The sequence below is a fragment of the Schistocerca piceifrons genome, chromosome 7 (assembly GCF_021461385.2).
Source record: "Schistocerca piceifrons isolate TAMUIC-IGC-003096 chromosome 7, iqSchPice1.1, whole genome shotgun sequence".
Classification (NCBI taxonomy): Eukaryota; Metazoa; Arthropoda; class Insecta; order Orthoptera; family Acrididae; genus Schistocerca; species Schistocerca piceifrons.
This window is the reverse complement of record NC_060144.1, coordinates 27,600,085-27,672,173: the sequence shown is the minus strand read 5'-3', so window position 1 is coordinate 27,672,173 and position 72,089 is coordinate 27,600,085. Positions and strand designations below refer to the sequence as shown.

The window sequence follows — 72,089 nt, the reverse complement described above, 5'->3', positions numbered from 1 at the left end:
CATGTTTGCTGGTATGTGAAAAATTTCCGAGACTTCTTTTCTATGGACATTGCATAATAAAAGTTATGATTAATGAGACACAGAAGGTTCATTCAAGTCACATCTGGAATGGTAAATGTTTCAACATCTATTCATCAGACTAATGCAAAAGGTCATTGGGCATAAAAATGGAAATAAAAATCATTCTATCCTATTAGCAAACACATAAACACTTCGTCCTATAAGTACATACAAAGACTGTCAAAAGAAATCCATTGTCCAGAGCCATGAGTACCCAACTTACTGCTGTCATAAGATACTCATAATGATTACACAATTACTCACCACATGTCCACAGGGATCCTCACCTACCGTCATGTTATTTCAGCTTGGAGGTAGTCGCATTGATTCTCTATTAAATATCAAGCTGCTTGAGTTTATAAGCTGTTTCCATATACGTCTTCTGGGGTTTCACATCCTGGTGCCCTCAACCGTACCTAATAGTATGTGGCGGCAAGTTACACTTTCCAAATATCTTATAAGATGGCAACTCTGAAAATCAAACACTATTAATCTCCCTTCATACACAAATCCTTCACCTACAACGCACCAAGTCGCTTCATCAACATCGCAGTACATTTGAAAAATCTCACTGAATCATGCTCACCTAAGGGGAATAAGAACACTACAACTGTAATTTATCATCAAGAATTACCTTACGACCATTGACTCGCCACACCAACACACCCGATACCTTTTTAGTCATCAAAAAAACAAAAGCCATCATACTGTAAAAGGAAACGCTTGATCTGAGCCTCATAATCATTCACATTCAGACGTTATCAAGCTGCATAACACTACTCTTTTCTGCTCAGAAGAAGAAATAACTACACATATATTGTGGGACTCTTTACAATTCATAGAAAATATACACTTTAATTTTAATCACACTAGAGTGAATCAAAACATTGGAAAATATGCACTGTAATTTTACGAAACAGAAGCGACTGGGTTTACCGCGGGCACACCAATACTGTGGCCCTCCCTCAACAAATCTTCCCTAATATCGTCTCCCTTTATCAAATGCACATCAATAGCACTGGTCCTCATTAAGTTGACGCCAACCGAGTCAGCCGCTAGTCATTGATCCCTTTGATTAGGGTCATGTGGTGGATTGTGACGCGGGTTTGCGGGACGAATTCAACACCCACTGGCAGACCACCCGTACTGTTTACGGCACCCCTGTTGTTGCTTGTTCGATAATTATTCTGTTGTCGATCATGACTACCGTTCCTAGGTCCGCTGTAATTGCGCCTAAATCTCTGCTCATTACCATATCTTCCAAACTCCCCGGGGTGTCTCTGATTTACTCTCGTCGAATGATGACCATTGGCATCGTTCGTTTGCTCTGTAACTCTGAGGCGACCCGTTACGTCTGGAGTGCCACCTGTCTCTACGGCTGCGGCTTCGCTCGCGCGGCCGCTGCTCGTAGGCGCTCTGACCGTAATTCTGCGTGATGCCATTCGCATCGCACTCAAGCTCTAAAAGGAGATTGCGAAACCCCTCTACGTCATCCTTACATCGTCCTGCAAGGATAACGTGCCGCAACTGCATTGGAAACTTTCCCAGGCAAATACGAATAATTTCTGCAGGTCCATAAGGATCGTCAAGATGTTCATTCGCCTGCAGCATGTGCTCGAACATCTGCACAGGACTGAAGAATTTCGACCGGTTTAACTCTGGTAGCTTAATGAGTCCGTGTTTTACACGACTCTGCGCTGCCACTGACCAACAGATCGACAGGAAGTGTAGACGAAACTCCCCGACTGTGTAACAATTGCGTGCAATTGACCTCATCCGCGCCGCTGGCTCACCTTCGAGGTAGCCGCACATATACTCTATTTTGTGCGCACTGGGCCACGCAGAAGGAAGGGAGAACTCGAACTGCTGTAACCAGGCGCGCGGGTGAATCCCCGTAGCCGAGTTACGGAAGACTTCAAACTTCCTCACCGTTAGAAAATGTTTAAAGTCAAATTCGTGAGTTTCCCTTGGCGAACGTTCCTGGGAGTATCCGCGCCGTTCCCACCTGGTACGAGATCCGTGATCGTGACGATGTTCAAATTCGCCATCGTTCCCGGAATCATCGTCGGAATAATGGCCCTTTCGTTCATTTCTTTCAACTTCATGGGCCTTTAACCCTTTTAGGTGAAGTTCTAAACGGGCCATGCGCTCACATATTCCCTCGGTAACCCCTCTTTGTTGTATTTCTATTTCACACTGTCCACGCGGACATTTCGTTACCGACCGTATTTCGTCTGCATACGCTGATGACGAGGTAATCGTTTCCCTATTATTGTCAGACTTACGCGCCACTGCGTCTGAGATCCTTGCTATTTCTTCTCGCATCTCTCGGTGGGCCATGTCTTGTTGTGTTTGCGTAAGCCCTTGCTCTCGCTCGAGAGCTATTATCGCCTGGCTGAGGGTTTCTACCTGCGCGCTAATGTGGACCGGGCACTTAGCCGCAGTGTCCTCTATTCGGGACACAAGAGCCGCGTGGTCACTCTGGCATTGTTCTGCTAACGCGCGGAGATCCCTGGCGGAATTTTGTCCTACTCGGGACTCAAGAGCCGCTTGTTCACTCTGGCATTGCTCTGCTAGCATACGTATATTCCCAGCGAACCTTTCTTCTTGCTCCATCACCTGCTTACTAATGACTTGCTGCCCCTCTTCTAAGGCGGAGATGCGTTGGTCAATGATCGCCAGTTTCTCCCCAACACCCTGCACTATTTCACTAGTCAATCTTTTATTTGCTTCCTCGATATGTCTTCTATTTTCATCCGCTTGTTTTTATTCACTTCCTCGATATGTCTCCTATTACTGTCTAGTAATTGTTGTAGCATAGTCTGTAATGAATTTGCACCTATCGAATGATTCGAAATCACTACAGCGGGCTCAGGATGGACAACACTTGTACTTGCGTTTTCCGCTTTTCGTTCCTGGTCGGACTCGACGTTTTGACCTCGTCCTTGTTCAGGGTTATTGTCTGGCAAGTTTTTCCGATCGCGGCTCCCTGAACAGCTACGCGTCTCCATCGTAAGGATAGTTACTCCGTGCTCCAAAATACAACAAGAATAATGCCAAAGTCTCCTAATGGACTCACAGTCCCCACAAAGCACCCAAGATTTACTATATGACACCGATACACGCCACAGGACAAGAATCAACCCACACTTGTAACACAATTGAATACTAAATCACAATGTTTATACAGTAATACATATAAAAGATAAAACATGTAAGAAAATGCACACCTATATCATAAAATCACGTAAATTCTGTATCACAGAAAGACAATATACCAATTAGCACATCCAACCGAAAATAACTAATCCTCACTGCGCATCAGAAGATCTCTGGTTTACCGAAATCCGTGAGCAGGGTAGGCCATGTGTAACTGACCACGTAGTCGGCTCCCCACGGACGAAAGACACATAAAGCAAGAAAAATTTACGAGAAGGCAAAGCTCTAAATATTTAGAAAGGTGAAAGCTTATGCAGGCACAGCTGAAGGCAAACAGGCATTCATACAGAAGCGAGTGCTCACTTCTTATCGACACCTTTGTGTGGCGCTCTTCCGGCGGATCCAAGTCTGCTACAGAAATTTGCTAAAAGAAAAATCTGCCAAAGTATTGCATTCCTTGCTGCGACAAGGCAAAGCAATCTTCCAGATTTGAAAAGCGAGACCAAAAGCTAACAGGTCTCCTCTCGCCAAGTAATAACGTACCACGCGGTCAGTCTAACTCACCCTTCTTCGACTGGAGCACAGCTGTGGACGCTTCCCGTACCGGCGGCAGACTGCCTCCCGCTTCTCCAGCCTCTTCCACGCTCCGCGTGGCCCGGAAAACCCAAAGATGCCATTTCCGCCACCAACCTAACGCAGGTGGATTTCTCACAAGTAGCGAAAACCTCTTTGCCGACTTGACCACCACGAGAGTTGGCTATTCTGTACCACTGCTGAATCTGTACGACAATCGCAGACTTTCTGCAGCAGACTACGCCACCGTCTAGCAACGTGAAACACAACCACATTCATTCAATCACGCCACTATGAGAGTAAAGAGAAAAGAGAAACAAGGAAAAGAAAGAGAAATGGTAATGAAAATGGGCTACCGGACTAATGAAAGGTGGCTACAGGACCCTTTCACACCCCCAAATCGCTCTCCCGAACCGTCCGCTGCCAGCCGCTTCAACGGACGCAGGAAGGCGCGCCGATCTCCTGTCTCACGGCGTCGCAGCTCGCACCGGCCAGACTGATGTCGTGGGTTGACTCCTGTTGCTCTCGTGTCGACTGCGAAGTCACTACCCCTCGCTATACGCCGCGGCCCACTGGACTCACGTGGCTCAAGGCGGACAAGTCATTTTGTGTCTCAGTGCGCTACCGACCAACCGATCGATCCAACCGCCAGTGACCATTGCCTGAGCAAACTCCAGCAGACTGGCGGCTTAACGTGCAGACTCAGATGCAGGAACTAAGCCCCGACCGGGCGATTAGTCGCTGAGTTCTCTTACTGACGGAGTGGAAAGACTCTCATTTTGCCGGCTTTAAAGTTTGATCCAAACGACAGACATACTAGCACTCCGAACGACAGACGGACACTAACTGCCTAACAAATGCGGACGAGAGACAGACTAGCAAGCTGGGGACGAGAGACTGACCCAGACTGACCGACTGGCGGGTTCATAGCGCCCCTTAAATGCACGTGAACAGGCAACCTTTCCCATTTCCCACCAGAGGGAGAGACCAAAGCTGCGATTGCCACAGCGGCGCCACCGCCAGAAACGGAGGGCGACTGCTTCACACTACGCGCTGCGGCGCGTCCTTCAAAACAGCAATTTTTACCACGGCTCAGAAATCATCATATGAGAAACCTAACTTCGGGAGCCGTTGCTATTTATAATATACAGTCTGCGCTATCGGACGCCACAACACTATTCCTTACGTACTAACAGTACAATAATGTCTAAAATAATTTCGTTACGTGTATGTTTTTGGTAAGAAATTAATGTCAATGAAAATCAATTTCGTAATGCAGTATCGGTTGCTATCCGGTCGACCGCACTTTCGAATACGTGCGCCGCCGGTTACGCCACCCCGGTACCAGGCCGCTGGCACGAGCCATTACGCCGCTGCTAATGCGATGCAAGCACCCCCTCTCCGGAGCTCCAACGGTGGTCGTGTTGTAAGTCCGAACATTCATACAGTGATCCCATTTTTGCGTGTTTGCCAGCTGAATAACATTTACAGACTTTCTTAGTGGTCAGGGATCGTCATTTACTGAATAGTCATAATACTGAAGATGGTCTGAACTGCAAATCATTTGCATCGATATATATTTCAACATTCAAATCTACCGTCAGCAACCGATGCTGCATCTACAGCAGCAAAATTATGTATTACTTTTACTACTTGATATTAGATGTAGAATAAATTAATATCTGAATTCTCTGTTCATGAACCGCGTGTATTACTCGCTCCTCTATCCATTAAAGAACTACACAGCGTGAAAAGGAAATTATAACACGTAACATTGTAATAATAGTACGACACGAGTTGGATTGTAATAACCCAACTATACAGGGTGAGTTCACTAACTATTGCCACATAGAATACCTCCGAAAGTATCATAATAGCTTAAAAGTTTGTGGGACAAATGTTGCATCGGACAACGGGGGCCATAATATGACGTAGATTTTTTTTTGCTAGATGGGGTCGCGTCAGAGATATGAAGCTCAACTTTTTTTTTTTAATGGGATGCTATAGTTTGGTACTTATTTTCTGATAGTAGCTATAGACGCGAATGTGTAACAGTAAGGTCTTTGAAGGTCAGCGAAGGTCAAACAGGTGGCATCAACGTCCATTTACAGAAGGTGTTCGAAGTGATGACCACTGGTATCAATGCAGTGCTCCAATCTTCTCATCATGGATTGAGTGGTATTCCTTATGACTTCGGCAATTATCAAAGCACATGCTCTGACAATTCTCTCTTGTATATTGTACAAATAATAAGTATTCGCCAAAATACGGCGTATCCATCTAACGTGCCATTGTCTTGTAAACACCATTCGACGGTTTCGCTATACAACGCTAATAGGAGCGGTAAGACTAGTATCGTCGAATCAAGCGAATGTGAACGATGTATTCCTTCGAAGCACAAGTCGATATGCTTCTCATTTATGGAGAATGTCAACGAAATTGAGTCAGAGCTAGAGACTTATACGCTGAAAGATCTCCTCAACGTACTCATCCTACACGTCTCACCTTTAAATATGTACATGATAAATTGAGAACAACTGGATCATTAACACATCGGAAACATATTCGGCAAAGGAAAGCTACTAATGAGGAAACGGAAATTGGTACTCTTGCCAACTGTGGTTCGAAATCCGTGTGTTAGTTCGCGTCAAATCGCAAGGGAATCTGGCATGAGCCAGGATAGTGTTGTTCGTGTTCTGCATCGCCATAAATATCATCCTTACCATATCAGTCTCCACCAAGAATTAACTGGTACGGATTGTATACGTCGCTTTGAATTCTGCCAATGGGCTCAACTTCAGATTCAGAGGAATGACACATTTATTAATTTGATTTTATTTACTGACAAGGCTAGTCACGAACCATGGAAATGTTAATTTGCTTAACATGCATTATTGGGCAACTGAAAATCCATGTTGGCTGCGGCAAGTTGCACACTAAAAACCGTGGTCGGTGAATGTATGGTGTGGGATTCTAGAGGACAGAATTATAGACCCCTGTTTCATGGAAGGAAATCTTAATAGTATGAAGTACACCACATTCCTGCAAGAAACATTGGGTCTGTTATTGGAAGAAATACCTTTAGCAATAAGTAACAGAATGTGGTATCAACACGATGGCTGTTCGTCACATTTGTCGCTGATGGCTAGAAATGAGTTGCAGAGACAATTCCCAAATCGTTGGACTGGACGCGGAGGAGATGTGTTGTGGCTCGTTTGATAGATTTGACGCCTCTGGATTTTTTCTTGTGGGGATTCGTAAAAGACATCATTTATAAATACGTTCCAATTACACCTGAAGATATGCGAGAGGGAATTGTCAGAGCATGGGCTTCGGTAAGTGCCGATGTGATAAGGAATACCACTCAATCCATGATAAGAACATTGCAGCACTGCATTGATACCAGTGGTCATCACTTCGAACAACTTCTGTAAATGTTCATGCCACCTTTGTGACCTTCGTTGACCGTCAAAGACCTTACTGTTTCACACCACTGGATTCTTCTCGATAGCCGCTACCAGAAAATAAGTACCAGACTATAGCATCCCATTTAGAAAAACAAAGTTGACCTTCATATCTCTGAAGCGTCTTCCCCTAGCAACAAAAATCCTACGTCATGTTATGGCCCCCGTTGTCCCACGCAGCTTTTGTCCCACAAACTTTACAGCTCGTACCATGCTTTCGGACTTATTCTTGGTGGCAATAGTTAGTGAAGCATCCTGTATGTTGTTTCTGTACGGAGTTTAGCCCAAATTTACCTCCAATTCTTTAAAAATGTACGTATTACCAAAATTATGACTCACAAACTGTTATCTGACAAACTCGTATGCTAACCTTTGCTGAAGGGAACCTAATTTTAACTGAACTGTAAATGAACTAAGTATAAACTGTGTTTATACGAAATGAGCAACTGAAGTAAAACAATTATCTGGGCCTAATCAAAATTTCCATTTACCTCGTTTCTTGACAATATTGTTGCAGATTTCTCGAAAGCACACCAACAAACAGGCAGCTAGACTGCTTTATGTCTAAATAAATATTCAAATTGTTGCTTACCACATAGTGCAATATGGTAATGCATAACGATAAACAGTGGGGTGGGGAGAGTAATCAGCCGGCCGGAGTGGCCGTGCGGTTCTAGGCGCTACAGTCTGGAACCGAGCGACCGCTACGGTCGCAGGTTCGAATCCTGCCACGGGCATGGATGTGTGTGATGTCCTTAGGTTAGTTAGGTTTAATTAGTTCGAAGTTCTAGGTGGCTGATGACCTCAGAAGTTAAGTCGCATAGTGCTCAGAACCATTTGAACCATTTTTGAGAGTAACCATTCCCATGAAATGATATTCCGAGACAACGATTGTAGAATGAAGTATGAATTCAAAACTACAGAGTAAAACTTCTCGTGATCTTCACACGTAACATTGGTCTGATTTGGAAAGGCTACAATGTTAACAGAGAATTTCCGTAAAAACCCAATCTGCTTAATCAGTTAATATGTTCATGCATGATCCATGGAAGTGAGGTGTTTATCTCTCCGCTCTGAGCAATAATCATTTCTACAAATTAGGTGCGCAGTGCCGCAGTCTTGCTTAAAACTTCTTCTTTTCCAAAAATAGAATTATCAAAATTTATATTCCTTTCGCCTTTCGGTACAGACATCATGATCGTCCTTGCTGTCCTTTCACCTAACTGATACAATCACAAGTCGACACAGAACTAATAAATAAATACGTCCATCGATTGTCACACTTCAACTAAGAATATATCAGACTGCGAAGAGATAATTTAACACTCACATAACTTGCTCTCCCTGACATGCATATCGATAACTTACAAAAATCAAAATGAAATGTCCAGCTTACAGGATGTATTAAAGTTCACTTGCTTTTGGCAATCTTATCACTTCCTGTTTGCTATAGACTCCGGTTTGCGCTCACGTCGTCCTCTCATTGATCTGTAGTTCCTAATGGAAAATTCAAGTAGCACAGCGCTAGCACTTTCGCTGGTGAGTCTGGAGTCTGATGCGACAACCGACTTGACACCCACAGGCACGGTCGTGTACATCACCCGAAAGAAGGCTTCGTCTCAGGTGCTTGTCTACCAGCTCACTTAACAGAAGTTGTTTACCCTGCCGCCGTCGAGGAACTTGCTGCCGTCATTGATAAGTTTCCTCCATCTCCTGCGGTCTTCGGCGAGGTAGCAGTTAGTCTTAAACGCGTTAATGTTACGCTTGACGCAGTCTTAAATCCAAACTGCAAGTATTCCTGGTGGTGTCTTGGTAAGCGCTGTTTGACTAGCAAGAGGACCTTTCGGTCACGGAAATTCAGTTCGGCGTGAGGCTTCGCAGGCTACTAGTGTACCTCAAGGGTGATGAGGTGCTAAGCGCACTATCCAGTTATAAAAACTTTCAAATAAAGTTAATGATCTAAAATATTATCAATTAAATAATAAAGAATTTCATTCCAAATAGGAAGTAACTATCCGCAGCTCGTGGTCTTGCGATAGTGTTCTCGCTTCCCGCGTTCGATTCCCGGTGGGGTCAGGGATTTTTCTCTGCCTCGAGATGACTCGTTGTATCGTCTTCATCATCGTCATTCATCCCCATTACGGTCGGAGGAAGGCAACGGCAAACCACCTCCGCTAGGACCTTGCCTAGTACGGCGGTGCGGGTCTCCCGCATCGTCCCCTACGCTCCTCGGAGTATGGGACCTCACCATGATCATCATCATGAAGTAATTGTTACAGCTAATTAACATAAAATGTAAACTACAATTAATATTTTCTGTTTAAAAAACTGAATAATTGCAAATGCATTTTTAATGGAGGTAAGTTAATGCTTTAACCCTAGAAACACCAAGGTATTTTAGCTTACACGGAGCACCAACCAAGGGCAAATTTTGCCCGTGTTACAATAAGTAGTAAATCTTGTAATTTGTTGTAATATGTATTTATTTTATGTAATTCTGTTTCCATTCAGATATTAGTTTAACAGGAAATAGTGACAACATAATTGAAAGCTTAATTTTTTAACACTCATAGGGTGAATATAACAACCAAGAATGGTCAAATCTTGATCAATGAAAGCTTGTGTAAACAAGATAAGAAGGTTTGTGATTGAATACAAAGGTTGTCTAAAGTTTCTATGCACTCTTTGATCTATTAACTGAATAATACAGCTTTGTCATTGAGAGGAAGTTTCAAAAATAGAAATGAAAACACTTGCTAAAATACATGTTACTGTACATCGAAAACTCTCCGTAAACACTTTTCACTTGGAGAGAATAGTTTCACTTGGAGAGAATAGTTTCACTTACAGATGACATTTACCTCCTGCACACAAAATGATTGATTCTGAATGAGTCTTACACAGATGGCGCCCATAGCTTCCACATGTTAATTTGGTTTTTGTGATGTTGTCTCTTGCTCTCTGGTTACTTGCATTCTCCAAGCATAAGTAGCACCTTGCTTTCTTAGTTGGTTCTTCATTTGCAGCAATTCTGTTTACCTCTAGTTTCTTTCCTAGGATCTCTCCCGTCGCGGAAATAATAGGCAACTTGAGTCCCTTCTTCTTCTTCTTCTTCTTCTTCTTCTTCTTGCGTTACGGCCTCTGTAGGACCGCGGGTAGCCCCTTCGTCGACTGCATTTTCCTTTCAAATCCGTGGCTCGCTCTTCTACGTATGGTTACAAAAGTTCGTGGCCTAATTCATGGAGATACAGTTTTCCGGAGTTTGGTTTCCCTTCATTCCATTTAGGCGCATTCATCTTGAACAGTGTGTAGGAGTTAACTGCAGCTATATCAAGTAGGCTGTAGAACATTGACAGTGGCCATCTTCTCGTACCCCTTTTTGTAGAGTATGTCCTAACCGTTTGATCTACGGCATCCACTCCTCCCTTGGTGAATTTATAGTACAGGTTTATGTGTGTCTTCTTTTTTGGTGTATCAACTTCTACTCCTGCATTACGATGTTGTGTAGACAATATCAACAAATTTTTCTTTGGTTTTTCCTTTGTGATGTAAGAGACAATTGTTACTGGCGGTTTCTTAGAAGATGGGTCTGTGAATGCGAATTTGGAGGAATACAGCTCTCGGCCTGCAGTCGTCTTAAGTTTCTGCGGTACATGTTTTCTGTTTGAGCTGAGTGTCCCAACCAATGTAAGTTTGTAGTCCTGATAGAGAATGTCCGCCAACTCCACAGAAGTGTACACTTCCATTTTTATTATGTATCGTTCAGTTGCACTACAAAGCTTTCTGACTAATATTCCATATTTTCCGCATTTGTCTTTGAGGAAAACTTTGAAAGGACAACGACCTCTGAAAAGACACAACATTTCATCAATTGTATTGTCAAGTCCACTTCTGGAGTACCGTGGGAATATTCCATTCAATACTTGAAATACTTCGCGCAGTGGCGGAAATTTGTCACGTACATGTCTTTCTGACCTGGTGCCATTATCATCAAAGCGAAGAATTTTCAAAAGCTGATATGCTCTTGTCTTACCCATAGCTCCTCTATAAATCGCTCTTCCCAATAAATTTGACCATAAATCAGATAAAGAAATATTGGTGTCCTGGTACACTCCCATTATAATTAAAATTCCCATCAATGCATATATTTCAGAATCGCTAATGGGAGATACGTTTCCTCTTTCAGCTTCTTCATTTGTATGGTCAATTATTTTCTGCACTAATTCAGGAGTGAAAATTTTTTTAAATAATTCACATATGCTTGTTACTTTCGCAGCACTGGTTATTCCTTGACGTTCACGGACTATGTTACCAAAATCCTTAGGTTAGTTAGGTTTAAGTAGTTCTAAGTTCTAGGGGACTGATGACCTCAGATGTTAAGTCCCATAGTGCTCAGAGCCATTTGAACCATTATTAAGGTAAATACATTGTTTGTTCTCTATCAAAATGTTTCATTTGGTAACTATGCCTATCAATAGTTAGTGCCTTCAATTGTTAGAATCTTTTATTTAGCTGGCAGTATTGGCACTCGCTTTATTGCAGTAGTTCGAGTAACGAAGATTTTTGTGAGGTAAGTGATTCATGAAAGGTATAGGTTATTGTTAGTCGGGGTCATTCTTTTGCAAGGATTATTGAAAGTCAGATTGCGTTGCGCTAAAAATATTGTGTGTCAGTTTAGTGTTGATCAGAAAGAGAGAAATGTCTGAGTACGTTCATTTCTGCTCAGCTGTTTGAAAATCAAATAAAGTAAGAGGTTTTTCAGCACAGTAATTAATTAATTTTTCTAAGGGGATGTTTCACCATATGTGCATATATGCTTGCTCATCATCAATTGGCTTGTGGACAACACCGACCATTCCTATCCTGTATCGTTGCTGGTGACGAGAAGCAATGTGTGTGTGAGTTGACATCAAACAAAGCAGCAACACCCCGTACAAAGACCTCCACACATCCACACAAGATAATGTTATGCCTCTAGTGGAACGGTGACGGGGTGGGGGGGGGGGGGGGGTACTACGAATTTCTTCCCCGTGGTGTGGCGATCACTGCTGGTGACATTTATTGTCAACAGCTGAGACGTCTTGCAGACACAATCGATGAACAGCGACCAGGAAGACTGCGTGGAGTGATGCTGCTCCACGATAAAGTCCGCCCGCATTCTGCTAGACTGACAAAAAACTCTATACAGGAGCAGCCATTCAGCATTCACCGTATTCACCTGGTCTTGTGCCCCAGGTCTCCACCTTCTCCGCTTTCTGTCGAACAACCTTTAAGGAACTTTCTCTCCGGATGAAAATGCGCTCCGAAGATGCCTCGACGAGTTCTTTGCCTCAGAACCACGTGATTTCTGCAGTTGCGGAATCGGAAAGTTACCCCAGCGTTGGCAGACTATTGTAAATAGTGAAGGACAATATATTTGTGGTGACTAAGGTCTCTGTCAAGTGTATCTGTCGTGTCTGTTAAACTTATGGAAAAACGCTATGAACTTGTGCACCAACCCAACAGATAGCTGGGCTCGAAACCTGACTCAGGGTACGCACACTTGGCAAGATTCTGCCGTCTGCCCAGCACTACATGGGCAACGCTTTTGTAGTGATACTCTGCAGTGAAATTCTGCAGTAGCTTTGTGCAGAGTGACTATGTTCGCATCGCGCATATGCTGCAGTGCAGCACCATCAGCGCAACATTTCAGTTAAAGGTTGTAGAGCAGTGGGACAGGCGGAGTCACTCTGATAAGTTCTGTGGTGGTGTTGCCTTTACCATTCCGTTTTCGCATTTAAGCAGCCGCCCAACAGCGCTCTGTAGCTCCTCCGTAGTAGACACGCATGTGGTATCACATACTGATTACACGACACTGGCGACCCACAGCTGGTAACGGAATTGCAAGTTTCTGCCTGACGGCGACGACGTTGGCGCGGGATTTGGTGGACCCAATGGTGCACACCCGCTGAGCCTCACCTCAACACTGCGAGCGCCCTGAGCCGCCGCCACCATACAGGACGGCGGGCGGCAGCCGCCCACTCCACTTGCCGTCAGAGCCTCATCACTGCGACGCCATCGTCCTAGTTGCTATAGTACTCCCTACAGTCCGATTCTTGCTTCATAATTTGTAATGAGTAGTTTGAGTATTTGTGTGCTTGGAGAGGATCCGCCCTGTTGGCCGTGCGGTCTAACGCACGGCTTTCCGGAGCGGGAAGGAGCGCCTGGTCCCCGGCACGAATCCGCCCGGCGGATTTCTGGCGAGGTCCGGTAAACCGGCCAGTCTGTGGATGGTTTTTACGCGGTTTTCCATCTGCCTGGCGAATGCAGGCTGGTTCCCCTTATTCCGCCTCAGTTACACTATGTCGGCGATTGATGAGCAAACAAGTTCTCCACATACGCGTACACCACCATTACCATGCAAACATAGGGGTTACACTCGTCTGGTATGAGACGTTCCCTGGGGGGTCCACCGGGGGCCGAACCGCACAGTAACCCTGGGTTCGGGGTGGGGCGACGGTGGGGTGAAGTGGACTGCGGTAGTCGTCGTGGGGCTGTGAACCACTGCGGCTGTGGCGGGTACGGAGCCTCTATGTCGTTTCTAGGTCCCCGGTTAACATACAATACAATACAATGCTTGGAGAAAGTAAATCTTCTGTTTACCGTGTTAAGTTATTCACTAATCATTTCTGCTCCTCTCCATCTTTCCTACGACGACAGTTGCCGCACCGCCCTGCAGCCCACCTCTACTTACCATTGTGTACGAAGTCGTACACGACACGTGGCATATTGGCTGTTGTGGCGTAACAAGACAGCCACGCCACTCGGAAGTAGCCGAAAGGCACGCGTTAGACTCACGCAGGCTAGAGATAGGTCTGAAACAGGATACGTAATGAATGCTATAAAGGAAAGTACGTAGCTGCTGGAATATTTAACTTTAATCCATCGCTATTGACGATACAAGTGAGACTCTATAGATACATGCAATGTTACTAATGGCGCCTTGCTAGGTCGTAGCCATTGACTTATCTGAAGGCTATTCTAACTATCTGCTCTGCAAATGAGCGAGGCTTCGTCAGTGTGCATCGCTAGCGAAGTCGTCCGTACAACTGGGGCGAGTGCTAGTAAGTCTCTCGAGACCTGCCGTGTGGTGGCGCTCGGTCTGCGATCACTGACAGTGGCGACACGCGGGTCCGACATGTACTAATGGACCGCGGCCGATTTAAAGCTACCACCTAGCAAGTGTGGTGTCTGGCGGTGACACCACATTGGCAACAGAGAAATTTGACCTGTTGCTTTTGGAGTGATGGTGATCGGACGTAAGAGAAGGCTGCACGCATCGTTGTGGTTGTCGATTACAATCTGTGATGACTGTTCCATCAATCTCCTTAACTGGGACAGTCTTCTTCGGGATTGATCCAGTAGTCGTTTTGATACCCGAGTATACGCCACCAATTTACACGAGCATTGACACACTTGCGTATAGTCCTGCAAGGTTTTTACCGGTATGCATTAATAAAATTAGGGACAGTGCAACGAGCTGCAGCATTTGCTTTGCTTAGATTTCGGTGGATAGCATTGTAAGGGTTTGACGTTTCAGTTGACGGCTGCCTGACACATAGAATCGAGCAGAGGTTTCAAAAAGTCAGTATTCTCGAGGAACCATTCCTGGGATTTCACTGTCAATTTACTAAATACAGTGCCAGTGTGACGTAAGAAGTGACTTGATCTTCTACCAGTCTTCAGCAACGGGTGCTCCTACGTCGCTCATTTCCTGGTTCAGTAAAGATGGCGTAGTTCGTTAGTGGAGTGGAAGTAGAGGAACATTTTGACACACACAGTGGTTACGGTTACTACAAGCCACACCACAAGTTGGGAAACGGGGCCAAATTTTCAGTAGTTTACTGTCGAGTTGAGATTTTCACAAATGTTTTATTCGTATCTTACAGAAACTAGCAGTACGGCAATAAACAGCCTTTTAAACACGCCGCTAACGGCAATCAAGTAATTTACACCAATACAACAATTTAAAAATAAAAATTTAAAAAAACACTCAGAAGCTAGCAGTACGGCAATAAACTACCTTTTAAAACACGCCGCTAACGCCAATCAAAGTAATTTATAGCAATACAACAATTTTAAAAAATTTAAAGAACATTAGTAAACAGGCTACTAAAGTAAATACAGAAATTTGTTAATAAAGTACGGTGAGGTAGTGAAGCTACCAACACCGCCATTAAAAAAAATTAAACAGGTCTCAGCAAACACACGATTAATGGCAATAAAAGGAAGTTACAAACTTGGAGGAATTTAAAAAACTTTTAAGCAAGTGTCCTGGAATATCATTAGAACATAACAGATATGACGGACTGATGTAAGGCGGCCGCAAATCACCCACTCAGGGATGCTCAGGCTAGACAGAATACTGACCAATTTAAATACGCCCGTAAACACAACTGCCACTCTCAGGCTGGTCACTGCACCGACTTTTTGCCAGCGAAAACTTGTTATAAGATGGCTTAACTTGCTGACAGAATTAGAGCTAACCTCGTGCAAGGAAAAAATACACCACACAGTCCTGAATGAACGACCACATGATCAACCAACAAGAAGCATGAAATTACTCATAACCCACGACAGAATAGCGAAACAACTAAACTGCCAAAACCACACCTCCCATCGGACAGCAACGAGAGGAGGAGGAAAGATCACTGTCTTCAGTTACACCGGTGCCGGGGACAGGAAACCCGGTCGCCGGAGGCCACAAGGCAGAAGAGACGCTGCTTACGCAAACTTATTAATTAATGATTAAACCTTCCACGAACTTAACTTGCAATTATGCTCGAACGGGCAGTAAACGACCTCCGATGGCAAGGATCCACACATCCGACCGCGCACGCGTCGCCAGCGTACCCGACACGCCACGGTCACGCGACAACACGCTCTGTCACCGGAGTTCACGTCTTCTCTGCAACGTTGACGGGTAGTGACCGTTCCTTCATGTTAGGAGTCTCCTTTTAAACTCCAGTGTCGAAACGGAGGATTTAAAGAAGCTTGTTAACGTCCCACCAAGGCGAAATGAACAGCAACTACTCGTGGGGCGTTTCTGTATACAACCAACACACGGGGAGCTCTTCCGTCAACTCCACCCGCTCGTTACACACAACCGACATACATCACGTGGCGACTCGGTACAACCGACCACGCCTGCTTCGCGCTGGAGAGCCACACTGCCCTCCCGTGTCCACTACAGTCTCTGCGCGCCACGCCCCTGCTTCCACGCCACCACACGAGGTAACAACCGGTAAAAGATCTCACTTCCTCCATAGCAGTTTCCCGGAAGCAAAACCGCAGATATCGATAGCAGAGGGAAAAGACAACCAAGCAGCCAGTTGAAACTTCCTGGCAGATTAAAACTGTGTGCCGGACCGAGACTCGATCTCGAGACCAATGCCTTTCGCGGGCAAGTGCTCTACCAAATGAGCTACCCAAGCACGACTCACGCCCCGTCCTCACAGCCTTACTTCTGCCAGTACCTCTTCTTATACCTTCCAAACTTAGCAGAAGCTCTTCTGCGAACCTTGAAGAACTAGCACTCCTGAAAGAATGGATATTGCGGAGACATGGCTTAGCCACAGCCTGGGGGATGTTTCCAGAATGAGATTTTCACTCTGCAGCGGAGTACCGAGTTCGTGTTTCGGTCCAGCACACAGTTTTAATCTGCCAGGAAGTTTCATATCAGCGCACACTCCGCTGCAGAGTGAAAATCTCATTCTGGAAGCGGCCACTTAATGACAGACAACATATCAAACCAACATGTCAGGGGAAGAAAAGGAAAACGAATGTAATCTAAAGACAAGGTGTAGCACGAGTCGATACACGGCTCACATTTCCTACCACTGAAAAATGTTCTTGCATCTTTTGAACCGTCATCACGGATCGTGCCGCAGCGGAGTACCGAGTTCGTGTTTCGGTCCAGCACACAGTTTTAATCTGCCAGGAAGTTTCATATCAGCGCACACTCCGCTGCAGAGTGAAAATCTCATTCTGGAAGCGGCCACTTAATGACAGACAACATATCAAACCAACATGTCAGGGGAAGAAAAGGAAAACGAATGTAATCTAAAGACAAGGTGCAGCACGAGTCGATACACGGCTCACATTTCCTACCACTGAAAAATGTTCTTGCATCTTTTGAACCGTCATCACGGATCGTGCCGCAGCGGAGTACCGAGTTCGTGTTTCGGTCCAGCACACAGTTTTAATCTGCCAGGAAGTTTCATATCAGCGCACACTCCGCTGCAGAGTGAAAATTTCATTCTGGAAGCGGCCACTTAATGACAGACAACATATCAAACCAACATGTCAGGGGAAGAAAAGGAAGACGAATGTAATCTAAAGACAAGGTGTAGCACGAGTCGATACACGGCTCACATTTCCTACCACTGAAAAATGTTCTTGCATCTTTTGAACCGTCATCACGGATCGTGCCGCAGCGGAGTACCGAGTTCGTGTTTCGGTCCAGCACACAGTTTTAATCTGCCAGGAAGTTTCATATCAGCGCACACTCCGCTGCAGAGTGAAAATTTCATTCTGGAAGTGGCCACTTAATGACAGACAACATATCAAACCAACATGTCAGGGGAAGAAAAGGAAAACGAATGTAATCTAAAGACAAGGTGTAGCACGAGTCGATACACGGCTCACATTTCCTACCACTGAAAACTATTCTTGCATCTTTTGAACCGTCATCACGGATCGTGCCGCAGTGGAGTACCGAGTTCGTGTTTCGGTCCAGCACACAGTTTTAATCTGCCAGGAAGTTTCATATCAGCGCACACTCCGCTGCAGAGTGAAAATTTCATTCTGGAAGCGGCCACTTAATGACAGACAACATATCAAACCAACATGTCAGGGGAAGAAAAGGAAAACGAATGTAATCTAAAGACAAGGTGTAGCACGAGTCGATACACGGCTCACATTTCCTACCACTGAAAAATGTTCTTGCATCTTTTGAACCGTCATCACGGATCGTGCCGCAGCGGAGTACCGAGTTCGTGTTTCGGTCCAGCACACAGTTTTAATCTGCCAGGAAGTTTCATATCAGCGCACACTCCGCTGCAGAGTGAAAATTTCATTCTGGAAGCGGCCACTTAATGACAGACAACATATCAAACCAACATGTCAGGGGAAGAAAAGGAAAACGAATGTAATCTAAAGACAAGGTGTAGCACGAGTCGATACACGGCTCACATTTCCTACCACTGAAAAATGTTCTTGCATCTTTTGAACCGTCATCACGGATCGTGCCGCAGCGGAGTACCGAGTTCGTGTTTCGGTCCAGCACACAGTTTTAATCTGCCAGGAAGTTTCATATCAGCGCACACTCCGCTGCAGAGTGAAAATTTCATTCTGGAAGCGGCCACTTAATGACAGACAACATATCAAACCAACATGTCAGGGGAAGAAAAGGAAAACGAATGTAATCTAAAGACAAGGTGTAGCACGAGTCGATACACGGCTCACATTTCCTACCACTGAAAAATGTTCTTGCATCTTTTGAACCGTCATCACGGATCGTGCCGCAGCGGAGTACCGAGTTCGTGTTTCGGTCCAGCACACAGTTTTAATCTGCCAGGAAGTTTCATATCAGCGCACACTCCGCTGCAGAGTGAAAATTTCATTCTGGAAGCGGCCACTTAATGACAGACAACATATCAAACCAACATGTCAGGGGAAGAAAAGGAAAACGAATGTAATCTAAAGACAAGGTGTAGCACGAGTCGATACACGGCTCACATTTCCTACCACTGAAAAATGTTCTTGCATCTTTTGAACCGTCATCACGGATCGTGCCGCAGCGGAGTACCGAGTTCGTGTTTCGGTCCAGCACACAGTTTTAATCTGCCAGGAAGTTTCATATCAGCGCACACTCCGCTGCAGAGTGAAAATTTCATTCTGGAAGCGGCCACTTAATGACAGACAACATATCAAACCAACATGTCAGGGGAAGAAAAGGAAAACGAATGTAATCTAAAGACAAGGTGTAGCACGAGTCGATACACGGCTCACATTTCCTACCACTGAAAAATGTTCTTGCATCTTTTGAACCGTCATCACGGATCGTGCCGCAGCGGAGTACCGAGTTCGTGTTTCGGTCCAGCACACAGTTTTAATCTGCCAGGAAGTTTCATATCAGCGCACACTCCGCTGCAGAGTGAAAATTTCATTCTGGAAGCGGCCACTTAATGACAGACAACATATCAAACCAACATGTCAGGGGAAGAAAAGGAAAACGAATGTAATCTAAAGACAAGGTGTAGCACGAGTCGATACACGGCTCACATTTCCTACCACTGAAAAATATTCTTGCATCTTTTGAACCGTCATCACGGATCGTGCCGCAGTGGAGTACCGAGTTCGTGTTTCGGTCCAGCACACAGTTTTAATCTGCCAGGAAGTTTCATATCAGCGCACACTCCGCTGCAGAGTGAAAATTTCATTCTGGAAGCGGCCACTTAATGACAGACAACATATCAAACCAACATGTCAGGGGAAGAAAAGGAAAACGAATGTAATCTAAAGACAAGGTGTAGCACGAGTCGATACACGGCTCACATTTCCTACCACTGAAAAATGTTCTTGCATCTTTTGAACCGTCATCACGGATTGTGCCGCAGCGGAGTACCGAGTTCGTGTTTCGGTCCAGCACACAGTTTTAATCTGCCAGGAAGTTTCATATCAGCGCACACTCCGCTGCAGAGTGAAAATTTCATTCTGGAAGCGGCCACTTAATGACAGACAACATATCAAACCAACATGTCAGGGGAAGAAAAGGAAAACGAATGTAATCTAAAGACAAGGTGTAGCACGAGTCGATACACGGCTCACATTTCCTACCACTGAAAAATGTTCTTGCATCTTTTGAACCGTCATCACGGATCGTGCCGCAGCGGAGTACCGAGTTCGTGTTTCGGTCCAGCACACAGTTTTAATCTGCCAGGAAGTTTCATATCAGCGCACACTCCGCTGCAGAGTGAAAATTTCATTCTGGAAGCGGCCACTTAATGACAGACAACATATCAAACCAACATGTCAGGGGAAGAAAAGGAAAACGAATGTAATCTAAAGACAAGGTGTAGCACGAGTCGATACACGGCTCACATTTCCTACCACTGAAAAATGTTCTTGCATCTTTTGAACCGTCATCACGGATCGTGCCGCAGCGGAGTACCGAGTTCGTGTTTCGGTCCAGCACACAGTTTTAATCTGCCAGGAAGTTTCATATCAGCGCACACTCCGCTGCAGAGTGAAAATTTCATTCTGGAAGCGGCCACTTAATGACAGACAACATATCAAACCAACATGTCAGGGGAAGAAAAGGAAAACGAATGTAATCTAAAGACAAGGTGTAGCACGAGTCGATACACGGCTCACATTTCCTACCACTGAAAAATGTTCTTGCATCTTTTGAACCGTCATCACGGATCGTGCCGCAGCGGAGTACCGAGTTCGTGTTTCGGTCCAGCACACAGTTTTAATCTGCCAGGAAGTTTCATATCAGCGCACACTCCGCTGCAGAGTGAAAATTTCATTCTGGAAGCGGCCACTTAATGACAGACAACATATCAAACCAACATGTCAGGGGAAGAAAAGGAAAACGAATGTAATCTAAAGACAAGGTGTAGCACGAGTCGATACACGGCTCACATTTCCTACCACTGAAAAATGTTCTTGCATCTTTTGAACCGTCATCACGGATCGTGCCGCAGCGGAGTACCGAGTTCGTGTTTCGGTCCAGCACACAGTTTTAATCTGCCAGGAAGTTTCATATCAGCGCACACTCCGCTGCAGAGTGAAAATTTCATTCTGGAAGCGGCCACTTAATGACAGACAACATATCAAACCAACATGTCAGGGGAAGAAAAGGAAAACGAATGTAATCTAAAGACAAGGTGTAGCACGAGTCGATACACGGCTCACATTTCCTACCACTGAAAAATGTTCTTGCATCTTTTGAACCGTCATCACGGATCGTGCCGCAGCGGAGTACCGAGTTCGTGTTTCGGTCCAGCACACAGTTTTAATCTGCCAGGAAGTTTCATATCAGCGCACACTCCGCTGCAGAGTGAAAATTTCATTCTGGAAGCGGCCACTTAATGACAGACAACATATCAAACCAACATGTCAGGGGAAGAAAAGGAAAACGAATGTAATCTAAAGACAAGGTGTAGCACGAGTCGATACACGGCTCACATTTCCTACCACTGAAAAATGTTCTTGCATCTTTTGAACCGTCATCACGGATCGTGCCGCAGCGGAGTACCGAGTTCGTGTTTCGGTCCAGCACACAGTTTTAATCTGCCAGGAAGTTTCATATCAGCGCACACTCCGCTGCAGAGTGAAAATTTCATTCTGGAAGCGGCCACTTAATGACAGACAACATATCAAACCAACATGTCAGGGGAAGAAAAGGAAAACGAATGTAATCTAAAGACAAGGTGTAGCACGAGTCGATACACGGCTCACATTTCCTACCACTGAAAAATATTCTTGCATCTTTTGAACCGTCATCACGGATCGTGCCGCAGCGGAGTACCGAGTTCGTGTTTCGGTCCAGCACACAGTTTTAATCTGCCAGGAAGTTTCATATCAGCGCACACTCCGCTGCAGAGTGAAAATTTCATTCTGGAAGCGGCCACTTAATGACAGACAACATATCAAACCAACATGTCAGGGGAAGAAAAGGAAAACGAATGTAATCTAAAGACAAGGTGTAGCACGAGTCGATACACGGCTCACATTTCCTACCACTGAAAAATGTTCTTGCATCTTTTGAACCGTCATCACGGATCGTGCCGCAGCGGAGTACCGAGTTCGTGTCTCGGTCCAGCACACAGTTTTAATCTGCCAGGAAGTTTCATATCAGCGCACACTCCGCTGCAGAGTGAAAATCTCATTCTGGAAGCGGCCACTTAATGACAGACAACATATCAAACCAACATGTCAGGGGAAGAAAAGGAAAACGAATGTAATCTAAAGACAAGGTGTAGCACGAGTCGATACACGGCTCACATTTCCTACCACTGAAAAATGTTCTTGCATCTTTTGAACCGTCATCACGGATCGTGCCGCAGCGGAGTACCGAGTTCGTGTTTCGGTCCAGCACACAGTTTTAATCTGCCAGGAAGTTTCATATCAGCGCACACTCCGCTGCAGAGTGAAAATTTCATTCTGGAAGCGGCCACTTAATGACAGACAACATATCAAACCAACATGTCAGGGGAAGAAAAGGAAAACGAATGTAATCTAAAGACAAGGTGTAGCACGAGTCGATACACGGCTCACATTTCCTACCACTGAAAAATGTTCTTGCATCTTTTGAACCGTCATCACGGATCGTGCCGCAGCGGAGTACCGAGTTCGTGTTTCGGTCCAGCACACAGTTTTAATCTGCCAGGAAGTTTCATATCAGCGCACACTCCGCTGCAGAGTGAAAATTTCATTCTGGAAGCGGCCACTTAATGACAGACAACATATCAAACCAACATGTCAGGGGAAGAAAAGGAAAACGAATGTAATCTAAAGACAAGGTGTAGCACGAGTCGATACACGGCTCACATTTCCTACCACTGAAAAATGTTCTTGCATCTTTTGAACCGTCATCACGGATCGTGCCGCAGCGGAGTACCGAGTTCGTGTTTCGGTCCAGCACACAGTTTTAATCTGCCAGGAAGTTTCATATCAGCGCACACTCCGCTGCAGAGTGAAAATTTCATTCTGGAAGCGGCCACTTAATGACAGACAACATATCAAACCAACATGTCAGGGGAAGAAAAGGAAAACGAATGTAATCTAAAGACAAGGTGTAGCACGAGTCGATACACGGCTCACATTTCCTACCACTGAAAAATGTTCTTGCATCTTTTGAACCGTCATCACGGATCGTGCCGCAGCGGAGTACCGAGTTCGTGTTTCGGTCCAGCACACAGTTTTAATCTGCCAGGAAGTTTCATATCAGCGCACACTCCGCTGCAGAGTGAAAATTTCATTCTGGAAGCGGCCACTTAATGACAGACAACATATCAAACCAACATGTCAGGGGAAGAAAAGGAAAACGAATGTAATCTAAAGACAAGGTGTAGCACGAGTTGATACACGGCTCACATTTCCTACCACTGAAAAATGTTCTTGCTTCTTTTGAACCGTCATCACGGATCGTGCCGCAGCGGAGTACCGAGTTCGTGTTTCGGTCCAGCACACAGTTTTAATCTGCCAGGAAGTTTCATATCAGCGCACACTCCGCTGCAGAGTGAAAATTTCATTCTGGAAGCGGCCACTTAATGACAGACAACATATCAAACCAACATGTCAGGGGAAGAAAAGGAAGACGAATGTAATCTAAAGACAAGGTGTAGCACGAGTCGATACACGGCTCACATTTCCTACCACTGAAAAATGTTCTTGCATCTTTTGAACCGTCATCACGGATCGTGCCGCAGCGGAGTACCGAGTTCGTGTTTCGGTCCAGCACACAGTTTTAAACTGCCAGGAAGTTTCATATCAGCGCACACTCCGCTGCAGAGTGAAAATTTCATTCTGGAAGCGGCCACTTAATGACAGACAACATATCAAACCAACATGTCAGGGGAAGAAAAGGAAAACGAATGTAATCTAAAGACAAGGTGTAGCACGAGTCGATACACGGCTCACATTTCCTACCACTGAAAAATGTTCTTGCATCTTTTGAACCGTCATCACGGATCGTGCCGCAGCGGAGTACCGAGTTCGTGTTTCGGTCCAGCACACAGTTTTAATCTGCCAAGAAGTTTCATATCAGCGCACACTCCGCTGCAGAGTGAAAATTTCATTCTGGAAGCGGCCACTTAATGACAGACAACATATCAAACCAACATGTCAGGGGAAGAAAAGGAAAACGAATGTAATCTAAAGACAAGGTGTAGCACTAGTCGATACACGGCTCACATTTCCTACCACTGAAAAATGTTCTTGCATCTTTTGAACCGTCATCACGGATCGTGCCGCAGCGGAGTACCGAGTTCGTGTTTCGGTCCAGCACACAGTTTTAATCTGCCAGGAAGTTTCATATCAGCGCACACTCCGCTGCAGAGTGAAAATTTCATTCTGGAAGCGGCCACTTAATGACAGACAACATATCAAACCAACATGTCAGGGGAAGAAAAGGAAAACGAATGTAATCTAAAGACAAGGTGTAGCACGAGTCGATACACGGCTCACATTTCCTACCACTGAAAAATGTTCTTGCATCTTTTGAACCGTCATCACGGATCGTGCCGCAGCGGAGTACCGAGTTCGTGTTTCGGTCCAGCACACAGTTTTAATCTGCCAGGAAGTTTCATATCAGCGCACACTCCGCTGCAGAGTGAAAATTTCATTCTGGAAGCGGCCACTTAATGACAGACAACATATCAAACCAACATGTCAGGGGAAGAAAAGGAAAACGAATGTAATCTAAAGACAAGGTGTAGCACGAGTCGATACACGGCTCACATTTCCTACCACTGAAAAATGTTCTTGCATCTTTTGAACCGTCATCACGGATCGTGCCGCAGCGGAGTACCGAGTTCGTGTTTCGGTCCAGCACACAGTTTTAATCTGCCAGGAAGTTTCATATCAGCGCACACTCCGCTGCAGAGTGAAAATTTCATTCTGGAAGCGGCCACTTAATGACAGACAACATATCAAACCAACATGTCAGGGGAAGAAAAGGAAAACGAATGTAATCTAAAGACAAGGTGTAGCACGAGTCGATACACGGCTCACATTTCCTACCACTGAAAAATGTTCTTGCATCTTTTGAACCGTCATCACGGATCGTGCCGCAGCGGAGTACCGAGTTCGTGTTTCGGTCCAGCACACAGTTTTAATCTGCCAGGAAGTTTCATATCAGTGCACACTCCGCTGCAGAGTGAAAATTTCATTCTGGAAGCGGCCACTTAATGACAGACAACATATCAAACCAACATGTCAGGGGAAGAAAAGGAAAACGAATGTAATCTAAAGACAAGGTGTAGCACGAGTCGATACACGGCTCACATTTCCTACCACTGAAAAATGTTCTTGCATCTTTTGAACCGTCATCACGGATCGTGCCGCAGCGGAGTACCGAGTTCGTGTTTCGGTCCAGCACACAGTTTTAATCTGCCAGGAAGTTTCATATCAGCGCACACTCCGCTGCAGAGTGAAAATTTCATTCTGGAAGCGGCCACTTAATGACAGACAACATATCAAACCAACATGTCAGGGGAAGAAAAGGAAAACGAATGTAATCTAAAGACAAGGTGTAGCACGAGTCGATACACGGCTCACATTTCCTACCACTGAAAAATGTTCTTGCATCTTTTGAACCGTCATCACGGATCGTGCCGCAGCGGAGTACCGAGTTCGTGTTTCGGTCCAGCACACAGTTTTAATCTGCCAGGAAGTTTCATATCAGCGCACACTCCGCTGCAGAGTGAAAATTTCATTCTGGAAGCGGCCACTTAATGACAGACAACATATCAAACCAACATGTCAGGGGAAGAAAAGGAAAACGAATGTAATCTAAAGACAAGGTGTAGCACGAGTCGATACACGGCTCACATTTCCTACCACTGAAAAATATTCTTGCATCTTTTGAACCGTCATCACGGATCGTGCCGCAACTGAAGTGTTGACAGATCTCGAGAGCAGCAGAGTGTGTGTCGGTGTGGAGCGGCCCTGCCGCCCGAGACGTGCGGCCACAGCTCTGCTGGGCAGCAAGCGGCGCGGCACTAGTGCGAAGGGCGTGGCCCGCTTGCCGGGCCAATCTGCTAATGCAGTGGCAGCCGCAGCCGCAGCCGCAGCTGAGCAGCCAGCCGGATAGGCGGCGGGCCCCTGCCGCGTCGCCCACACTCCGGCAGCACGAGCCCCCGCCACTGGCTGTGATCTGCCCTGCTGGCCTCTAAAACTGTCACATCGCGCGGCGGCAAGCACAGACGCCCAACTAATCATACAATGAAGGCTTTCACGACCGGATGGTACTGTTGTTGATAGTTCTTACGGGTTATATGGCCGTGGTCCATGCATTTCTTCTACTCCTAACGTTTCGTCCAATACTACGTTGGAGATCTTCAGAGGTATGGCTGGTCCTGCTGAGTCCTGCCGACTGACGAGTCGGGCGTCGGTGAGCGGCCTAAATACCGAGGAAAGTGGGCGTGGTCTTGCTTGCACATAGTTCTTGTTGTTGTGGTCTTCAGTCCTGAGACTGGTTTGATGCAGCTCTCCATGCTACTCTATCCTGTGCAAGCTTCTTCATCTCCCAGTACCTACTGCAACCTACATCCTTCTGAATCTGCTTGGTGTATGCATCTCTTGGTCTCCCTCTACGATTTTTACCCTCCACGCTGCCCTCCAATACTAAATTGGTGATCCCTTGATGCCTCAGAACATGTCCTACCAACCGATCCCTTCTTCTAGTCAAGTTGTACCATAAACTCCTCTTCTCCCCAATCCTATTCAACACCCCCTCATTAGTTATGTGATCTACCCATCTAATCTTCAGCATTCTTCTGTAGCACCACATTTCGAAAGCTTCTATTCTCTTCTTGTCTAAACTATTTATCGTCCATGTTTCACTTCCATACTTGGCTACACTCCATACAAATACTTTCAGAAACGACTTCCTGACACTTAAATCTATACTTGATGTTAACAAATTTCTCTTCTTCAGAAACGCATTCCTTGCCATTGCCAGTCTACATTTTATACCCTCTCTACTTCGACCATCATCAGTTATTTTGCTCGCCAAATAGCAAAACTCCTTTACTACTTTAAGTGTCTCATTTCCTAATCTAATTCCCTAAGCATCACCCGACTTAATTCGACTACATTCCATTATCCTCGTAACTACTACAAACATCATATATACAAGGAGGAGCCAAAGAAAGTGCTACACCTGCCTAATATGGTGTAGGGCCCCCGCGAGCGCGCAGAAGTGCCGCAACACGACGTGGCATGGACTCGACTAATGCCCGAAGTAGTGCTGGAGGGAACTGACACCATGCATCCTGCAGGGCTCTCCATAAATCCGTAAGAGACTAGGTGGTGGAGATCTGTTGTGTACAGCACGATGCAAGGTATCCGAGATATGCTCAATAATGTTAATGTCTAGGGAGTTTGGTGGCCAGCGGAAGTGTTAAAACTCAGAAGAGTGTTCCTGGAGCCACTCTGTGCGATTCTGGACGTGTGGGGTATCCTGCCGTGTTGCCCAAGTCCGTCCGAATGCACAGTGTGCATGAATGGATGCAGGTGATCACACGATGCTCGCGTGCGTGTCACCTGTCGGAGTCGTATCTAGACGTATCAGGGGTCCCATGTCACACCAACTGCACACGCCTCACATCATTACAGAGCCTCCAGCAGCTTGAACACTCCACTGCTAACATGTAGGGTCCATGGATTCATGAGGTTGTCGCCGTACCCGTACAAGTCCATTCGCTCGATACAATTTGAGAGGAGACTCATGCGACCACCAGGCAACATGTTTCCAGTCATCAACAGTCCAATGTAAGCAACGTTGACGGGCCCAGGTGAGGCATAAAGCTTTGCGTTATGCAGTGATTAGGGGAACACGGCTCCGAAAGCCCATATCGATGATGTTTCGTCGAATGATTCGCACGCTGACACTTGCTGATGGCCCAGCATTGAAATCTGCAGCAATTTGCGGAACGGTTGCACGTCCATCACGTTGAACGGTTCTCTTCAGTCGTCGTTGGTCCCATTCTTGCAGAATCTTTTTCCGGCCGCAGCGATGTCCGAGATTTGATGTTTTACTAGATTCGTGATATTGACAGTACACTCGTGAAATGGTCGTACGAGAAAATACCCACTTCATCGCTACCTCGGAGATGCTGTGCCCCATCGCTTGTGCGCTGACTATAGCACCACTTTAACTCACTTAAATGTTGATAAACTGCCATTGTAGCAACATTAGCCGGTCTAACAACTGCGCCAGACACTTGTTGTCTTGTATAGGCGTTGCCGAATGCAGCGCTGTGTTGTGCCTGTTAACATCTCTCTGTATTTGACTACGCATGTCCATACCAGTTTCTTTGGCGCTTCAGTAAAAATTCGACCCCCCCCCCCCCCCCGGACCTGCCGGTGCTATTACTCACATTCTAGCAATAGAAAAATATCTTTTACAAAAAATTTTCCTGCGCAAACTTTGGCCAGTAAATGGACGTTAAAGACTGGCAATCTGGCAACCCTGCAATAACATCTACGGTAACTACCTTCGTTAGAGAATAGAAGCAACGCTGGACACTTGGCTCAGTGGATAGCATTTTGGGTTAGCATGCAGGAGGTCGAGGGTTCGATCCTGGATCGAGGTATCTTTGTTTTTATTTGCTAAATTAGTCTGCGTGGTACGCTATGTGCCGTCTTAACCGTCATACAAAGATTATAGTGGGTCTTCTACAAAACATTTGAATTTACGTACTACGAACACAGAAATGAAAGTACAATCGTTTTCATTGGTCAGCGTTTAAAGAAACCTTTTGCATGTCGTGGACGCGAATTGTTTCGCAGCACTACGTCTACAATATTCCAAACTTGTCTTGTATGTACCCTCCCCCAACTGTGCCATGGATTAGTACCAGTTAGTATTCTTGCCACGTTCTCGTCCATTACACTTAGTTAGGGTCTTATGTCACCAGTAGAGCTGATAATGTACTTTGCAAATAATTTCGATAGCACATTTGGGGGACGGTACACAGAAAACAGGCTTGGAATCTAGCAGCTGTAGTGGTGCGAAACAGCTCGCGTCCACCAAAAGGCGTCTTTAAAAAACGATGGGGGCCGAGCGGTTCTAGGCTCTTCAGTCCGGAACCACGCTGCTGCTGCGGTCGCAGGTTCGAATCCTGCCTCGGGCATGGATGTATGTGCTGTCCTTAGGTTAGTTAGGTTTAAGTAGTTCTAAGTTCTAGGGGATTGATGACCTGAGATGTTAAGTCCCATAGTGCTTAGAGCCATTTGAACCATTTTTTGAAAAAAACGATGTACTTCAACTTTTGTGATCGTAGTACATAACTGCAAATGTTTTGTAGAAGACCCAATGTAAGCGCTCTACGACGATTAAGACGCCACACACCGTACGACGCAGACTGCCTTTACCAAATAAAAAGAAATGAGCCCGACCTCCCGCATTCTAACCCAAAACGCCACCCACTGCACCGAGCGTGCAGCGCTGCTTGTATTTGTGGACAGAGGTAGTCACCGTACACGTGCTGGCAGCGTTGCAATCCTTAACGGCAATTTACTGCCCGAAATATGCGCAGCGCGAAATTTTTGTCAGAGATATTTTTGAATTGCCAGTATGTGGGGAATCGCTCTGTGAAGTGCGAGTGAGCGAATTTTTCTTGACCACCAAAAATGAATGTTCGTCCAGATGCAAATTACAAAATGTTTCAAGCAAATGTTCTTTAGCCGTCAGGGGTACATCAATCAGTACGATTTCCTTCGTTGTAGTTTTGTTTTTTACAAAGATATCAACAGTGGTAAGACTTTTTAAATGGCACCCTGTATTTTTTATTCGGTAATTCATCTCCTCTCCTAAAGACCTATTCAAAAATGTATCACAGTGTACCACTCACTGAAACACAACGTTATTAATTACATAACACAACACTGACGTTGACGCTCCCAGCGCTTAGTGCAGGTACTCGGGGTAATGGAACACATCCACGTGCTGACGTTGACAGAGAGACAAATGTAAACATAAGCAGAATGCACACGCGTCGTTCCGTCAACCATCGTCAGTTGAAGACTTGTGTGTGTAGGAAGTACACCGACGAAGAGAAGGTAGAAATGCTACTCATCTACGGGGAATGTAACAGAACAGTAATTGCTAACTGTTTTCTTACGTAAGGGGAAAATTAAGTACAGTAGTTTAGTCCTTTTAAATACTGTTGTGCAGAGTAGGCACGAAATAAAGGCTGTCCTTCCTACAGACTGTATCGACAACGTTTCTTTTATAGTTGTTAGCCGGCCGCGGTGGTCTCGCGGTTCTAGGCGCTTCAGTCTGGAACCGCGCGACCGCTGCGGTCGCAGGTTCGAATCCCGCCTCGGGCATGGATGTGTGTGATGTCCTTAGGTTAGTTAGGTTTAAGTAGTTCTAAGTTCTAGCGGACTGATGACCACAGCTGTTAAGTCCCATAGTGCTCAGAGCCATTTGAACCATTTTTATAGTTGTTGTTGTTGTTGAAGGTAGACGAAATGCTACGCAGGCAGCGGAACTAAACAGAGAGCGATATCCTGACAAGAACCCACCTTCCCAATGGATGTTTTCTCGTCTTGGTGCGACGGGAAGTTTCAACCCACGACGAAACAATCGTCGTACCATTCGCACAGACGAAGCAGTCGAAGTTACTGCTCTGCTTCCGTTACTATGAATCCACATGTGAGCACACGACAGCTTGAACACGAGGTTGGCATTCCTAAAACCAGTGTACGCCGTATTCTTATACGTCACCGGTTCTACCCTTACCACGTACACCTACATCAAGAATTGCATGGGGATGTTCCCAGAATCGTGTACAGTTCTATCGGTGGGCACAGCAACAAATTCTCGCCAACCCGAACTTCTTCTCCAATGCTCTATTTACCGATGAATTCTCCTTCTCAAACAAACGACAGGTAAATACCAGGAACATGCATTATTGGTCCTGCGACAATCCACGATGGCTTAGACAGGTGGAACATCAGTGTCAATGGAGAGTTAACGTCTGGTGTGGTAGTCTAGGTAGTCTAAACAGCACAGCGTATGCCAACTTCCTCAGACGAATTCTTCCTCCCCTTCTGGATGAAGTGCCGCTAAGAAACAGAATGCTTATGTGGTATCAACACGGTGGATGTCCAGCACATAATGCCTTGCACTCACGTCGTGTTCTGAACCGAAGGTATCCTGCCACATGGATTGGTCGAGGAGGAACAGTTACTTGACCTGCTAGACCTTCTGATTTAAATCCTCAGAACTTCTTGCAGGAATGTATCGTGCTTGCTTGTAATTATCTTCAGCAGGCAACACTGGAAGTAGTAAATGATTCTTTCATTCAACGGGTGCACCAGTGTATCGGTGTCCAGGGTCACCACTTCGAGCACCTTTGAATGTTCTGCTCCTGGGCAATGGTACAGGAGAGTCAAAGTCAATTATGTGTTGTGTTTTTACTTGTTTTTCATTTGTTTTCTGACAATTCCAGCAAGTGGACGCATTTGGTCCTGGGCTCAAAGTAATTAATAACGTTGTGTTTCAGTGAATGGTACACTGCGATACATTTTTGTATAGGTCTATAGGTCTTTAGGAGAGGAAATGAATTACCAAATACAAAATACAGGGTACCATGTAAAAAAGTCCTACCAGTGTTCATATCTTTGTAAAAAAACAAAGCTACAAGAAGTCAATCATACTGATTGCTGTCCCCCTGACGGGTAAAGAATATTTGCTTGAAACATTGTGTAATTTGCATCTGGACAAACAGTTAGTGCTGAAATGGGAAGTGCTATTGACGGGCAGTTTTCACAGAATGGGTTGGTACGCCGGGCCTAATATTTTTAGCCGACACACAGATTATAATAATGCTTAGAAGCTGTATTTTTTGTGCAAACATACACTCTTTTAAATGGAACAATGTCTATTCACATTAACAGACTATATATATATTGGCCACGACATCTTGGTAGATGATTGTTGCAGTGTCTGTGTGTTTATGGGTTGCATTTTTTCATATGACTTGTCAAGCCAATGGCAGCACGGCATCTCTTGCCGCAATTGTCACAAGTGTATCCGGCTGCTGAGGCAGGAGCAGTGGTAGCACTGCGAAGCTTTTTCTGCCTTAATCTGTCTGACAAGCCTTCATCATGCTTCGACATTCCAGATCATATATCATCACGCCACTCTGGTCTCATGCTAGCCCGTGCCTCCCATCTGTTTGTGTCGATTCCAAAGCTCTCCACATCTCGTTTACAGGAGTCCTTGAACCTCAATACAGGACGTCCTACAGGTTTTTTGGCTGTAGAGATCTCTCCAAGCATCACCTCACGTGGTAATCTGTCAGGATCGATACGGTGGACGTGTCCCAGCCAGCGGAGTCGTCGCTGCTTCAAGATAGCTGAAATACTGTTGCAGTTAGTTTTAGATAGCACTGCTTCGTTGGTCACTCGGTCCTTCCACGTTACTCCGAGGATGGATCTCAGGCACCGCATGTGGAAAGCATTAAGGCGACGTTCTTGTTTGCCATACGTAGTCCATGTTTCCGATGCATACAAAAGGATGCTGAGGACGCAAGTTTGATATACAAGAATTTTGGTGGTCAAAGTATCGTAAATTAGAATGTCAGAAGTGCTTGTTGCAGGACTGGTGTGCGAGTCGTTTACCACATATCTTATTATGAAACACTTGTACAGTACGTGTGGTAGCACACACTAAAGAACACCGCAAGTGCATACACTAGCTATGTGGATTCTGACCAATAACGAGAGAACTAACCATCACAGGTTGTGTTAAAAAAAATGCTTCAAATGGCTCTGACCACTATGGGACTTAACATCTGTGGTCATCAGTCCCCTAGAACTTAGAACTACTTAAACCTACCTAACCGAAGGACATCACACACATCCATGCCCGAGGCAGGATTCGAACCTGCGACCGTAGCAGTCGCGCGGTTCCGGACTGAGCGCCTAGAACCGCATGACCACCGCGGCCGGCGGTTGTGTTCAAAATGACCACCGGCAGACAGTACACTCTTCCAGTCTCGTATGGGACGACTGCTGTACACGAGCAAGTATTTCAGCGGAGATGTCCGAGGTAGCTGGAGTAATACGTCGTTTCATAGCATCTGGTGTAGCTGGTATGGCCTTGTAGACAGCTACTTTCAACTTTCCCCACAGAAAAAAAGTCTACAGTCACCAAATACGGAGAACGAGCTGCCAACTTACAAGTCCTCTGCGTTCAGTCCAACGATTTGCGAGCAATTCGTGAAAACGTGCTGTAGTATTTCGTGCAGTAGGGGCTGGACAGCCATCATGTTGGTACAAGAGGTGTCTCCTAGCTTTCAGAGGAACATTTTCTAGCATCCGTGGTAGACAGTGATATTAGTGCGCGTTCAGTGTTCCGTCTATGAACAAAGGGCCCATGGGCTGATGGTTCACTATCCCACACTACACATTTACAGTCCTGTGATGGGTAGTTCTCTCGTTATTGGTCAGAATCCACATAGCTAGTGTATGCACTTGCGGTGTTCTTTAGTGTGTGCTACCACAGGTAATGTACAAGTGTTTCATAATACGATATCTTGTAAACGACTCGCACACCAGTCCTGCAACAAGCACTTCTGACATTCTAATTTACGCTACTTCTAGTCTGTTAATGTGAATAGACATTGTTCCATTTAAAAGTGTATGTTTGCACAAAAAATACAACTTCTAAGCATTATTACAATCTGTGTGTCGGCTAAAAATATTAGGGCGGCGTACCAACCCATTCTCTGAAAACTGCACGTCAATAGCACTTCCCATTTCAGCACTAACTGTTTGCCCAGGTGAAAATTACACAATGTTTCAAGCAAATGTTCTTTAGCCGTCAGGGGTACATCAATCAGTATGATTGACTTCGTTTTTTACAAAGATATGAACATTGGTATGACTTTTTTTAAATATTACCCTGTATTTTGTATTCCGTAATTCATTTCCTCTCCTAAAGACCTATTCTAAAATGTATCGCAGTGTACCATTCACTGAAACACAACGTTATTAATTACATAACACAACATTGACTTTGAGCGCGGGATCAAACTCGTCCACTTGCTGGTGTTGTCAGAAAACAAATGAAAACCAAGTAAAAACATAACACAAAATTCACTTTGACTCTCCTGTACCACTGTCCAGGAGTAGAACATTCAAAGGTGCTCGAAGTGGTGACCCTGGACGCCGATACACTGGTGCACTCGTTGAATGAACGAATTATTCACTGCTTCCAGTGTTGCCTGCTGAAGAGAATTACAAGCAAGCACGATACATTCCTGCAGGTCCTCTGGAGTTGTTGGAATATCGCGATAGACAACGTCTTCAATGCATCGCCAAAGAAAACAGTCCAGAGGATTTAAATCAGGAGACCTAGCAGGCCGAGTAACTGTTCCTCATCGACCAATCTATATGGCAGGATACCTTCGGTTCACAACACGACGTGCACGCAAGGCATTATGTGCTGACGTTGCAACCGGCGAAACCAACGGGGTTGTCAACAGACAGCAGTGCATCTTTCGGCAGTTTACCTGGCCATGATCGGTCTTAATGCCCACGTCCAGTAGTTAATACGATTGTCATAATCGTTTGCATGCGGAGGGATGGAACCTATGTTGTTGGAGAATGCATAGGACACTTCCGTCATTCATGCCACATCCTCCTGCGATTGCGCGGGAGCTAACGTGCGGGTCACGTGCAACAGCAGCAAGAACATTGTTTTTCCCCTCTTCTGTTACGTTGTCTAGGTATTACACTACCAGTTTCAGGCAGCGGTATGTAACAGTTCGTTGTGTCACTGTGACTGTGGTGCCAACTGCTGCTCAGATTGCTGCTGCAGGTGCAGTACGGTGACGCTAGAACCATTTGCCGAACACGATGGTCTTCCATCTCGGTAGCGCCACGTGGTCGATTGTCTTCTAGTGACCGTATATTCCCGTGACCACCGCTGCCAGCAGTCACGTACAGTGGCTACATTCCTGCCAAGTCTTTCTGCAGTATCGCAGAAGGAACATGTAGTGACTTGGCAAGACAGCCAAGCCACTCGGAGGAAGCCGAAAGGCACGCGTTTAGCTCACGCAGACTGGCATGAGGTCTGGAACAGTTAAGGGAATTAATAGTAGCAAATAAAGTACGTAGTTGATGTAATACTTAACTTTAATCCATAATTGGAGAACATCGCTCTTGTTGATACATTAATAACAATCTCAATATAAACTGGTAATGGCGCCTTGCTAGGTCGTAGCAGATGACGTAGCTGAAGGCTATGCTAACTATCGTCTCGGCAAATGAGAGCGTATTTGTCAGTGTAGCATCGCTAGCAAAGTCGGCTGTACAACTGGGGCGAGTGCTAGGAAGTCTCTCTAGACCTGCCGTGTGGCGGCGCTCGGTCTGCAATCACTGATAGTGGCGACACGCGGGTCCGACGTATACTAACGGACCGCGGTCGATTTAAAGGCTACCACCTAGCAAGTGTGGTGTCTGGCGGTGACACCACAGAACATCCAGCTTCTGGCACCCCTATTACACGACCTCGTTCAAACTCACTGAGGTGGTGATAATGACGTCTTTGTTGCCTTAAAGGCATTCTTGACTAACATCAATTCACCGCGTCCATTCTCAAAGGTATCTGACGCTCACTACCGTTACAGCGTCTTATTAAAGCAAACGTGTTTTGCTTCCTCACAGTGGCACTACTAGCGCCACTCTAATGCAACTGGCGCGAAATTTGAACAGACATCATCTGCCAGATGTAGGAACACGCCTACCAACTTTCATTCATGTTGCGCAACTCATTCTTGGTGCTGCACCTATTTTCGATCAGTGTGTACTCCATAATGTAATGAAAAACCAGGTGAAGTAAAATGTGCAACTCGTAAACAAGATCTTTTCAGAATGGTAGCACTTGAAAAAATTTTTATAGACGGAAGTAAGTGATTACACAGATCATACTATGTAAAATTTCACTCAGGATGGCAACATGTGTAACAATTTAGTTTATGCCAAATATTTTCCGCCTTTTTCGAAGTCTAGTGTTATACCTGAATCTTTGTAAACTCGCTGTTTTTCATTATACAGCTATTAACGTAAATATGTAAATAATGAATTTATAAAATTGCGTTGTTGTCGCTTTATTTATACATCGGAGGCTGTATCTGCCGGTGTCATTGTCAACCGGCTGCAGTATGAGTTCAAGTTTTATGTTTGTAAATTAAATTTGTGGCAGTGCGGTCTAGGGCACTGCTTTCCGAGCGGGAAGGAGCGCCGGTCCCCGGCACGAATCCGTCCGGCGGATTTTTGTCGAGGTCCGTTGAGCCGGCCAGTCTGTGGATGGTTTTTAGGCGGTTTTCCATCTGCCTCGGCGAATGCGGGCTGGTTCCCCTTATTCCGCCTCAGCTACACTATGTCGGCGATTGCTGCGCAGACAAGTTCTCCACGTACGGGTACACCACCATCACTCTGCCACGCGAACACAGGGGTTACACTTGTCTAGTGTGAGACGTTCCCTGGGGGGTCCACCGGGGGCCGAACCGCACGGTAACCCTGGGTTCGGTGTGGGGCGGCGGAGGGGTGAAGTGGACTGCGGTAGTCGTCGTGGGGTTGTGGACCACTGCGGCTGCGGCGGGGACGGAGCCTTTCCATCGTTTCTAGGTCCCCGGTTATCATAACATAACATAAATTAAATATGTGATTGATTTGAAACCAAACGAAAAACGGTGACCGTACTAAAATGTGAATATAACTGGTGCTTCTGGAATGTATAAAAGTAAGATCATTTGCAAAAAGTTGTTGTGTTATTAATTAACGTCTACACTGGACCTCCTTACCCATCATTCGCAGCGAAGTATTTAAAATAAATTAAATTCTAACGTCTCGCAATGAAATTTGGACTCTTGGTGATAAGTATTGGCTTACTCCTCCAACTGAGTCACCTGCATATTACAATTATAATTTTTGCTAGTGTCAGTTAATGACTTTTATTATTCTTAACAGTCGGACAGTAATGTTGGAGCGGGTAGGTAAAATTTTTACTCCTCTAAATTCCGCAGTTTAAAATACAGCTAATGGAGCCACTTTTTCAAAAAAAAAAAATGTTCAAATGTGTGTGAAATCTTATGGGACTTAACTGCTAAGGTCATCAGTCCCTAAGCTTACACACTACTGAACCTAAATTATCCTAAGGACGAACACACACACCCATGCCCGAGGGAGGACTCGAACCTCCGCCGGGACCAGCCGCAGCCCCTTTTTCACGCGTGCCGTTAATTTCCTCTACCTGCTGCTAACTTCGTCTTCGGTGTAATGACCATATTTCATAAATAGCCCCAAACACTAAAAATAATGGTTCATTTATATTTTTATCGTGGCATTGGACACTTGCCATGCGGTACAGCCAAATAACGTTGTGAAATGACTTTAAAATATGCCAAAAACATAATTATGAAATAAGGTTGGAGACGAAAAAAAGATGCTGGGAGCGACAGTTTCAAAGCCGCTATGGAAAAGAAAATGTAGAATCTGTCAGATGACGATCAGTTTGGCTTTCGGAAACGTAAGGCCGCGAGAGAGGCAGCCGTGACGTCGCTGCTGATGGCGGAAGCAAGACTACAGAAGAATCAGCACCTTCATCGGATTTCGCGACCTGAGAAGTGTTCGGGACAGTAAAATGGTGCAAGATTTTTGAAACTCCGTAAAAAATTGGAGTGAGCTATAAGGAAAGAAAGCAGAAACAAAAATCAGAAGGGAATAACAAAACTGGAAGACTAAGAAGGAAGTGATCGGATTAAAAAGAGTGTACGCCAGGAATGTAGTCTTCCGTCCCTAATGCTCAATCTATACGTCAAAGAAGCGATGACGGAAATAAAAGAACAGTTCCAGACGATTAAAATTCAAGGTGAAGGGTTGTCAACGATAAGCTTCGCTGCCGAAATTGCTCTTCTCGGTGAGCGTGAAGAAAAATTGAGATTGTGTTGGGTGAAACGGCAGTCTAAGATGGAATGGATTGAGAATAAACATGAGAAATACGCATTTGATGAGGAGTAGCGGAAATGAGATAAGCGATAAACTTACTATCAAAATTGGCGACCACGAGTAGACGAAGTTAAGGAATTCTTCTATCTTGGAAGCAAAATAACACGCGACATACGAAGCAACGAGAATATAAAAAGCAGATAAGCACAGCCAAAGAAGGAATTTCTGGCAAAGATAAGTATCTCAGTTTGAGACGTCTGCATCAGTCTGAGGAAGAAATTTCTGAGAATGTACTTCTGAAGCACAGCATTCTATGGTAGTGAATCATGGACTGCAGGAAAAAAAAAAAGTGACAAGATGAAGGGACAGGATGATAATAAGCGTTAAGAAATCAGGGAATAATTATTCCTGCTAGCAGAGGGAGCCGTAGAGGGTGAGATTAAAAGACATACAACGAATCATTGGGGACGTGGGATGCAGGGCTACTCTGCGATAAAGAGGTTGTAGAAGATAATTCATGGCGGGCCGCAACGAATCAGTCAGAAGACTTTAAAAGAAAAAAAGGCTACACGTATGGTTGTTCGATGATAAAATTTACGAACAACGAATGAAATAATTTATTGAATGCTTTTGTAGCAACTGCTACTGTTGCGGTCATGAGCCGTAACTTTGGATCCATGCGGCCCTTCACTTCTGCCCTCTCCATTTCAGCACAACTGCAGCATGCCACATTATCGGCCATGTGCCTTATACTGCCATGGCTGGCTATCCTGCCCCCTTGTGCTTCTTTCCTTCCGCCATACATTCAACTACAGTTTTCAGGAACGACTCTGTCGTAATACGAGGGCTAGTCAGAAGATAAGGACCGATCGGTTGCGAAATGGAAACCACAGTGAAAATCAAAAATATTTTATTTGCGACATTTAGCTACAACTTCCAGCCACTTCTCTATAAAGTCGCCGCTCCGACTGAGACATTTGTCGTAACGTTGTACCAACTTTCCAAGATTCTCGTCGTAGAAGGCAGCCACCTTTGTTTTTTGCCAATTTTCTACGCTGATCTGCAGCTTGTTCTCCGTGCCAAGATGTTGTCTTCATAGCCAGCGGTTCATGTGAGCAGAGCTGAAAATCAGAGAGAGCAAAGTCCGTGCTGTATGGCGGGTGATCAAAAAATACAAAAGTTCAAAAAATGTCCGACAGATGGAGTTTTACTTGATCAGAATAGCAATAATTAGCATAAAAAAGTAAGACAAAGCAAAGATGATGTTCTTTACAGGAAATGCTCAATATGTCCACCATCATTCCTCAACAGTAGCTGTAGTCGAGGAATAATGTTGTGAACAGCACTGTAAAGCATGTTCGGAGTTATGATGAGGCATTGGCGTCGGATGTTGTCTTTCAGCATCTCTAGAGATGCCGGTCGATCACGATACACTTGCGACTTCAGGTAACCCCAAAGCCAATAATCGCACGGACTGAGGTCTGGGGACCTGGGAGGCCAAGCATGACGAAAGTGGCGGCTGAGCACACGATCATCACCAAACGACGCGCGCAAGAGATCGTCCACGCGTCTAGCAATATGGGGTGTTTTTTTTTTTGTTCTAATAAAACCCCATGTCATTCCAAGCATGTGTGTCAATTTTTACCTCTCTATCTACATTATTCCGTGGTTTATTAAGTTTTCAAATTTATACTGACTTTTTGATCACCCGGTATATTGAAATTTTTGGACGACACTTCTCCTATTCTATCCATTATCAGGAATATAGAAAATTTACCACATCTTCGACAAGAACATCTACTAAGAACTTTGCTTTGGTCGTTAATTTTGTTACTATATTTCGAATTTTTCGTAAAAAGTATGGTCCCTCACAACCTCACTTTCGCCGTTCAGGTGCCTAACTGCACATCTGACAGCTCTCCTAGCACAGACATTTTTTGCACCGCCATGTAAACGAAAATGACCACTCGTCAGTCACGAGACCCACAACAGGAATAAAACGCCTGGGGCACTGCAGTAGAATCCCTTGTCTCGAGTAAAGAGACGAAAATCGGTCTTGTAAAAGGGGCTTTATTAGCGTGAGGGGCGCGCAAGAAAAATCACGCGAACTACTGCTCTGCAGCTATTATTGGCGGATCCGGCTTGCTTTTCTGCACTGCTACGCTATCCAGTCAGTCTAAATGAGTGTCGCCAGTCTAGCTTTGACCTGCAAGTCGCGGTTAAACTTCTCACAAACCCAACGTCTTGCAGCAGTCCAGTCACGTTCAGAAAGATTCCGAGGTGGGACCACTGGAGTGGAGCGTGTATACTGCCAGCAATCAAACCTGCTCCTGGAAGATTCCGCCCATAATTTCCACAACAACGAAACGAAATACAAGTCAAATTCAATAGGGTAAGAGTGACATAGAACACCACACTCAAATTTCCAGAGAAATAATTTATTGCCTTCGATGAAAACCTCGCCAATTTCGCTTTGTTTTACATCTACATCTGTATGCTACACAGAATTCCATACTTAATTGCTTTGCAGAGGTTTATCTCTCTACTTCTGGGAAATTAAACACCTAAATCTGTCCATATGAGCTCTGACGTCTCTTACTTTATTACGATGGTCGTGTCTCTCAATGAACGTAGGAGCCAACAAAACATTTTCGCATTCGAAAGAGAAGGTTGGTGACTGAAATTTGGTGAAAAGATCTCGCCGCAACGAAGAAGACATTTGTTCTAATGATTGCCACCCCAACTCGCGTGTCATATCCCTGTTCAAGATAATACATAACGAGCTGCTCTTCTTTGAAGCCGCGCGAGGTAGCTGCGCGGTCTTAGGTGCCTTATCACGGTCCGCGCGGCTGCCCCCGTCGGAGGTTCGAGGTCTCCCTCGGGAATGGGTGTGTGTGTTTTCCATAGCGTAAGTTAGTTTAAGTCAGATTAAGTAGTCTGTAAGCTTAGGGACCGATGACCTAAGCAGTTTAGTCCCATAAGATCTTACCACAAATTTAGAATATATTTTTTTCTTCGTTGAACTTTGTAGATGTCCTCCATCAATCCTATCTGGTAAGGGTTTCATACTGCGCAGCAGTACTCAAGAGGACGACGGACAAGCGTAGTGTAAGCAGTCTCTTTAATAGATCTGTCACATATTCTAAGTTTTCTACCATAAAAACGCAGTTATTTCTATGTGATGGTGCTAATTTAAGTTGTTCGTAATTCTTGTCCCTAGATATTGACAACTTCTAAATTTTTGTGATTTACCGTAAAACCGATTAACGGATTTTCTTTAGTGCTCATATGAAGGATCTCGCATTTTTTATTGTTCAGGATCAATTGCCACTTTATTTTCCATGCAAATGTCTTATGTACATAATCTTCTAATTCGTATTGATCTTCTCTACTAGACGGTAAACGACAGCGTCATTCTCCTAAATCTTTTATATAAATCACGAACAGCAGAGCGCCTATAACATTGCCTTGGGGTACCCTAGACATCACTTCTGTTTTATTCGATGACTTCCCGTCAGATTTTACGAAATGTGAACTTTTTGTCAGTAGATCACGGATCCATTTGCAGAACTGAATCAACACTCCATAGGCACGAAATCTGATTAAAATCGCTCGTGAGGAATGGTGACTAACTTCGTGAAACACCTTGCAGTTGCTTCTTGTGACTTAGTAGGGTAGAGGGCGCGGACTCGCCTGCTCCCTGTTCAATTTAAGTTTACAGACCTACGAAGGAGGGAGGTATATCACCACAATCCGGTGGCACACATTCCATTATGTGTCTACCCTCCTCCACTTCTCCCCTTCAGCCCGTCACACCACCAGAATAGAATTTATCCCTTTACACTGTTCTGCTGTATTTAGATAAGGTACACGCACTTAATACTTCTTCTTAACACATATCATTTGTCAACGAACATTAATTTTTAATTACTTTCAAGTAGCTACTATTTTTCCATCCTCTGCAAGCCTTTGACTAGTAGTCTTAGAGAAAAAATTAATACAATCTTCGCTGTCGGAAATTTAATATAGTTAATTTTATACTAGGAAACATTTCCGCTAGGAACCGCGATTTTCGAGTTTTGAAAAGAAAGATAAAAAAGTGACTTTAAAGGCCTCCCCACCCCACGCTCACACCCCACCGGTCAGGATTTTTAGTACTTTTTTAATTGGTGTCTCCCACCCGCCCCCCTCCCCCGTACCCACTGTACAAAAATTTGCGACTACACAAATTTTCCCTTTATCCGATCTGTTTTGGTCTTTACTGACTAAGCTAACACGGACTGAGTTCTAAGAACGACGAAATTAATGAGACATAGCAGAGACGAGATTAGCGATAAAGTTAACGTTAAAATTGGCGACCAAGAAGTAGACGAAGTGAAGGAAACAAAATAAGGTAGAACGAACGAAACAAGCAGTACATAAAAAGTACACTAGCACATGCAAGGAGGGAATTCCTGACCAAAAAAATCTATTAATGTCAAACATTGCTCTTAATTTTAGAAGGAAATTTATGAGCATGTATGAATGGAGCACAGTCTTGTGTGGGAGCGAACTGTGGACCGTAGAAAACCGGAAAAGATGAGAATCAAAACGTTTAAGATGTGGTGCTATAGAAGTATGCTGAAAATTAGGGGGATTGATGGCACAAGAAATCACAAGGTTTTCCGCTCAATCGGCGAGGAGAGGAATATGTTGAAAACACTGTTAAATGAAGAGACAGGATTACAGGACAGGCGTTAAGACATCAGGCACTATCTTCCTTGGTATTTCAGTGAACTGTAGAGAGTGAAAAGTGTAGTGGAAGAAAGAGATTGGAATAGATCGAACAAATAACTGAGGCCTCTGGGTGGGAATGCCACTAGAAAGTGGTGGCGGCCCGAAGCAAACAAGTGAGATCAAAAACACTGGCTTTTGATGACGAAAGTCAGCGATTCATAGTGATGCACAATTTTTTCCCGAATATAGAAAGATCACAACAGTTTACACGTGTGTTTTCGCGCGCTAACGTGGAAACGTAATTAGTCGCTTCCAATTTTGTGGACGAGAGTTGCAGATTGGTGCGTGACCCACCAGGATATCTGTGAGTGCTAATGCGCCGGCCCCAGATCGAATCCGCCTGGCGGCTTAACGACGAGGGCCGCTATGCTGGCCAACCTGGATTTGGTTTTTAGGCGGTTTTCCACATCCCGCTTGGTGAATACCGGGCTGATCCCCACATTCCGCCTCAGTTACACGACTCGCAGACATTTGAATTCGTTCGCACTATTCCTTGGCTCACACTACATGCAGACAGCTTGGGTACACTCATTCTGTCCCAGGGGCCGACCCCGCGTTGAAGCTGGACAAAGGCCCACAGACAATGAGTTGCAGATTGGCGTGTCCGCCCATGTTTGATTGGTACATGCTTCGTGAAAGATTGTGCAGCAGTTAGCCTACTGGAACAAGTGTTGAACTGAAGAGACGCACATGGCAAGCTTTAATTAATATTAATGAATTGCGTTTTTTTTTCATGGAAGGCTTTCGGTATGACTTGTGACGTGTTTAGGTTTGAACTATGAACCAGTTTTGTCTCTGTAAAGTTTGAGATTTGGTGCTACGGACGAGTGTTGAAAATTAGGTGGACTGATGAGGAGGTTATGCGCAGAATCGGAGAGGAAAAGACTGTATGTAAAAACACTGACAAGGAGAAGGGACAGGAAGATAAGACATCTGCTAAGACATCAGGGAATGACTTCCATGGTACTAGAGGGAGCTGTAGAGGGCAAAAACTGTAAGAGGAAGACAGAGATTGGAATACATGCAGCAAATAATTGAGGACGTAGGCTGCAACTGCTGCTCTGAGATGAAGAAGTTGGCACAGGAGAGAAATTCGTGGCGGGCTGCATCAAACCAATCAGAAGACTGATAATTCAAAAAAAAAAAAAAGTTGCAAGGAAGCATTTGTAGGCGGTGTGCTGACCGTTGGCCTGATACGTTTCCCGTTCCTCTGGCCGGATCTCGAAATATCTCTGAAAGCACTTAGATTTCTGTAGGACATTTATAATCGATATTGGTGACTGATATTAACTCTGCCTCTTGGGTCAGATTGAGGCTGTTTTTTAAAGATGTAGCAGTGGCGAGAATTGATATCGGCCCTCTAATGTGCTTGCCTTGATAATTAGCGATGCAACACGTCTCTTTAAGTTCTCCTGCGCACAGCACTTCATTTAACGGCGCGCTGGTTCCGACTCCAGCTGCGAGACGTCATGACAGCATAGAGAGGAGATAGTCTGGACGTACGTTTCACAGATTTCAAGGCGTCACCACTTCTGTTCTTTCACTAACAGTTTCGTTTTCGGAGTGAAAGACAGTAGCGTATGGTTATTTTAATTAATGTCGCTACCAAAGGTAACAATATGAAAAAAAATATTTCTCGACGTTTCATTTTCTAACGCTGAGAGGGGCGGGACATGCAGGGTTATTCATAATTACGTCTTTATTGACAGAAGATGGCTACCCAGAAACTATAAAACATGGAGAAAACAGGCACACATCAGTGGATACAGCATCTTTTCCAGTTTTAACTTAATGTTACAGATGCTCACCGCTTGAGGCGCCACAAACGTCAATATGAGCGTGCGATTCGCCGATACAAACTGTCGGCGAAGAAGACAGCAGCCCGCTTTGCAAACCTGTTGATTGGGTTGCCTATCTGCAGGCGCGAACTAATACAGTGCGGCAGCATGGTGAGGGTGACACGACTGGATGTTCTGTTACGGGTGCGCCACAGCACGCAGAACGATCGAATCTTGGAGAGATGCTCTATCAAAACGTGTCGTTTTTCTGCGTGTCGCGTAGGTTTCGCACATCTGGCTTACGAAACTCTGAAGTACTTGTGAACAACCCTGTGCCTGCCCCACTGGTATTTTTACGTGGGCCTTACTTGTCCTGATCCTCCTCTATTTCGATTTATGAAGTGTTTTAAGAAAAGCATTTGGCTCGCAGTTATGATTACAAATATTTGACATTTCAGTAAAGTATTCCGGATGACAAGCTCATTACCATTACATGAAAATTCAAGTCTCTTGATGCAGCCTCATTCATCCTGCTACTTGTGGAACAGTGAGATACAGATTTTGCACAAAGCAGTTTGACAAATGATACACAACGCAGTTTTGGACGTCCAACAACTGTTTCTTTTGAGAATCACGTCTTTATTTATCTGTAAGTGGGATAAGAAAATCAGTGAATGTTATTTCTTTATAACGAAGATTTCATGTCACCGGGCCACAGCTGTTCGCAACTGGTTTGAAGAACATTTTGGAAAATTCGAGCGAATGATTTGACCACCCCGATCGCCCCACATGAATCCCATCGAACATTTGTGGGACATATCTACATCTACATCTACATCATTACTCTGCAATTCACATTTAAGTGCTTCGCAGCGGGTTCATCGAACCACATCATACTCTCTCTCTACCATTCCACTCCCGAACAGCGCGCGGAAAAAACGAACACCTAAATCTTTCTGTTCGAGCTCTGATTTCTCTTATTTTATTTTGATGATCATTCCTACCTATGCAGGTTGCGCTCAACAAAATATTTTCGCATTCGGAAGAGAAAGTTGGTGACTGAAATTTCGTAAATAGATCTCGCCGCGACGAAAAACGTCTTTGCTTTAATGACTTCCATCCCAACTTGCGTATCATATCTGCCACACTCTCTCCCCTATTACGTGATAATACAAAACGAGCTGCCCTTTTTTGCATCCGTGCGATGTCCTCCGTCAATCCCACGTGGTAAGGATCCCACACCGCGCAGCAATATTCTAACAGAGGACGAACGTGTGTAGTGTAAGCTGTCTCTTTAGTGGACTTGTTGCATCTTCTAAGTATCCTGCCAATGAAACGCAACCTTTGGCCCGCCTTCCCCACAATATTATCTATGTGGTCTTTCCAACTGAAGTTGTTCGTAATTTTAACACCCAGGTACTTAGTTGAATTGACAGCCTTGAGAATTGTACTATTTATCGAGTAATCGAATTCCAACGGATTTCTTTTGGAACTCATGTGGATCACCTCACACTTTTCGTTATTTAGCGTCAACTGCCGCCTGCCACACCATACAGCAATCTTTTCTAAATCGCTTTGCAACTGATACTGGTCTTTGGATGACCTTACTAGACGGTAAATTACAGCATCATCTGCGAACAACCTAAGAGAACTGCTCAGATTGTCACCCAGGTCATTTATATAGATCAGGAACAGCAGAGGTCCCAGGACGCTTCCCTGGGGAACACCTGCTATCACTTCAGTTTTACTCGATGATTTGCCGTCTATTAGTACGAACTGCGACCTTCGTGACAGGAAATCACGAATCCAGTCGCACAACTGAGACGATACCCCACAGGCCCGCAGCTTGATTAGAAGTCGCTTGTGAGGAACGGTGTCAAAAGCTTTCCGGAAATCTAGAAATAGGGAATCAACTTGAGATCCCCTGTCGATAGCGCCCATTACTTCGTGCGAATAAAGAGCTAGCTGCGTTGCACAAGAACGATATTTTCTGAAACCATGCTGATTACGTATCAATAGATCGTTCCCTTCGAGGTGATTCATAATGTTTGAATACAGTATATGCTCCAAAACCCTACTGCAAACCGACGTCAATGATATAGGTCTGTAGTTCGATGGATTACTCCTACTACCCTTCTTAAACACTGGTGCGACCTGCGCAATTTTCCAATCTGTAGGTACAGATCTGTCGGTGAGCGTGCGGTTGTATATGATTGCTAAGTAGGGAGCTATTGTATCAGCGTAATCTGAAAGAGCCGGCCGAATTGGCCGTGCGGTTAAAGGCGCTGCAGTCTGGAACCGCAAGATCGCTACGGTCGCAGGTTCGAATCCTGCCTCGGGCATGTATGTTTGTGATGTCCTTAGGTTAGTTAGGTTTAACTAGTTCTAAGTTCTAGGGGACTAATGACCTCAGCAGTTGAGTCCCATAGTGCTCAGAGCCATTTGAACCGTTTTGTAATCTGAAAGGAACCTAATCGGTATACAATCTGGACCTGAAGACTTGCCCGTATCAAGCGATTTGAGTTGCTTCGCATCCCTAAGGTATCTACTTCTAAGAAACTCATGCTAGCAGCTGTTCGTGTTTCAAATTCTGGAATATTCCATTCGTCTTCCCTGGTGAAGGAATTTCGGAAAACTGCGTTCAATAACTCCGCTTTAGCGGCACAGTCGTCAGCAACAGTACCATCGGCACCGCGCAGCGAAGGTATTGACTGCGTCTTGCCGCTTGTGTACTTTGCATACGACCAGAATTTCTTCGGATTTTCTACCAAATTTCGTGACAATGTTTCGTTGTGGAACCTATTAAAGGCATCTCGCATTGAAGTCCGTGCCAAATTTCGCGCGTCTGTAAATTTTAGCCAATCTTCGTGATTTCGCGTTCGTCTGAACTTCGCATGCTTTTTCCGTTGCCTCTGCAACAGCGTTTGGACCTGTTTAGTGTACCATGGGGGATCAGTTCCATCTCTTACCAATTTATGAGGTATGAATCTCTCAGTTGCTGTTGCTACTATATCTTTGAATTTGAGCCACATCTCGTCTACATTTGCATAGTCAGTTCGGAAGGAATGGAGATTGTCTCTTAGGAAGGCTTCTAGTGACACTTTATCCGCTTTTTTAAATAAAATTATTTTGCGTTTGTTTCTGGTGGATTTGGAAGAAACGGTATTGAGCCTAGCTACAACGACCTTGTGATTACTAATCTCTGTATCAGTCATGATGCCCTCTATTAGCTCTGGATTGTTTGTGGCTAAGAGGTCAAGTGTGTTTTCGCAACCATTTACAATTCGCGTGGGTTCGTGGACTAACTGCTCGAAATAATTTTCGGGGAAAGCATTTAGGACAATCTCAGAAGACGTTTTCTTTCTACCACAGGTTTTGAACAAGTGTTTTTGCCAACATATCGAGGGAAGGTTGAAGTCCGCACCAACTATAACCGTATGCGTGGGGTATTTATTTGTTACGAGACTCAAATTTTCTCTGAACTGTTCAGCAACTATATCATCGGAGTCTGGGAGTCGGTAGAAGGAACCAATTATTAACTTAGTTCGGCTGTTAAGTATAACCTCCACCCATACCAATTCGCACGGAGTATCTACTTCGACTTCACTACAAGATAAACCACTGCTGACAGACACAAACACTCCACCACCAATTCTGCCTAATCTATCTTTCCTGAACACCGTCTGAGACTTCGTAAAAATTTCTGCAGAACTTATTTCAGGTTTAAGTCCCATAGTGCTAAGGGCCACAATATTAGGAGGTATGCCATGACTTTTACGACCCGATTGTAACATTGGCGTGTAAATTTGCCCACGCATTAATTTCCGAAGTTTGTGACTTGATTTCCGGCCTCAAGTGTTTCGTACTCTTTAAGTTTCGTTGGTATGGCCAGTGTGTGTGGGTGGTTTGGAAAGCGTTTACAGCCTCGTGAGCGAGGTAAGGCGGTCGGCAGGCGTGGCGGCCGGTGCGGCCACGCAGCAGAGTGCAGAGCAACAGGTCAGCCGCCGCTGCCCTGCCCTGCTCTGCTCTGATTGCTGCTGGATGCAGTCCGTGGGAAGCGGGGGGCTCCGGAGCAGAGCCGGCAGGGCCGCCGCGCTGAGGCGACGCGGCGTGGTGACGCCGACACCGGAAGGGGAACACCGGCGCGCTGCCTAGGGCCCGGACGACCGCGGCACACAACCCGTTCAGCCAGTTTAGGTCTTCAGCGGTGTCCCTAAACCGTTTCAACCAAATAACATTGAGTTTCTGTGTGTCCATCGTTTTGGCAGGAGCGCTCCCTCTCTCTCTCTCTCTCTCTCTCCTCTCTCCTCTCTCCTTTTCTTTTTTTTCTTTTTTTTTCCATCGGGCCGGTCTGGCAGAAGCATATGCGGTGCTCTTCAGCCGAAAGACATAGAAGAAACAATAGAAGGCAGTGAAAATTATACAAAGGGGAGAATATGGTGAACATAGATATAAAAAAGGGGAACGTTATGGACGGCAATAGACAAAAAAAGGGGCCACTGTAAAATGGAGATAAAAACTGTAAAAAAGTAGCGCACACAAAAAGCCACGCACTGCGACAATTAAAAGAACACAAGGCACAGTATGACGGGAGCATAAAAAGTATCGACAGATGGCTAGCACATAACAAACACTGACAGCGAACCTCAAGGCAGTACACAATTAAAATCATACCTCTTGAAGCACAGGAGAAACAGCACTGAACACAACACTGATGTGGCACACTGACGATGATCAAAACCGAGGATCTGCCAGGCGCAAGGAGATGAGGGAGACCGGTAGAGGGGCAGGAGGGAGAGAGGGGAAGAGAGGGGGGGTGATGGGCGGGGGGCGCGCTGAAGAGGGCCAGGGAGGGAGAGATGTGGGAGGGAAAGAGGCAAGTATGGGGTGCAGGGTCTCAGGGGGTGGGGGAAGGAGGAAAATCCGCTCTGGGAGAAGGAGGGGAGAGGAAAAAGGGGGCCCTGAGGAGGGGGGGGGGGGACAAGGCCAGGTTATAGTTGGAAGGAAGGGTAGATGTCGTGGCGAAGTTTATCATCCGGGAGGAGCTCTCTGGGACGAGGGCCGTTTACTATTGTGAGAAAATAAAACACATACAGCCGTCCTTACGATTTTATTTATTCTGTTTCAACCAGTTTCGGCGCTTCAATGCGCCATCTTCAGGCTGTAGTTGATGCGGAAAACGTTGACACGATCCCTCTATATACAGGGTGGTCCAGCTCGTGACCGGGCCAAATGTCTCACGAAATAAGCGTCAAACGAAAAAACTACAAAGAACGAAACTTGTCGAGCTTGAAGGGGGAAACCAGATGGCGCTATGGTCGGCACGCTAGATGGCGCTGTCATAGGTCAAACGGATATCAACTCCGTTTTTTTAAAAATAGGAACCCCCATTTTTATTACATATTTGTGTAGTACGTAAAGAAGTATGAATGTTTTAGTTGGACCACTTTTTTCGCTTTGTGATAGATGGCGCTGTACTAGTCACAAACATATGGCTCACAATTTTAGACGAACAGCTGGTAATAGGTAGGTTTTTTTAAATTACAGTATCGCTGTTCATATATCCAGTAAACTTTGAATACCGCAATAAAATAGGATTTTTTATTTTCTCCAGCTTTCAGAAAATAGCGCAGCTTACCCCAAAGTCGTACATGTTCATTAATTAACGTAAAACCATCTGATGATGGACATACGTGCTCCAAAGCATGTCATTGAAAGTATAATCTGTTATATCCTAGCCAGTAATGCCACGCGAGCCCGCTGCCAAAAGGTTGGCAGCATCAAAGTCCGGACGCCGTCCGCACAAGCAGCGCCAGCGAGACAGGAAATCGCCGCAAGTCTGCGCGCGCCACCGCTGGCTTCTGGCTTCTTAAGCGCTGGAGTCGCGAGCGCTAGGACAGTTCTGTATTCGCCGCTCAGTTGTATACTCGCCACCGAATTGTGTACTTGCTAGTCAGTTGTGTGTTCATCGCAGCAGAGTTTTGTTTGTCGTCAGCCGACGCTGACCTAGCCGCTCCGACTCGAACTAGACAGATCTCTGTAGACACGGAGTTCACTATTGTGTTTCTGTATCTTCGTCAATAAAGATAAGTACCGACTTTTATTTAATCAGAGTGTTTGGGTTTTCATCTTTCTGTTCACTGTTCCAGCGGACCGGTCGGCCCGCTATTAAAAGTGTGGCGGTGACTTCGTAAGCCGTTTCTACAGCGAAAAATTGTTTGTCGCTACGAACGCCGCCACAAAATAATCACTGCTTAATTTTATTGTTTCAATCAATACAGCAGGTTTCAAAACTGGCGCGAATATCGATTATAGAAAGACTAAAACAAGAAAACAAAATTGTACAAATGGGCAATAAGTTTCTGTATGTAGAGCAACCGGACACAATCACTAAATGGATAGCAAGCGACAATCTGAAGAACACTGGCCTTCGTAGTAAACAGAGCATTAAAAACTAAACTTGGGAAACGACATGTTTCCACTTTGTATTTTATTTGTTGGTGGTAGGCATGAATTTTTTTAGAAAAAAACTGTTTAAAAATTGAGGGTTGGTCAATAACAAAAGAAATTCATCTTGGGAATTACTGGGAAGAACAGGACTACAAACTCTTGCGAATGGAGGTCGGCAGGAAACGTAACGAGGTTAAATGTCATGTAGACGGAGCAAGCAACTTCTTTGCTTGAACCGACCGGGACAACGACCTGAAGGAAGAAGGGTAGCCGACGTTGTTAGACATGCAGCAGCAACATTGGTGCGTCTAAGTAAAGGCTGTAACGCATGGAAAAGCTTACACGAACATATATGTTAAATAATTGATAGTGATAATGATGATGAAAATATCGAATATTATGACGGTTAGATTGTATCCACTTCTCGTTTCTAGTCAGCAGTCTCTACAAATTGGACAGTATCCACTTCTCGTTTTTAGTCAGCAGTCTCTACAAATTGGACAGTCAGATTCAAATGATGCAAATAAAGCAACAAGACGAGTGCATTGAGTTGCTTCTTCTTCTCCTTCTTCTGCGCTTCTAGGAATTTGCGTGTTGCCATGCTCATCCCTTCCTTGGCCTTCCAAAATTATAGCCTGGCGGCTTATAATTGTATGATAGTGTGCCACTGTTCATTCTGTCGAAATGTTGACTCCATTTTCTTCTGCTGCCTTCAGTTTTCTTCCATACGCTAAATACGTATGTTTAATTCTTTACTAATGTCGCTGTTTCTTAATCTGTTAACCCAAGTACAGCCTTTCGCAGCACTAAAGAAATCTCATTTCAGCTGCTTAGATCTTACTTTTTTATCGTTGTTTCTCACTGAAAAAAATGGTTCAAATGGTTCTGAGCACTATGGGACTTAACATCTGAGGTCTCCAGTCCCCTAGAACTTAAAACTACTTAAACCAAACGAACCTAAGGACATCACACACATCCATGCCGGAGGCAGGGTTCGAACCTGCGACCGTAGCAGGAGCGCGGTTCCGGACTGAAGCGCCTACAACCGCTCGGCCACAACGGCCGGCGTTTGTCAATGACACGCGATTAACTTCTGTAATGTAATGTGCGGACATCCATAACTTTACAAAACTTCATTCGCGTTATTTTCTGTGTCTTGCTTCTAAAGTACCTGTTTACTGTGAAAGCCGGTTTGAGGCCCAAGTGACACAGGAGGGTCTTGGGGCTATAAGGTGAGAGGGGGCGCCCTAGTGCAGATTTGTACACGGAGTTCATCACAAGTAGTAGCAAAAATAACCCATATCCACGCCCACTATGTTCAGATTTATTTTAAAAGTTCTTACTAAGTCCCCAAGGAACGACAACTGCCGGCCACGGTGGTCTCGCGGTTCTAGGCGCGCAGTCCGGAACCGTGCGACTGCTACGGTCGCAGGTTCGAATCCTGCCTCGGGCATGGATGTGTGTGATGTCCTTAGGTTAGTTAGGTTTAAGTAGTTCTAAGTTCTAGGGGACTGATGACCACAGCAGTTGAGTCCCATAGTGCTCAGAGCCATTTGAACCATTTTTTTTAACGACAACTAATGTGTGGGGGAGGGAGTAGGAACTGGGACTTCAAATGACATGTGGAAAAACGTTCTCGAACCGTATCACCTTATTGTTCCACATATGTTCTCATACTTCGGTACTTTCTCGTCTACATCTTTATTATAGTCGAATGCGGTATCGCGTCCCGGATAACTAAAGTGACTGACCTGATCAACTACTGTATTGTTCACGGCTATTGTTTTCCTTGTGGGACCCTGACTCACATCGTGCTACGAAACATCCCAAGAACGCTACGTGCAGCAACAAGCGCGAGGGTGGTCGCGCAAGGCCAGAAACAAAGGATGAGTCGAGAGTAATTAATGAATATGAAGTCAGATGACAGATTTGGGACCTTTTGACGAGGAAGAAATCACTGCTCTGTACATAATTTGTATATCAGTTTTATTTCCAAGTATCTAAAGACTCAACCACGAATGAAAGTATCTGCACTGAAGCGCCAAAGAAACTGCATACGTAACCAAATACAGAGATATGTAAACAGGCAGAATACGGCGCTGCGGTCGGCAACGCCTAAATGAGACAACAGGTGTGTGACGCAGTTGTTAGATGGGTTATTACTACTACAATGGCAGGTTATCAAGATTTAAGTGAGTTGGAACGTGGTGTTATAGTCGGCGCACGAGCGATGGGACACAGCATCTCCAAGGTGGCGATGAAGTGGGGATTTTCCCGTACGATCACTTCACGAGTGTACCGCGAATATCAGAGATCTGGTGAGACATAAAATCTCCGACATCGCTGCTGCCGGAAAAACAACCTGCACGGACGGGACCAACGACGACTGAAGAGAACCGTTCAACGTGACAGAGGTGCAACCCTTCCGCAAATTTCTGCAGATTTCCCCGTGGTGGGCTGTCAACAAGTTTCAGCGTGCGAATCATTCAACGAAACATCATCGATATGGGCTTTCAGAGCCGAAGGCCCACTGGTGTACCCTTAATAACTGCACGACACAAAGCTTTACGCCTCGCCTGCGCCCGTCAACATCCACGTTGGGCTGTTGAGTACTGGAAACATGTTGCCTGGTCGGACGAATCTCCTTTCAAATTGTATAGAGTGGATGGAGGTGTTCTCCTGTGGAAACCTCATGAATCCGTGGATCCTGCATGTAAGCAGGGGACTGTTCAAGCTGATGGAATCTCTGTAATGGTGTGGGACGTGTGCAGTTGGAGTGATACGGGATCCCGGATACGTCTAACTACGACTCTGACAGGTGACGTGAACGTAAGCATCATGCCTGATAATCTGCATCTATTCATGTCTATTCTGCATTCCGACGGACTTGGGCAATTCCAGCAGGACAATGCGACACCCCACACGTTCACAATTGCTACAGAATGGCTACAGGAACACTCTTCTGAGTTAAAACACTTCCTTTGGCCACCAAACTGCCATGCAACGTGCTGTTCATGAGATCCCCACCCCTTCGTACCATTATTGATGTGTGGAGAGCCCTGCAGAATTCATGGTGTCATTTCTGTCCAGCACTACTGTGGTGTCACCGCCAAACACCACACTCGCTGGGTGGTAGCCTTTAAATCTGCCGCGGTCCATTAGTATACGCCGGACCCGCGTGTCGCCACTGTCAGTGATTGCAGACCGAGCGCCACCACACGGCAGGTCTAGAGAGACGTACTAGCACTCGCCCAGTTGTACAGCCGACGTTCATAGCAAAGGTTCACTGACAACTACGCTCTCATTTACCGAGACGATAGTTAGCATAGCCTTCAGCTACATTTGCTACGACCTAGCAAGGCGCCGTATTCAATTGATAATTAATATTATGAAGCATGTACCGTAACGAGAGATGTTCTACAATTGTGGATTAAAGTTAAGTATTACATCATCTACGTACTTTATTTGCAATTCTCAAGATATTGTCCTGTTCCAGACCTCACGCCAGTCAGCGTGTAATTAAACGCGTGCATTTCGGCCTCCTCTAGAAACACAGTGTTGGCTCTTCTGCCAACACTACAACTACTACAGACATTAGTCGAGTCAATGCCCCGTTGTGTTGCGACACTTGTGCGTGCTCGCGGGGCCGTACACGATATTAGGCAGGTGTACCAATTCCTGTGGCTCTTCAGTGTAAATAATTACAGAAACGAAAGAAACCTTGTAATAATAATTCCCTACGCACAGAGGAACCGGAATCTCGGTTGCCTTGATTTTGAGAGTACTCCGTCTTCAGGCCACGAGTGGCCTACCGGGACCATCCGACCGCCTTGTCATCCTCAGTGGAGGGGCGTGGGGTCGGCACACCGCTCTCCCGGTCGTTATGATGGTATTCTTGACCGAAGCCGCTACTATTCGGTCGAGTAGCTCCTCAGTTGGCCTCACGGGGCTGAGTGCACCCCGAAAAATGGCAACAGCGCATGGCGGCCTGGAAGGTCACCCATCCAAGTGCCGACCACGCCCGACAGCGCTTAACTTCGGCGATCTCACGGGAACCGGTGTATCCACTGCGGCAAGGCCGTTGCCCCCTTCATTTTGAGAGGAAGTTTTTTATTTATTTATTTATTTATTTATTTATTGTTCCGTGGGACCACATTTAGGAGAAGTCTCCATGGTCATGGAACGAGTCAATACATGAAATTATAACACGATTGTAGAAACACATAAAATGAAACAAGTCGTTAGTTTAAATAAAGAAAATCAAGAATGTAACACTGGAATTTGCTTAATTTTTTATCTCTTCCAGGAGCTCCTCGACAGAATAGAAGGAGTGAGCCATGAGGAAACTCTTCAGTTTAGACTTAAAAGTGTTTGGGCTACTGCTAAGATTTTTGAGTTCTTGTGGTAGCTTATTGAAAATGGATGCAGCAGAATACTGCACTCCTTTCTGCACAAGAGTCAAGGAAGTGCATTCCACATGCAGATTTGATTTCTGCCTAGTATTAACTGAGTGAAAGCTGCTAACTCTTGGGAATAAGCTAATATTGCTAACAACAAACGACATTAAAGAAAATACATACTGTGAGGGCAATGTCAAAATTCCCAGACTATTGAATAGGGGTCGACAAGAGGTTTTCGAACTTACACCATACATAGCTCGAACAGCCCGTTTTTGAGCCAAAAATACCCTTTTTGAATCAGAAGAATTACCCCAAAAAATAATACCATATGACATAAGCGTATGAAAATATGCGAAGTATACTACTTTTCGTGTTGAAATGTCACTTATTTCAGATACTGTTCTAATGGTAAATAAAGCGGCATTTAGTTTCTGAACAAGATCCTGAACATGGGCTTTCCACAACAGCTTACTATCTATCCGTACGCCTAGGAACTTGAACTGTTCCGTCTCGCTTATAACATGCCCATTCTGTCTGATTAAAATGTCAGTTCTTGTTGAATTGTGGGTTAGAAACTGTAAAAACTGAGTCTTACTGTGATTTAGCATCAAATTATTTTCCACAAGCCACGAACTTACTTCATGAACTACATTATTTGATAATGTTTCAATATTACACACAAGATCCTTCACTACCAAGGTGGTGTCATCAGCAAACAGAAATATTTTTGAATCACCTGTAATACTAGAAGGCATATCATTTACATAAATAAGGAACAGCAGTGGCCCCAGCACCGACCCTTGGGGAACGCCCCATTTAACAGTGCCCCATTGGGACTGAACATCATTACCACTCTCAATATTGCGGAGGATTACCTTCTGCTTTCTGTTCTTAAAGTAGGAGGCGAACCAATTGTAAGCTACTCCCCTTACTCCATAATGTTCCAACTTCTGCAGTAATATTTTGTGGTCAACACAGTCAAAAGCCTTCGTTAAATCAAAGAAAACACCTAACGTTCTCAACCTTTTATTTAATCCGTCCAAAACCTCACAGAGAAAAGAGAATATAGCATTTTCAGTTGTTAAGCCATTTCTAAAACCAAACTGTACATTTGACAGCAAATTATGTGAATTTAAATGCTGCAGTAACCTTGTATATACAAGCCTCTCGATAACTTTAGCAAACACCGATGGCATAGAAATAGGTCTATAATTGTCAACATTATCCCTGTCTCCCTTTTTATAAAGTGGCTTCACTACCGAGTACTTTAATCGGTCAGGAAACCGACCACTGCTAAAGGAAAAGTTACAGATATGGCTAAGTACTGAGCTAATATATGTGGAACAATACTTCAGTATTCTGCTAGATACCCCGTCATATCCATGAGAGTTCTTGGTCTTTAGTGATTTAATTATTAACTCAATCTCCCTCTTGTCAGTATCATGGAGGAGCATTTCAGGTAACAGTCTCGGAACACTTTTTTCTAAGAGCGCTATATGATTCCCTGTTGGGACTAGGTTTCTATTTAGTTCACCTGCTATATTCAGAAAGTGATTATTAAGTACTGTACATATATGCGACTTATCAGCAACACGGACATCCCCACTACGCACTGATTCTATATCCTCGACCTGTCTCTGCAGACCAGCCACTTCCTTTACGACTGACCATATGGTTTTAATTTTATCCTGAGACTTAGCTATTCTATCTGCATACCACATACTTTTTGCCTTCCTAATAACTTTTTTAAGCACCTTACAATACTGTTTGTAATGGGCTGCTGCATTTAGATTTTGACTGTTTCTAACGTTTTGATATAATTGCCACTTTGTTCTACAAGATATTCTTATCCCTTTAGTCAGCCACCCAGGCTGCCTGTTTGTGCTAGTACCCTGTTTTAAACGTTCTAACGGAAAGCAACTTTCAAAGAGCACGAGAAAAGTCTTGAGGAAAGCATTATATTTATCGTCTACTCTATCAGCACTATAAACATCTTGCCAATCTTGTTCCTTGATAAGGTTTACAAAAGTCTGTACAGCAACTGGATCAGCTTTCCTAAAAAGTTGGTAACTATATTTAACATGTGGTGAAGCACAAAAATCTTTTAGACTTAAAATAAATTACTCGAAATGACGGCTGCCGATAAAAAGACTAAGTTTTAAGCTGAGTGCCTTCTTCGTCTTGAGGCGCGCACGAACTCAGAACATCCCGCCGTTGCAACGTCCGACGTTGCTCCAGGTTAGGAAACTTCTGAAGCGTAAAGGAAGAGGCAGGTCTATGGCCCAGTGGGCGACGGCTAGTTGCTTTACCACGCAGCAAGTTGGTACCACAACTACTTTTTGCAGCCGTACACACAGTAGTGTGAGGTGCTGGCGAACCAACAAAACCAGCGAGCATCGGCGCTCCAGCCCATTCTGGAACGTCGTCTTGGAAGGTCCACTAGCTACCGTCTCACCCGCGACCGCCTATTGTCCATAGGTGCGTTGTGTGATGCGACGGTAAAGCTTAGCGGTTCGTGACGTTGTGCACAGTATAATAACAGTGCTGGGTTTTTCGGTCGCCGTTTCGGTCGTTTGGCAATCGCGAGTATTTGGCGGTATTACGGGAGAGCAGCAGCAGCAAACACGTGGTAAAGTTCACCGAACTCTGCCACCGTCCCCCACCCCCTCTCTGTTGCCGAAACTTACTTCTTACCGTTCAGAATTCTCACTTCGAAGTGCTCTCAGTTCAATGTCTTTTCCTGTAGGTGAATGCTATCTCTATATAACATTCTGTGAATGTGTCTACGTCAGTACAGGCTGCCATTGGTTAATAGTACGTTGTTCTGTGTTGATTTCAGATTATATCTCCTTGTGTCAAGTTCTAAATCCTTTATTTATGTTACTATTCCTACTAGCTTCCCTCAGTATCCATTCAAATCAGTCGCTTCCTGCAAGCGGGGCCATAGTCCATGTCTTCCCACGGCCTGATACTGGGTAGATTAATAACATGAGACCCCGATGGGCTATCAATATTTATCTCACCCGCTAAGTGGGGCAAGCTCTTTCCAGTGAAGCCGCCTTGAACACGAAAACTGTTGCAGGCAGTTTAGATAGTCCGCAGCTCGTGGTCGTGCGGGAGCGTTCTCGCTTCCCACGCCCTGGTTCCCGGGTTCGATTCCCGGCGGGGTCGGGGATTTTTTCTGCCTCGTGATGACTGGGTGTTGTGTGCTGTCCTTAGTTAGGTTTAGGTAGTTCTAAGTTCTAGGGAACTAATGACCATAGATATTAAGTCCCATAGTGCTCAGAGCCATTTTTTTCAGTTTAGATATGGTAGCGCAACACATGCTATAAAACCTGTTGTTTTTGTTTTCTTTGTGACATGGGTAAATTCCGTCTTGCAGGCCATTCTCTTACTTTCTTAAAATTGTGACGTCATCTGAATAGAAAACGGAATTGAGTGTAGCCTCATCGTCTATTCTAATACCTGCACCAAACTTAGTTTTCCATTCACACGGTACATCGTCTATCAAAAAGCTTGGGCAAAATGCTTTACCCCTTGTGAACTCCGTTAGTGATGAAAGGTGCTCCACTATTTCCATCTTTATATCTTTATATCTTTCCATTTATACTTTTGGTTAGACTGCTTAAGGTGTTTATTAAATGGAGTGACTACCCTCTTTTCTTCGTTGGTACTCCACATTGTATTTATAGAGACTCAGAAAGCTTTCAATTCATTGTCTCACCTATGACTAAAGGAAATACAAGCATACGAGCGTCGGGCTACACTGTGGTCTTCGTGATTGATAGAACACAAATCTGTTCTGGACGAAGAGCCACCTACAGCCAAACGCGTACTATTGGATGTGTCCTGGGATCTGTGGTTGGCTTACTGCTGTGTATGTAGTATATATTAACGACTTATCGGCTCGTATTAGATGCAGATCATAGGCTTTTCGCAGATGTCGTTCTTAAATACGAGTGCTTCCCTATTTAAAAGTGTGATAGTAACATCCAGTCCGGTGTTGATAAAATGCCTGCCTCGAGCAAAGATTGGCTGCCTGTAATGCAGTGCACGTTACGAAACGTAAAAATGAACTTGGAGATGTAGCTCGCTTGATACGGTGTTTCATTGAGAGCTGCATCAGCTGACACACGTTCGGTTAAGACGGCCGTTAATTAGACAGTATTTGTTGCTGATCCTGCCTTCACAAAACAATTAAATTCTATTCCTAATACACAACAGTCTGTGACACACAGACAAAAGTTACTACGCCGAAAGAGAGGAAGTGTATGGAAGCACAATACGTTATACGTTTCAGTTTAGAAGTCTGCGACTGAGCTGTAACTAACAGAAAAAGGAAGGAACTAGAAGAACAGTCATAACCTTTTCGCCTGGACGATTTGTTCACCGCCTATGTTGGAGAATGTTTTACTTTCTGTATTATTAAGTAATTAACAATATTTGATGTATCTGTTGTAAAACCATAGTACAACTGTGTCCGCATATCCGTACGGAGATTATGACGCACAACGTGTTTCGGGAACACGCGACGCCATGGTTCAAATGGCTCTGAGCAACATGGGACTTAACTTCTGAGGCCATCAGTCACCTAGAACATAGAACTACTTAAACCTAACTAACCTAAGGACGGCACACAACACCCAGTCATCACGAGGCAGAGAAAATCCCTGACCCCGCCGGGAATCGAACCCGGGAAACCGGGCGTGGGAAGCGAGAACGCTACCGCACGACCACGAGCTGCGTACTCACGTCAACTCTCTAAGCCAGGACCGAACAGTGAAAGTGAAGTCATGAGTTATCATCCTTGCAAAAAGTCGGATTATAGTATCAGAATTGAAAAACTAACGACGATAAAATTTATTAATGTCCAAAGCGAACTCCGTAACGTATGTTCGTAACCACTTTTGTGTGGCGGAGCGAAACAACATTTCAAAACATCGACGTTTATTTGCTAGCGGAAAAATAACATACAAACATCAAACAATTTTATAAGAGAATAAACACAGCTGGTGTGCCTCATCCATTATGATCTCTTTTTATGTAACTGATAACTTCAAAAACATCTGCATTTTTGCCCTTCATTAGCGCAGACCTTTTCACCTAAAGCGTTGTTAAATGAAAATCGCTTCATCAACTTATCTTCTTATTTATGTGTATTGTCGGAATCAGCTTCGTTCTGTTATTGTAAAACCTAAATAATTTTTCGTTTTCAGGTATTTGACTTCACTTGTGGAAGAACATTCAATGAAAAAAAAAAAAAAATCCGAATCGCCATGGAATATTTGAAATTTCCCACGAGAACAAATCACAATCCGTACATATTATAAAATTTGTGTGTGTGTGTGTGTAAGTGAGTGTGTGTGTGTGTATGTGTGTGTGTGTAAGTGAGTGTGTGTATGTATGTATGTGTTCCAGATCCCCTCCTCAGCTACTGGAGCAATTTCAACCAAACTTGGTACATGTATCCTCTTTACTGGCAGGCAACAATCATTGTGGGAATGAGAACCAGCTACCTTATACAGTTCAGGAGACATTGCTTCATGAACAATGAGATGTGTGAAAGATTGCCGCATCATGCATACCGTTTAAAAGTATTACAGTCAGTTCCACAAGAAAGTGTACGCCATAATTTTAAATGTAACGTTCGCTGCGACATCTCTGTTAGTGGTCTCGGATCTGCAACACAATGAGCTTTTGCGCAGTGTATAGATTCACAGTGTGAGAGTTGAATGTTTTGTTTTGTCGACTGCAGTTCAAAATGAGTGCAAAATATGTGAAGCGTCACGAGGCAGTGTTCCTTGTAAATCTCCCAAAGAGACCAAAACTTTCATATAGCATTGCTGGTAATAATCTTAGAATGTCAAAGACATTCGTTGCGAAGTGGGTCAAACAACATTTAGAGGTTCGAAAAGTGGATGATTTACCGGAGAGAGGGCTAAAATGCCAAGATATAACCGATAATGGCGGCGATTGGTTTAACTATTAGGTAATTGTGCAATTAGTAATAACATGTATTTTCGTGTAACATATATTTATAACAGAGTCTTTTATTTCTTATAGTTTCTTGTGGAACTGACTGGTACTAAGTGTATTCACAAAAAATATCGTAGTTTCTTGTGGAACTGACTGGTACTAAGTGTATTCACAAAAAATATCGCGGACAGTATCCAGATATGTCACTAAATGCATGTACCAACGTGTGTCTCGGTATCACACAAAGTTCAGGAGATATGACGTCATAAAACTGAGCTGTGTGAAAAGCTGCCGCATTGTGCATGACGTTTAAATTTATTACTTCTTTTCTAGTAAATCTGCCCTCAACCTATTTTGCGGACAATATCCATAAATGGCGCTATACCTCCTTAGCAGCATATTTCGCAAACAGTATGCACATATGCCTCTGAATGTACAACTCATCGTTCAACAGTCATAAACACTGAGGTGCATGAAGGATTACCGCCTCATGCACGAAGTTTTTAATACATTCATTCTTTAGTACTTGGACACTAGTACAGCTGAGTCAGAGTAAGGAAATCCGTGACACCTGGCAGTGGTTTTGACACCTTTCAACTGCGAAGCGCCGGCCGGTGTGGCCGTGCGGTTCTAGGCGCTTCAGTCTGGAACAGCGTGACCGCTACGGTCGCAGGTTCGAATCCTGCCTCGGGCATGGATGTGTGTGATGTCCTTAGGTAAGTTAGGTTTAAGTAGTTCTAAGTTCTAGGGGATGACCACGGGATGTTAAGTCTCATAGTGCTCAGAGCCATTTGAACCATTTTTGAGCCAACTGCGAAGCGAAGACGGGGCTGTAGGCGAAAACAGCGGCCATCAACAGAGCTACGAAGAGGCGTTGCCGCCGTAGAGATGGTTACAAAATCGCGAAGCTGCTGCGTCTAGCGTACAGGAACTGTCCGGAATGATGTTTCTTATTGTGTAAATTGAAGGCGGAGGGGGAGAAATAAAAGGAAAGGGAAGGAACACATGGTGTCAACTGCATCGGAACTTCATGCGTGATCAGCAGCCGGACCGGGACCCGTACGCGCACACGGAACTTCCTGCTCAGCAGGCAGCTGCGTTATCCAATGCGCCACCCGCACACAGTGTTCACCGCAGCTGCCCGGACTATATCGGCATGCCCTCGGCCTACCCACATTCCCGCTTAGCGCCACCTGTCCGCAATCGCCATACATTTCTCCCGTGCTCGCTACACTTCGATTCCCGTAGGACAGTATCCTCTTCGGTCAATTGCCGTTCAGTGAGGTTGACCACTGTGTGTGACATGTCGGGAATCGCCTTGTCGGTCTGCTTCCGGCATCTTTCAAACTTTTCCTTCTGTCGCTCGGTGCAGCGCTCGAGTTCGTTCTGCATGCTACTTAGTTGATAGAAAATGTCCAGAAGTTCCTGATCCGTTCTTGCCAAGTCTCTCCGTGTTGTATGTATTCGCTCACGAAGAAAGGGCAGAGGAAATACGCACGGAAACAGCCAGGATACTGCGCCGAACAAAACCACCAGCTCGCAACCTGAAGAAAGAAGAGGTACAAGCCATTAAGAATCTCAACGCCGACAAGAGTATATTGGCACTGCCTGCCGATAAGCGGAATGCGACCGTCGTAATGAAGACCGAAGATTATGAGCAAAAGATCCGAGACCTATTAGATCCGACGACGTACCGAAAACTAAGCGCAGATCCGACGCAGCGTATCACACGGAATACGAATCGATTAATCAAGGCGTTTTCTCTGCCGGCGGACATACAGAGAAACCTGCGCAACACAGAAGGCCTACCACCTCGGCTGTATGGATTACCCAACATCCATAAGAACAACGTTCCACTGAGACCGATCGTTAGCGCTCCTGGATCACCGACATATAAACTGGCAAAACACTTGGCCTCTCTGCTCCAGCCACACGTGGGGAAGACCGACACATACATTAAGGACTCAGGACATTTCATTCAGAAGCTGAAGAGACTGAAACTTGCACCAAACGACATCTTGGTCAGCTTTGATGTTGTTTCGTTATTTACGAAAGTGCCGCTCAGTGACGCTATGGAGCACAGCGGTTCCATTTTCCCGCGGGACATCAGAAAGCTCTTCCATGCATGTCTCACCACGAGCTATTTCACGTGGAATGATTTCTACGAACAGCTGGAAGGCATGGCCATGGGTAGTCCTCTCAGTCCAGTGGTGGCCAACTTCTTCATGGAACAATTCGTAGCACAGGCACTGGACTCGGCGACTTGCAAACCTAAGGTGTGGTACAGGTACGTCGATGATACTTTCGTGGTGTGGAGCCATGGTGAGGAACAGCTCGGTGACTTCCTAAGACACTTGAACAGCCTCCATGCCAACATAACATTTACCATGGAAGTAGAAAAGGACAAGAAACTGCCATTTCTAGATGTGCTGGTCACAAGGGACGGCGAAAACCTGGGACACAGCGTGTATCGAAAACCGACTCACACGGACTGATACCTGCACAAACTGTCAAACCACCACCCGAGCCAGAAAAGAGGCATGATTAGTACGCTCGTAACGAGAGCAGGACGAATATGTGAGCCGCAACACCTCAAACGAGAAATGCAACACCTGGAAACTGTTCTGAGGAGCAATGGGTACTCCAAAAATTATATTAGAAGTGTAACAGAGCCAAACACTCGGCGAAGTAAGGAACCAGAAAAAGAAATGTCGGGTACGGCCTTTCTGCCATACATTCCCAGAGTGACGGACAGAATCGGCCGTATATTGCGCAAACACGGCGTAAAGACGATTTTCAAACCGACAAGGAAAATCAAAGAGTGTCTTAGATCGGCGAAGGAGAAAAGAGACCCACTTGCAATGTCGGGAATATACCGTATACCATGCACATGCGGAAAAGTTTATGTCGGAATGACTGGACGATCCATCAACACCAGGATCAACGAGCATAAGCGACATTGCAGGTTGGGGCAGGTGGAGAAATCGGCCGTGGCAGAGCACGCACTCAATGAGACCGACCACGTAATAAAATTCGCCGACACGGAAGTTCTGGCTGTAGAGAAGCACTATCACACGCGCTTGTTCAGAGAAGCAGTAGAAATACAAAAACACGCGAACAGTTTGAACAAGAAAGAGGAAAACCTTAAGGTCAACGGACCCTGGCTTCCCGTACTGCAGCGAACGACCGTCGCAGGTAGCAAGAGGAGAACCGCACCGGAAATGACCGCGGAGAAGCCCTCGGACGTTGGCGCGCCAGGTACATATAGTCTGCGCCCGCGAGCTCGGCTCCAGTTCACCACCGGCAATGGAGGGTGAAGCTTTGACAATGCCAGCCACTCGTGCTGGCGAAACGTCAGAAAAATCATTAGATGAACGTCGGCCGAAGAACCCGAGACAGAAGCCAATATGCAGTTTGTCAACAAGTGGCCACGAAAGCCTTAACAATTTTGTATTGTTTCTTTTCTCTGAATTTTAATACCTTCTCAAAAATTCTTTAAAGTTCTATCCTCCCAACAGAAAAAATACGAATATAGCATTGACATTTAGCGTAACCTCCCAATAAAAAATAATTATATAGCATTCACATTTAGCATAACCTGCCAACAGATAAATTCCGTAACCTACCAATAATAAAAATGTGACTAACCTCCTAATAAAAAATGTGACTCATATATAACCTTTCAATAATTAACTGGCTGTAAATCCAAACTGATAAATTTGGACGTCAGCAGTGCTGCGTCATGGCCCTGAAAGATCATTTTGAATAAATTAAAAATTGTTACCTCAATAAGGTCGCCGGATAACGCATATATGTCTGCCCCTATAAGAAATTTTTCTGGCACAGCCCAGTGCAATGCTGGCCGATAGATCTGTCATGTATAAAAAGAAACAATTCATTTTTCTTTACAATAATCGGGATGACCATGGATTGGAGAAATTAGTAAAATCTTTAAATTGAGATGAATAATTGTCAAAAGTAATTTTTTATAATAAAGATTATTATTAAGATATTTTTTTTAAAAACACTTATATGGGACTTGATATAACAATAGTACATATGCGCGAGGCTGCTTTTACGTTATACTACATCGCTCAGGCACCGCCATCGCTCTCCACGACCGGCCCAGCCAACTCCATACACCAGACCGCTAGCTACTACTACTACTACTGCCACACAGATCCTACTGCAGCCAACACTGCCCTCTGGTCTGAGATTCTCTTGTTGCTGTTGTTTTCTTCAGTCCTGAGACTGGTTTGATGCAGCTCTCCATGCTACTCTATCCTGTGCAAGCTTCTTCATCTCCCAGTACTTACTGCAGCCTACATCCTTCTGAATCTGCTTAGTGTATTCATCTCTTGGTCTCCCTCTACGACTTTTACCCTCCACGCTGCCCCCCAAAGCTAAATTTGTGATCCCTTGATGCCTCAGAACATGTCCTACCAACCGGTCCCTTCTTCTTGTCAAGTTGTGCCACAAACTCCTCTTCTCCCCAATTCTATTCAATACCCCCTCATTAGTTATGTGATCTACCCATCTAATCTTCAGCATTCTTCTGTAGCACCACATTTCGAAAGCTTCTATTCTCTTCTTGTCCAAACTATTTATCGTCCATGTTTCACTTCCATACATGGCTACACTCCATACAAATACTTTCAGAAACGACTTCCTGACACTTAAATCTACACTCGATGTTAACACATTTTTATTCTTCAGAAACGCTTTCCTTGCCATTGGCAGTCTACATTTTATATCCTCCCTACTTCGACCATCATCAGTTATTTTGCTCCCCAAATAGCAAAACTCCTTTACTACTTTAAGTGTCTTATTTCCTAATCTAATTCCCTCAGCATCACCTGACTTAATTCCACTACATTCCATTATCCTAGTTTTGCTTTTGTTGATGTTCATCTTATACCCTCCTTTCAAGACACTATCCATTCCGTTCAACTGCTCTTCCAAGTCCTTTGCTGCGTCTGACAGAATTACAATGTCATCGGCGAACCTCAACGTTTTTATTTCTTCTCCATGGACTTTAATACCTACTCCGAATTTTTCTTTTGTTTCCTTTACTGCTTGCTCAATATACAGATTGAAGAACATCGGGGAGAGGCTACAACCCTGTCTCACTCGCTTCGCAACCGCTGCTTCCCTTTCATGCCCCTCGATTCTCTTGTAGCTTAACATATCGCAGGCAGCGCGTGAGCAGTCCATCAAAATTACATCTGCTCGAGTGCGCTAGCAATAAATTCCTTCGTCACGGACGTCTTACAAAGTTTCAGTCATTACTTGCTCAATGTAGAGAATGAGTAACATGGGGGATTAGCTACAACCCTGCCTCACTCAGCTCTCAGCTACCGCCTCTCTTTCATGTCCTTCGAGTCTTAGAAGTGCAATCTGATTTCTGTAGAATAACTGCGACTCATTGTGTGTGTGCACAGAAGGAAATACGATACACAGGTACTGCTACTTGTCTCTCAGCTGTGTTGAAGCTTGCTCAGTGCTTCACGAGACCTACAGGGTGTTGTTTATTTGACCACTGTTCTGTATAGCTCGCCGTGTTTGCTGAGCGCGACAAAGACGCCAGGGAACGTCGGTGCAGTCCTCGCATTACTGCTCGCAGGGGCGGTGCGATATGGCACTTTGCTTCGCTCGCTCGCTCTGGCCTTGTCGCGCTCGTGCGCTGCCTTTAGCGTCCGGTTAGCGGCTCGTCCAAAGCAACCGGTTTGCGAAAGGAGGTCTCGGGGTCTGCGGTGGCGTCACGGGGTATCGATGGCTCCGCGCTACGACTGCCGACTTCCTGCTAGCGCGTGCCTACCCACCCACGCGCGTGCCATCGATCCCGAGGACGACAATGCACGGTAAGGAAGCGGCCGACTACAAGACTGAGCGCCAGTCTGTGTGTGTGTGTGTGTGTGTGTGTGTGTGTGTGGAAGATGGGAAATGGGATCTGGGATATTGTCCGAAAGAACAGATACTATCTTCATATATGGTTAAGGCTCACCGGCCGTTTGACCATCTTCTTCTGTGCGGATGCACAAACAGTGCCCGAACTCATACGGGAATCGGCAGTAAAGCCGCGAGTAATGAGTATAATGGGCAGGGGCACTATGAATATAGTGCGGGACAATAAGTTGAGAATGTAGGTCTCACGGGAGTCGTGCCAGAGATAAGTCCTTGCAGTTGCACTATCCGCTGTGTCCTCGGTGACAGATGGATTTTCCGGCACGGTAGCTCAGCGTCTTCGGTCAGAGGGTTAGCAGCCCTCTGTAATAAAAAACTGAGTTAATCGATCAACAACAAACTTAAATGGATGTCTTACGACGTCCGCCCCGAGCAGATGCAACGAACGAAAGCGAACAAAATGAGATTAAAAAAATATATATATGGACAGAGCGTCTGCCATGTAAGCAGGAGATCCCGGGTTCGAGTCCCGGTCGGGGCACACATTTTCAACTGTCCTCGTTGTCTTATACCAACGCCCGTATGAAACTAGGGGTATTAATTTCACTATAGTGAGGCAACTTAAACCACCTAATAAAAGCAAGTCTTCTAGTCCAGACTGTATACCAATTGGGTTCCTTCCAGAGTATGCTGATGCATTACCTCCAAACTTAACAATCATATGCAACCTTTCTCTCGACGAAAGATCTGTACCCAAAGACTGGAATTTTGTACATGTCACACCAATATTCAAGAAAAGTAGTAGGAGTAATCCACTAGATTATAGACTCATATCATTAACGTCGATATGCAGCAGGATTTTTGAACATATGTTGTGTTCGGACATTATGAATTAACTCGAAGAAAACGGTCTGTTGACACACAGTCAACACGGATTTAAAATACATCGTTCTTGTGAAACAACTAGCTCTTTACTCGAATGAAGTGTTGAGTGCTATTGATAAGGGATTTCAGATTGATTCCGTATTTCTGGATTGCCGGAAGGCTTTTGACGCTGTACCACACAAGCGGCTGGTAGTGAAATTGCGTGCTTATGGAATATCGTCTCAGTTATGTGACTGGATTCGTGATTTCCTGTCACAGACGTCACAGTCAGTAGTAACTGACGGAAGTCATCGAGTAAAACAGAAGTGATTTCTTGCGTTCCCCAAGGTGGTGGTATAGGCCCTTTGCTGCTCCTTATCTATATAAACGATTTCGGAGACAACCTGAGCAGCCGGCTTACAAGGGAACCTCCCCATCGCACCCCCCTCAGATTTAGTTATAAGTTGGCACAGTGGATAGACCTTGAAAACCTGAACACACATCAATCGAGAAAACAGGAAGAAGTTGTGTGGAACTATGAAAAATTGAGCAAAATATATAAACTGAGTAGTCCATGTGAAAGATAAGCAACATCAAGGATAAGACACACACAGGAGCGTCGTGGTCCCATGGTTAGTGTGAGTAGCTGCGGAACGAGAGGTCCTTGGTTCAAGTCTTCCCTCGAGTGAAAAGTTTAATTTTTTATTTTCAGTTTATGTGACAAACTATTATGTTTTCATCAGTGTTTTGGGAGTGATTATCACATCCACAAGAAAACCTAAATCGGGCAAGGTAGAAGAATCTTTTTACCCATTCGCCAAGTGTACAAGTTGGGTGGGTCGACAACAAATTCCTGTCATGTGACACACATGCCGTCACCAGTGTCGTATACAATATATCAGACGTGTTTTTCTGTGGAGGAATCGGTTGACCTATGACCCTGCGATCAAATGTTTTCGGTTCCCATTGGAGAGGCACGTCCTTTCGTCTACTAATCGCACGGTTTTGCGGTGCGGTCGCAAAACACAGACACTAAACTTATTACAGTGAACAGTGACGTCAATGAACGAACGGACAGATCATAACTTTGCGAAAATAAAGAAATAAAATTTTTCAGGGGAGGGAAGACTTGAACTAAGGACCTCTAGCTCCATTGTTGCTCACGCTAACCACGAGACCATGGCGCTACTGTGCCTACGCTCTCCTTAATATTGCATATATTGCACATGGACTACTCTTTTTGTATATTTTGCTTATTTTTTCATAGTTTCACACAACTTCTTCCTGTTTTCTCGAATGATGTGTGTTCAGTTTTTCAAGGCCTATCCACTGTGCCAACTTATAACTAAATCTGACGGGGCTGCGATGGGGAGGTTCCCTTGTTAGGTTGTTTGCAGTCGACGCTGTCGTTTATCGACTAGTAAAGTCATCAGAAGATCAAAACAAATTACATACGATTTAGAAAAGATATCTGTATGGTGCGAAAGTTGGCAATTGAAACTAAATAACGAAACGCGAATTCTGTGAAATATTTCTAACACCCTACAATTTCAGTTAGGTGTTACACACAACGCTCCGCTCGCACGCCAAGAAATAAGCATTGAATGTATTTTAATCCGTCTTTGCAATTACAAGACAATGCGTATTTTGTCAGCAAATGCGTTTCATTGCATTGATATAAAACATCATCAGCGGTCTGTAATGAAAACATATTTAAAAGTTGGCATTTTTTTTTTTTTTTTTTTTTGGCTCTAAGACAGTTCTTACAAAAGATGGTTTTTCTTGCGGTATTTTATGTCCGATTTTCGCTCATATCAGGAAATTTGCTTTCCAGGACTACACAGTGTTTGCCGGCCGGAGTGGCCGTGCGGTTCTAGGCGCTACAGACTGGAACCGCGTGACCGCTACGGTCGCAGGTTCGAATCCTGCCTCGGGTATGGATGTGTGTGATGTCCTTAGGTTAGTTAGGTTTAAGTAGTTCTAAGTTCTAGGGGACTGATGACCACAGCAGTTAAGTCCCATAGTGCTCAGAGCCAATTGAACCATTTGACTACACAGTGTTCGCTGACAAATTATGTATTTTTTAATTGTTACAAAGACAGATTAAAATATTTCTAGTAATTACAAAGCAAAAACGGACAGTATAACCACACAAATGGAGAATTCATAAAATAAGCGGTCGCCCGTTTGGTGTCATTAGGAGAAACAGATCTCTACATTTATAAGTAACCTGTTCACTACATTTTCTGGTTACCCACGCAGTTCTATCTTCTCTCTCCATCTACAGGTTATGTCCACTGTGAGAGCCCACGTTGTGCAGAACTGTAAATGTAAATAAATTTCCTTGGGGGGAAAAGCAGTTCCTTCTTCAGGGTGATAATTTTCTGAGTGTCGGATGTTCCTTTCTGTGATATAATCATAAACATTACGACGTATTGCATCCTCAGCAGATGGATCTATGTTGACAGTCCCCTTATCTCTAGATTGTTTTTTCCGCATAGTTTCCAGCTCCGTGTTCGTGTTCTAACATTTCCTTGCCAGTCTTCACTACAGTGTTTTTGTTTATACTCGAAGCTGAAGCAGTTCTTTCGCTCACCTTGTTACAGCTCACAAGCGGGTCTCCACCCATAAAATATGTCGTCGGCTGACGACGTACATCGCACCCCCTGACTAAGAGAGCAATGTTGGACGTTTCCGCTGATCTCATCTGACTGACTTGCTTTTGCCATTTGCCATTCCTGTAGTTCACACAGCAAAGAACAGAAACAACAATAATTCTGGTTTCATTTTGTTAATGCCAATGGACATTGTTCCATTTAAAAATGTAACCCACCATAGAGATTACGAAGATCTCTGTGTGGCCTGCAATGCTATTGTGGTCTCTTGGTTACACTTCCTTTATTTCAAGATAGCCAACAAAAGCGCCTTCTGTTTCAGACGTGTTTTATATTTCACTTTTTTACATAACGCAAAAACCTTAAGGTAATACTTTCAACAGTTACTAAAAATACAATCGTCTAAAAATTACAGTATTGTTTTGCACCACCAGTGCAGCAATACTCATATCTATTTTCATACACGATATGTAGATAGCAGAGATTTGATTTACTCTCTCAGCGTTCAAAATGGTTCAAATGGCTCTGAGCACTATGGGACTCAACTGCTGAGGTCATTAGTCCCCTAGAACTTAGAACTAGTTAAACCTAACTAACCTAAAGACATCACAAACATCCATGCCTGAGGCAGGATTCGAACCTGCGACCATAGCGGTCTTGCTGTTCTCAGCGTTCATTTGTCAACCACTTTACGATGACTGAGACGACAACAAAGAAAAGTAATAGAGTAGTTGAAAGAACTCCGTCATTTACAATTATCCTTCGCTGCATTAGACGTAGTAATTATAGTTTGATGTGACGTTAATACTTGAAATAATTTTAGGTGGCGTGTAAGAAAGTACATGCTTGGGGTATTACCAATTGTAACGCTCGAAGGAAATAATAAGTAACCAAAGGTAAGTAAGATTCTGGTTCTGCGTTTTGCACGCTTTTTGCTAATCAGTTAGATTTTTATGTTCCCAGAACATTATCCAGAGGACGAAAAGCAAAATAAACTGTTGCGAACCATTCCTCGCACATAAATGAGAGGTGACGCTGTTAGTTACGATAACATTCAAATATGGGTCTCTGTAGGCAAAGGAAAAGATAATCAGATGACATAGCTGTTGATATACTTTTCGGGATGTGAGGTCGTGGTCCAAGAACTTTTCTGCTCCTTACGTTTCGTCCAGGACTGCGCTGGACTTCCTCAGAGGCGCTGCTCCGCTGAGTCTTAAACAGTCGGCAAGACTCAGCGGAGCAGCGCCTCTGAGGAAGTCCAGCGCAGCCTGGACGAAACGTAAGGAGCAGAAAAGTTCTAGGACCACGACCTCACATCCCGAAAAG

General features: G+C 44.7%; 1 pseudogene; it reads right to left on the bottom strand.

Annotated features, from left to right (window-relative positions):
- Positions 1 to 54,972: 54,972 nt before the first annotated feature.
- LOC124709219 lies at positions 54,973 to 55,090 on the bottom strand (annotated as a pseudogene).
- Positions 55,091 to 72,089: the final 16,999 nt, after the last annotated feature.